The sequence below is a fragment of the Phaseolus vulgaris genome, chromosome 8, assembly GCF_000499845.2.
Source record: "Phaseolus vulgaris cultivar G19833 chromosome 8, P. vulgaris v2.0, whole genome shotgun sequence".
Taxonomy (NCBI): Eukaryota; Viridiplantae; Streptophyta; class Magnoliopsida; order Fabales; family Fabaceae; genus Phaseolus; species Phaseolus vulgaris.
Genome location: NC_023752.2, coordinates 16090271 through 16151748, shown reverse-complemented (window position 1 = coordinate 16151748; position 61478 = coordinate 16090271). Strand labels below are relative to the sequence as shown.

Here is a 61478-nt window from a genome sequence, read left to right as displayed (position 1 = left end):
TGGTTGTAACTGGCTTTAAAGGCGAATTTTAGGGATTGTTCTATCAACACGCCGTTGGGTCCTTCCAGAATTATCCCGGCCCCACTGCCTAACTGGTTAGAGGATCTGTCCACTGAGAGTACCCAACGAAAACCATCTCCGGCGCTTTGCACTGTTTCAGAAGATAATTCGACCACGAAGTCAGCGAAGATTTGTCCCTTGATCGGTCCCCGGGGCTCATACTTGATGTCGAACTCCGACAACTCTACCGCCCATTTTACCATTCTTCCAGCCACATCTGGTTTCTTCAGGACCTTCTGGATAGGTAAGTCGGTCATCACCAACACTGTAAAACTCTGGAAGTAGTGGCGCAAACTCCTCGCCGAAAACACTACTACCAATGCTGCTTTCTCCAAAGCCTGATATCTCACTTCTGGGCCCCGCAATACCTTGCTGACAAAATAAACGGGTTTCTGAATTTGATCTTGATCCTGGACGAGCACCGCACTCAGCGCCTTCTCGATTACGGCGAAGTATAATCTGAGGGGCGCTCCTACTTGGGGTTCGCACAGGACCGGCGGGCTTGCCAGGTATTCTTTGAGTTTTACGAAAGCCTCTTCGCACTCTTTCGTCCAGACAAATCTATTGTTCCTTTTCAAGCACTGGAAATATGGGTGACCCCTCTCCCCACTGGCAGACACGAATCGCGACAGGGCGGCCATCCGACCCGTGAGCTGCCGCACCTCTTTCACCGTAGCAGGACTCCTCATTGCCAAAATGGCCGCACACTTGTCAGGGTTTGCCTCGATCCCTCTTTCGGTCAAGAGAAAACCTAAGAATTTTCCCGCTTCCACACCGAAAATGCACTTCTCGGGGTTCAGCTTTATCTTGTATTTGGCTATCGTAACGAACAGCTCCTCTAAGTCGGCTATATGCTGGTTTTTTTCCAAGGATGTTATGACCATATCGTCAACGTAAGCTTGCACGTTTCTCCCAAGCATAGGCGCGAGCACTTTATCCATCAATCTCTGGTATGTGGCTCCCGCGTTCTTCAGCCCTAAAGGCATCACTTTGTAGCAATAGCACGACTGTTCTGTCATGAAGGCAGTTTTTTCCTCATCCATGGGGTGCATCTTAATTTGATTGTACCCCGAGAACGCGTCTAAGAAACTCAACAACTTACACCCTGCTGCGCTGTCCACTAGGGCGTCTATACTCGGCAAAGGATAGGAATCCTTTGGATAGGCTTTATTTAGATCTGTGAAGTCGACACACATTCGCCATTTCCCATTGCTCTTTTTTACCAATACAACATTGGCGAGCCATTCCGGATACTGTATCTCCTTGATATGGCCTGCCTCAAGGAGTTTTTGCGTCTCATCTCTGATCGCCTGTCTCCTTTCTTCATTGAATTTTCTTCTTCTTTGTCGGACTGGTCTGACTTGGGGGTCCATTGCTAGGCGATGACATAAAAAATCGGGGTCGATTCCTGGCATATCCGAGGCAGACCACGCGAACGCGTCCAGATGCATGCCTATCACCTTGGCGATCTGTTCCTGTGTCCCGTCGTCTAGATTTTTCCCCAACTTGAAAGTTTTACCGCCGATCTCCCTCTCGAGCCAATCTTCAACCGGGCGAGGTCTCCTCTCGCTAGCGAGCAATGCTCTCACAATGCTTGACTCCCTGGCGGCCTCCGGGCAGCTCGCCTCTTCTTCTATCCCGGCGTTGTTTTCAGGCTTCAACCCGACATCTCCCATGTTTACGTCGCCGTTGGTGGCTGCCCCCGATGTTATGTCTATACCCACGTCGCCTATGGCGGTTTCCCCTGTCGCCGCATCCATGGCCCGTCGGCTTTCTTGCGCATCCTTCGCACCAAGAGGCGGTGTCGTGGACACGTGGCATACTGATCGCCTGTTCTTGAGGCTGTTTTCATAACATCTCTTTGCCTCCTCTTGGTCAGATCGGATGGTGACAATTACCCCTTCCATTGAAGGTAATTTGACCTTCATGTGCCTCGTGGAGGGTACGGCTCCTATCCTATTGAGTGTTGGTCTTCCCAATAGGATATTATATGCTGAAGGGGCGTTCACGACAAGGTATTTGATTTTCTCCGTGCGCGAGGCGGTCCCATCCGTGAACGTTGTTCTTAACTCAATGTACCCTCTGACTTCGACTTGGTCGCCCGCAAAACCGTACAAACAGCCTCCATATGGCCTCAACTGATCTGAGGATAGTTGCAATCTTTTGAAGGTTGGCCAGAACATCACGTCTGCCGAGCTCCCTTGGTCAACTAAGACCTGATAAACCGTTCTTCCTGCCGTGATGAGCGAGATCACAATGGGATTGTTGTCATGCGGCACAACATCCCTGAGGTCCTCCCTAGTGAACGTGACGTCCACGTCGGGTGAATGGTCCTCGAAAACTTCTACTGCCATTACGGACCTCACATACTTCTTACGCTGCGACGCCGTGCATCCGCCACCCGAGAACCCACCAGCTATGGTGTGGATTTCACCGAGGACGGGCGCCTCGTGCTGCTGTTCCTCACTGCCCCCTGCTTGCGAGCCTGGTGGTCGTCCTGCCTGTTTCTCCATCAAGTAATCCTTCAGGAAGCCACTCTTCACGAGCTCATCCAACTAATAGCCAAGTGCTAGACAATTGTTGATATGGTGTCCGAATGCTTCGTGGAATTCGCACCACGACTCCTTGCGAGGCCCTAGTACCTTGTCAGCTTTAATCGGCGGCCTCAACCTATCGGCTATGCTGGGTATCGCAATCAGATCTTTGAGTTCCATCACGAAATTGTGTCTTGGCGGTTTGCGTGCTTCTCTCCCTTCCTCTACTCGACTCTTAGGTTGAGTCCTTCGTGGCTCGTAAGCGCGTTTCCTGTCAAAGTGTTTCCTTTCTGTGACGGCTTGGTGAACTCGAACAGGTTGCGTGCGTATCTGTGCCTTGGGGCGCGCCGGCATAGTGGTTGTACATTTTTCATACGTTTCACCTTCTGAGGCAATATGTTCCACCGCTTGTCGCCTTATTTCAGTGAAAGTTTTGGGGCGACTGCGGTTAAACGTCTTGCTGAAAGATCCGGGGCGCACTCCCTTCTTGAACGCGTACACAATCATGGGTTCCTCCTTGGTACCTACTTTCACCACCTATGCCCCGAAGCGGCTTATGTATTCCTTTAGGATTTCACCTTGGAACTGCTTGACGTCGAAAAGGTCGTACGAGACTGGGGCGGGAGTTCTGTTGGCTAGGTACTGTTCTCTAAATAGTTTCGAAAGTTGGGCGAAGGACGTGACGTGGCCCTCTGGGAGGCTGATGAACCAGTCCATGGCCATCCCTGTCAGGGTGCTCATGAAAAGCTTGCACTTAGCAGCGTCCGATCCACCTACCAGTAACATCTGTGTGTGGAACGCCGTGAGGTGCGCTTCGGGGTCCTCCATTCCTGTGAACGTCGCTTTGGGTCCTGTGAACGTGTTGGGAATTGTTGTCTCCAAGATTGCTTGTGAAAACGGTGTTGTGAATTCCCTGGGTGGGGATGTAGCCTCCGGTTCGTCTCTGCCCCGCCATCTATGACGTAACTCCTTGTTGGTGCGGTGGAGTTCCTCGCTTCTTACTTGAGAAGTTGTGAGGTCCGCCTGCATGCGTTCCTGTTCTACTTTCGAGGCGGCCACTGCGTCTTGTAGCCCGTGCACCATCCCCATGAGCTGTTGTAGGGTCATCTCTTCACTCCTAGCGCGTGCTGGTCGGGTGGCCATGGCTCTCCAGGGATCCTCTCGACTTATCTGAGTGTTGGAAATCTTGAACTGAAAGCTTGTGTGGTGGAACCGATGTTTATATCGGCCCCACGGTGGGCGCCAGATGTTCCGGCCGGTTAACCTGGGTCGTCTTTATGCGTGGCTTGTCTTAACGAGTTAGGGCACCTTCGTTTTGCTTCGTCTGTCAGTACCTGAAAGAAAAGAAGAACAAAGGGGCGCCCTCGCGGCCGTTTGCACTCCGACGATCAAGTCAGCAAGCGAGAAACACCAAAATACTAGAAACTGTATAATTCTCTCAATGACTGAAACTGTATGATTTAACTGTGTTGCCCTAATTGTCTTGCATTCTCAGCGGATGCGCCGTCAAGGACAATTAGGGTCTTCGCTCTGTATGTCTATCTGGGAACTAGGTTAAACTCGTGTAACTGTGAACTGAAATACACGTACCTCTCTAGGGCTTATTTGCGCCCTATATATAAGTGAAAACTAGGGTTTACCTCTGCGTTGCCTGCTATTATCTAGGGTTCCTTGGAGAAGGTCCTTGCGCCGCTATCTTTAGGATCTTAGCGTATCTGGCCCATGGACTTCCCTTATCTTGGAGTGCAATGTATAACCTCATGGTCCCTTAACTTGAGTGCTGTATTTATCGCGCCATCATTCTGTTCGAAATCCCTAATTGGACACGTGTCATGGATACAGCCTTCCCTGGATACCTTCAATGAGCACGTGGGCATTACCACGTGCCCCTTTGACTTGATCACTTATTCTGTACACAGGGACCCACAGCGTCGCTGCCCAACTTAGGGTTACCCCTCGTGTGGGCCCTCTCTCTGTGAAATGCTTACGTCATGCGGGTTGATTCTTTAGGCGATGTCTTGCCTAGGCGGTATCTTACTTAGGCGATGGGCGATGATCTTGGTGGTGACACATCTCGGCGATAACCGCTTACTCAGTGGTAGAGCACGCCGCCCTTACATACGTCGACTGTGTTGACTTCTTGACTACCTACCTCTCTCTTGTCCACGTCATCATACCCGATGACCTGGTCGGTACAATAACTAATTTAGGATTGCGACCCCTACCCCTTCTACTAAAGTGGAATTTACAATTATGTCTTTAGTAAATAATATAAAATGTTAAACCCTAAATCTAAATTTACTTTACTTTTACGTTCTCTCTCTTTGTGCACTTTCACCCTTCATCACGCCGTTTTCATTTTTCTCCCTCCCATTCTGACGCACCTCCAACCTGTCCTTCATTCTGGTGGTGTTCCCCTTCATTTTGATCCACTTCCAAGGTGGTTTCCTTCATTTTGACACAACTCTGGTGATTCTTCGCAGTTTTTTCGTCTCACACAATTATGCAAATTAAAAATTGCATTCATTTCTTTTCTGGATTGAATAATACGTATTTCATTTCATTTGATAATTAAAAAAATAAGATTTGGATTGGATAATCCATAAATCATTTGATAACTCAAAAACAACTTTTGGATTGAGCAATCCATAAGTTATTTGATTACTCAAAAATAGTTTTCAGATTGAGTAATCCATAAGTTATCTAATAATGAAAAATAAGTCATCTGATAACGAAAAATAGCTGGTAATCTTTAAGTCATTTGATAACTCAAAAATAGTTTTAAGATTGGGTAATCCATAAGTCATATTATCACTCAAAAATACCTTCCATATTGGGTAATCCATAAGTCATTTTATAACTAAAAAAATAACTTCCAAATTACACATTCCAAAAACATGTACAAGTTTTACTTCATTTCCAGATCCGATATATTTTTGATTTACCTAATATGAAATTTTCAAAATTCAATAGTTATCTTTTGGATTATATAACACGAAAATTATGGATTAATCCGTTGATATGTCAGATTATTCAATCCAAAATATAAAAGATCCATGATAAATGACACCACCACAAACCGTTGTTATCATCACCATCACAGTAACCACCACCACCACCGCAATAACCACCGCCACACCTTCTTAACTCACCAACAAATGTAAAACATTGTGTCTTCTATTTTTATCATTTTACTAAAGGGAAATTTAAGAATTTTAAAAATTATGGAAGTGGTTGGAAGTCACAGAGGTGCAGGAAGAAGCTGCCCTAATTTAGGGCCATTTCACCCAGCAACGTGTGTAGGGATACTCAAAAAACTGCTTTAATGCAACAATTTTTAAAGGTGATAAGCTTGGGAAAAAGCAAAATTCCATGTTTTAGGTTTTTCTTCAACAATTCAAAAGCATGATTTTTTTATGCCTCGACTAAAGAGGAAAATGACGATATTTTTTATTTATTTATGATCTAATTTAAGTAAGTGAAACGTAAACCAAAGTCTTGAAATTAAAATTAGAGCAAAACACAAGGAAGGAACATACATGGAGGTGACAACGTGAATCATAGCATAGAACTAGGGACGATAATTAATTTTGGCGATTAGGAGTGTGTAAGTCTTATCCTGGAGATCTTGTTTTAATCATAGATGTTGTAATTTTACAGATAACATTTTTTAAATTGTTTTAGTCAAAATGTTATTTATGGATATATTTAAAAGTATGTTTTATTATGTACCGATGAGGGTCGTACGACGGATGCAACGTCTCAGATTCTATTATTGGGCCAACCGAGTATAATCAAGGCCTACATTCGACGGGTCGATCGATAGCTCAAGCATGGTCTTAATGAAATCCTAAGCACGATCCAACTCCCTAATCCGGTCCAACAAGGTAGGCCCGCTAAGGTAATATAAATAGCACATATTTCAAGAATCAGGTACGTCATTATCTACAGTACTCTGACAACCGAGTGTCGAACCATTTTGCTGACTTGGACGTCGGAGTGCCTTCTGCAGGTACTCCCCATTCAGGAATCATCAGGAAACCGAAAGCCGAGGATAGGAAAGAACAAGGGAGGAAGTCGAAGAGCAGTACGACCGATAGTATGACCGACCGATAGCAAGGAAGAAGGTGAATCCTCTCAAAAGTTCCCTAGGACCCAATCCTCGCACGAGAACAATTGACGCCCATCGTGGGGCCAAGAGAAATTGAGTTTCAGACGCTAGTAGATGGTATCAACCCGAAGCATGACAAGTGAGAGGATATCTGAAGCTAACCAGACCGCGATGTTGCTATCTTTGCAGAAAGAGATGGTTGAGCTGAGAAGAAGGAACGAAGAAGTGAGTAGGAAGAATGAGCAAGAGATTCAAGCTCTTTGCAGGGAGAATGAAGACATGAAGAGGAAGTTGATTGAGGAAGGACCGTCTATCGTGCCGACTAATCTCGTTGGCAAATCAGTCACCTCCCCTCCCAACTCAAGAGCGATTGAGGAGACTAAGGACAAGGCCCCCACTCAAGAGATGGATGGTGAGTCCTGTCCTAACAAATTGGTTCACACCACTGGTAAAGTGGATTCCGTACGCCGACACCCGTTTACCGTTTCCATCATCGGAGTTCCACTGCTAGACAAATGGAAAGACTTCAATAGGTATCCCTATGATGGCACGACCGACCCGGATGAGCAGATGGATGCGTATACCACACACTTGAGCTTGTACATTGCTGATGATGCGATCATGTGTCGAGTGTTCCCCACATTGCTGAAGGGAGGAGCCCTCAATTGGTTCACGAAGCTCCCTCCCAACTCCTTCGACAGCTTCGCGACACTGATGTCTAAGTTTGAGACACAGTTCACGACTAGCCGCCCACACCATCTAACCTCCATTTCCCTGGTCAACATCCGCTAGGAAAAGGGAGAGTCTTTGAGAACCTTTGTCGACAAATTCGGCAAGGTGGTGATGAGCATTCGAAATCTTATCCCGGACGTAGCCATGCACCATATGTTGACAACCTTACATTCGGGGTCGTTTGTTGACAACCTTTGCATGCAGCCGGCCGGAAGCTTGGATGAGCTCAAGAAGAGGGCCGCCAAGTACATGTAGTTGGAAGAAATGAGGGAGTTCCACAACCAGGCCAATTCGGAGGCTGGCGGAGAAAAAGGGAAGGAAGAGAAGGAGCGTCAGGGCCAATTTACCAATCGGGGGGACAAAAGAAGGGACAACCGAGGCAGCCGGTTCTCAAGATATACCCTCCTAACGACCGAGAGGGGGAGGATCCTGGATGAGGCTCTCAATGCCGAGTTGATCCTGTTGAAGATGGTTGTCGCCCCTTCAAGACATGTGTTTGATGAAAACATTTGTGTACATTTCATGTATATTTACATTTGCTTTAAGTATGTCTAAGGTAGAGTTTAGAGGTTGTTTAAGAGTAGGCTTTTTGCTGAGTAACTCACCTCTTAACAACAGACCATGTGATAAGAGCAAGCACAAAATTTCTTAAACTGTTTTTCACATGTTTTGCAAAAAACACCTTTACTGCATAAAAATAAATCTTTTCTTTTTTAAATAAACAAATTCTTTTTTAAACTGACGCTTTGGCTAAGTCTTGTGAAAATCAGATTTTGTGCATAAAATATTTTGACTAAGTCTTCTCTCTTTCAAAACGACTGTGTTTCAATAATTAAGTCTTTTCTGTTATCGTTTTGAAAAATAAATCTGTTCATCTGTAAATGAATAGATTCTTTTAATCTGGTGTCATGTTTATCTTAAACGGTTTTTCGTTTTGTTTCTGCACCAGAATGATTGACTGAGTCTCCTTCACATAATAGATTCTCTATCTGCTTTTGAAAATAAATCTGTTCATTTTATTTTTAATCTGTTCTTTTTATAACAGCTTTAACTGCTTTTTGAAAATCTGTTATAAGTTGTTTTTCTATAACAAGAAAACTTGTTTCTGCATTTAAAAAGAGATCATACAATTGAGAAAACAAGTTTTGCATCAAAGAATTAAGGATTTACAAAGAATTAGCATTTGTTCTTGAAAGATTTTCAAAATCAAAAGTGTGCTTGTTCTTGTTTGGTTCCAAAGCTTGGTGAGAGGTGCTGCTACTGTTTAAGCGATCTGTTCTACTAGTTTAAGGCAGATTTATGCATCCTCTATCAGGTGTATTCGTTTCACATTTCATTTCTTGTAAAACTGTGGTTGTAAACTCTTCTTAATAGGGTTTCTTGAAGAGTGTGTATGCTGAAATAGTGTTTTTCAGCAACTGTACCAAAGTTCTTGTAGGGTTCAAGAACAGTGGTGTTTGTGGTTGTTTGAATTGTGATTTAGTGAATTTCACCTTGGTTTAGGTGAAGACTGGATGTAGCTCATTGGAGTGAACCAGTATAATTGCTTTGTGTTCATTCTCCCTTAATCTCTGCACTCTAATTCACGCTTATCTGTTAATCTGCCAGAAATTGAATCTGTTCAATTAAAAATAAATCTGTTCTTTCTGGCTTGTTCATACAGTTCTTATTTTCTGGAAAATCAACTTGGTTTTGTGAAGAAGATATATGATCTATTTAATACAACTGGAATAGGTGGATTGTGATAGGTTACCCAATTGATTGTCAAGCTAATAATTGAACCTTATCACTTGCCTATAAAATTGAAGGTCACTGTTTTGTGTGTTTCATAATATACTCCTAAAATCACTATGTGTATCTGGAAAATCAATCTGCATAATCTCGTGATTAACTTGGTTGATATAAACGTTTTCACACATAAACAGTGCCAAAATAAATCTGTTCATTTTCGAATAAATCGATTTATTTTCTGTGTACTATGATAAACACTGATTCTGCGAGAAACTTTTAAAAGGTCAATTCACCCCCCTCTTGAACTTTGGCACTATTAAACCCAACAATTGGTATCAAGAGCTAGGACTTGTATTTTAATCAAGTTTGTTTGCAATAATGTCTGAGTTTAAAATGCTTTTTGCTGAGGGATCTGGTGTTAATAGAATGAGTTCAATGGAATGAATTATGTGTTTTGGAAAATTAGAATGCAAATTTTCATGGAATCTATTGATGCATTAATTTGGGAAGCTGTGGTCCATGGACCCTATGTGCCAATGCAGGTTGTTAAGGATGAAGAAGTGGTAAAGCCAAGATCTGAATGGAATGAGACCGAAAGGAGAAGGCTCAATATGATCTTGTGGCCAAGAATATCATAACCTCCGCATTAACAATGGATGAGTTCTTCAGGATATCCCAATGCAATTCAGCTAAGGAGATGTGGGAGGTCTTAGAAGTCACTCATTAGGGTACTGAAGATGTGAAGAGGTCAAGAAAACATTCTCTCATCCAAGAATATGAATTGTTTAGAATGCAACCCGAGGAGAGCATTGTTGATGTGCAGAAAAGGTTCACTCATATTGTGAATCACCTTATTGGTTTGGGAAAGGAATTTGACAAAGAGGAACTCAACATAAAAGTGCTGAAGTGCCTCGACAGAAGCTGGCAACCAAAGGTGACTTCCATATCGGAAGCCGTGATCTGTCAAAGCTGGGAACTGCTGCACTCTTTGGAAAGCTAATGGAGCATGAGATGGAGCTCAAGAGACTCAAAGAGCGGGAAACAGTGGAAAGAAAACCCAAAGGACTTGCACTGAAAGCAAGTGAACAGAATGAGATCAAGGAGGAAAAAGAAGATGCTGAAAATGATGAAACAATTAGTCTTCTTACAAAGAGATTCAGCAAATTCTTGAAGAAGAAAAGCAGAGATAGGAACCAGCAGAAAAGAAGGTATCCTAAACCTAATGACTCAAATTCCTCTAACTATACTTGCTTTGGCTGTGGCAAAACAGGGCACATCAAAATGGATTGTCCAAACAATCAATCAAAGGACAAATCTGCCAGCAAGAAAGTTGAAAGGAACAAGGCAAGAAGAGCTTACATCTCATGGGAAGAAAATGAAGTATCTTCTACCAGCAGCTCTTCAACTGAGAGTGAGGAAAACAATTTGTGCTTCATGATGAAGGATGAGGAGTCAATCTCTGATTCAATTGGTAGCAAGAAAAATCAGTGGTACTTGGATAGTGGCTATTCCAAGCATATGACTGGAGATCTTACAAAATTCACTAGCTTGAAGCTCAAAGCAGAGGGACATGTAACCTATGGTGATAATAACCGAGGAAGGATTTTGGGCAGAGGCACTGTTGGAACATGGAATTCAACCACTATTGAGAATGTGCTTTATGTAGAAGGACTCAAGCATAGCCTTCTCAGCGTAAGTCAACTTTGTGACAAAGGATACAAGGTGAACTTCAAGTCAAAAGGCTGCACAATCTCAAGTGATTCCTCTGAAGTGATGAGTCTTGGTTGTGGCACAGGAGAACCTACTGTGTCTGCAGGTTTGCCAAAAGAGGGGAAAAACCCGAGAGACCTAACCCTTGATAATGTCATTGGGAACATTGAGAAAGGAGTGTCAACTAGAAAGTCCTTGAATAACTTATGTGAAACAATGACCTTTGTATCTCAAGTAGAACCCAAAAATCTGAATGAGGCTCTCAAGGACAGCAACTGGATTCTGGCCATGCAAGAGGAACTGAATCAATTTGCTCTAAATGAGGTCTGCACTCTTATTCCTGGAATACCTGAGATGAATATAATTGGAACAAAATGGGTATTTAGAAACAAAATGGATGAGTATGGGGTGATTACCAGAAATAAGGCTAGGCTGATGGCTAAAGGGTATAATCAAGAAGAAGGAATAGACTATGATGAGACATATGCACCAGTGGCTCAGCTAGAAGCTGTCAGATTGCTACTTGCCTTCTCTTGCATCAAAGGGTTCAAGCTATTCCAAATGGATGTGAAGAGTGCCTTCTTGAATGGTTATAAATGAAGAGGTATTTGTTTCACAACCACCAAGTTTTGAAGACCATCAACATCTAGGACACGTGTTCAAACTCAAAAAGGCTCTCTATGGGCTCAAGCAAGCTCCTAGGCAATGGTATGAGAGGCTAAGTGATTTCCTCATCTCACAAGGCTATGACAGAGGCACATCAGATAAGACCTTATTCATTAAGAAGAAAGGAGATGACACAATTATAGTACAAGTATATGTGGATGTTATCATTTTTGGATCAAACAATGAAGAATTGTGTGAAACTTTTGTGGAAATCATGAAGAGTGAGTTTGAAATGTCAATGATGGGTGAGTTGAACTAATTTCTAGGCTTGCAGGTCAAACAACTCAAGGATGGCATTTTCTTAAATCAAGCTAAGTATTGCAAAGATCTGCTGAGGAAATTTGAAATGGACAAGTGCAAACCAACCAGCACACCCTTCTCAAGTAGTTGTCACTTGGATCATGATGAAGCTGGAATTTCTATTGATGAAACCAAATACAGAGGACTCATAGGATCTCTATTGTACCTCACTTCCAGCAGGCCTGACATAATGTTTGCAGTGTGCATGTGTGCTCGGTTTCAATCTACTCCTAAAGAATCACACTACAATGCTGCCAAAAGGATTTTGAAGTATTTGCAAGGAACTAAAGAGGTTGGCTTGTGGTATCCAGGTAACATCTCATTAAGTTTAACTGGATATTTTGATTCAGACTATGCAGGTTGTAAAATTGATAGGAAGAGCACCAGTGGAACCTGTCACTTGCTTGGATCAAGCTTGATCTCATGGCAATGCAAAAAACAGGCTTGTGTTGCTCTCTCCACTGCTGAAGCAGAGTACATTGCAGCAGGGAGTTGTTGTGCTCAAACCATATGGCTAAAATAGCAATTGAATGACTTTGGTATCTTACTTAACCATATACCTCTGTTGTGTGATAACACAAGTGCAATCAACTTAACCAAAAATTTTGTCATGCATTCAAGAACCAAACACATTGAAATTAGGCATCATTTCCTAAGGGAACACATTTCAAATGGAACATGTGAAATTAAGTTCATTGGTACAGATTTACAGCTTGCTGATTTGTTCACAAAACCATTGGCTAAAGATAGGTTTAATTTTCTGTTAAATGAATTGGGAATTATAAATGTTAATTGTACCTCGCAGTGAAAAATTAAATTTGTTTATTTTTTTAGTACTGATATGCATTGATGACTAGGAAAGAGAAATTCTTATCTTTGACTGATTGACTGACTTAGTAGGCATTAACCTCTGTACCTTTGACGGTTTTGGCCATGGTTATGTAACCGATTTGATGGTTTGGGTGCTCAATCAAGGTGTGGTATGTGTGCTTCGTGACCCTAAATATTTGCTGCATATTTTCAAAGATTTTCTGCACAATTTCAGAGCATAAAATCTTCATGCATATCCATTCATAACTGCCACATCAACTCATTCTTTTTACAATATAAATATGTGTAAAAATCTGCTACCCACATGTGTTGTCCATTTTCGGTTCTCACCATTTGAAACAAAGAGAAAATTTTGGTTCAACCATGGCTTCTTCTTCAAGACAGAAAAAGAAAAACCAGAACAGGCAAAGCACATTTCAAGGAGTGCTTGAAGGCTGGTTTGCTGGAGATGAAGAGGGTATCAATGCCTACATCAACGAAATGAGCAGAAAGCAGATTAACATACCCAAGGTGCTGGATTTCAACTGGCTGAAATCAGAAAAACTGGCAGAAACAAGGGCTGCATTGAAGCATCAGAAACTGAAAAAGCTGTTGGAATTAACGGGTAATGTGTATCCTGATTTAGTTAAGGTGTTTTACACTAATCTAACACTGGATGGAAAGAACATTGTCTCCTATGTGAAAGGGATCAAAATGAAGGTCATAAGTGATGTTTGGAATTCAGTGGCTGGAATCAAATATTCTGGACTGAAAGTGGGAAAAGGAAACACCAGTGGGATTCAGGAATTCAATAAACTGCAATATTACAAGAGCTGTATGAGGACCCCTACCCAGAGCATAAGCAGATTCCATGCAGGTCATTTGAACCTTGCACCACGTCTTGTTGCCTACATTATAGCATGGCAGGTCATCCCAAGAGGTACAAATCATGTTGTTTTACATGAAGAGGATTTAATCCTTCTATACTGCATCATGAATCTGATCAAGTTAAACTGGGTGTTCATCATCAATGAGCACATGATGAAATCCAAAAGGTTAACTGATTATCGCTTTCCTTATGTTATACTTGTTTCAAAATTGATTGACCACTTTGGCATTGACACTTCAAATGAGCGAAATGAACCCATCAAAATTGTGAGTGAGATTGACAACTCAACCCTCACAAAAATGGGGTTTCACAAAGTGGAGGACAGTTGGGTGATTCTCAAAGGCAAGGATCCTCAAGAAGAACGTGGAGCCTCAAACCTCAACAATGAAGATGAAGATGAGGTTGTTCCCATGGAAGATGACACGGTTCAAGCTGCAGAACACTCATGTTATGTTATCCATCACTCCTACGGGCAAGAGCCATCTGCTGGTCATGCTGGAAGTCATAGGACAAGCTCTCCATCTGTAGAAATCAGAGGAGACTCACCTGCTCCCCAATCAGTGCATGAAGAGGCTGTTGCAACTCATCAGAATGCTATTGTTGCCTATCAAACTCCAGAATACAGAGGTGAACCATTATCCATGTTCGAAAGTCATGTTCTGTATCGCCTTGATGTCATGACAGCAGAACAGAGGGCATATTTTGAGACCACTCAAGCAAGGTTTCAGCACCTTGATGATCAAAATGAAGGATTTCAGTTGCAGCTTGCAGAGTTATACTACAAGGACTAGTAGTGATATGATTCCAATAGCAAGATATAGATGATTCTTTGACATTTTAAGGAATCAACTTGAGTTGGAGATTGAATAGGCACTTTTATAGAGATGGATCAATGTTCTATGTTTCAAGAACTCACCAAAACTTGCACCAAACACCAAACTCACATGGAAGTTCCATTTCTTGCCAATTGAACCGATTAAATTGAACAAGAAAGTAAATGAACCGATTGAAACTCTAAAGAAAGCAATTGAACCGAACAAAACATGAAAAGAAGCTACTGAACCGAATTAAAACAGTGAGAAATTGAAAAGAACCGAACAAAAGTGTAAGAAAAGGAAGATGAACCGATTAAAAGAAACTACACTTGTTTTGGAGTTCATATGGACATGGAAATGGAAGAACTAGATGGAAAAGAGAGAAGACTTATGTGGTTGAAGAACTTGGTTGATGAACACGCCACTTGAAGTATGAATTCTCCAAGATAAGTGTGGGAAGCCGCCACTTGAGAGAACCAAGGCACTCAAGATAAGACAAGGTGTAGGAGAAGACAAAGTTCTCACAATTCTCTCTCAATTTGAGTAGAGTTTCTCTATTACAATTTCCAAATCTGCATTATGAAGGACCTAAGCCCTCCTTTTATAGGAGCAAGGGCTGGTCATGAAGCTTACAAAACAAGCTAACCAAAAGTCCCTTGCATGCTACTCACTTCTAGCACCTAAAGTGAAGCATGAAGAGTCACCTTCTAGAAAATTCTAAACTAATGCCTAAAGATGCTTTTACAAAAGAGGTATCTAAGGTTTCCCTCTAAGCACCTTCCTAAAAACTATATATTTAAACATTCTACATTTTATAAAAGAAACTATAAAGAGAGATATTTATTTGAAGCCCATTCTTTGACGGCTTGTAGACTTCTTTGGCTTTAGGCTTGATCCTTACTTATTTTATGTCTTCTTTTAATTTTGAGAAGACTAGAAGGAAGAACTTCAAATGTGAGGGTGGATGTCCTCTTTCTCCCTTAATAAAAGCCTCCTTTATTTGATTCTCATCATACTCCTGGAGTTGGAGAGAATTCGTCCACGAATTCTGAATCCCTGCATATAACAAAGTCAGTTTAGTTTTACAATTAAAAGTGGAAGAAAAATGTAAACATGACTTATCATTTGTAAACAATGGGAGTTCAGAAAAGGAGGTTCTATAAATCGACCAAGTTGGAAAAATTTGTTTGGGAATGATGATATCTTTTGGAAAAAGACCTCTTAAATGGTGAAAACCATTAGGAGGTATGAAATCATCCCTAACACTTTTTAACCAAGATGGTGTTGAAATAGAAACCTTGGGTAATGAAAAAGATAAGGAAGGAAAACACCTTGAAGGTGAAAGGATAAGACTCATGTCAACTTGGCTTTCTTTGTCTTTTTCATTTTTACGTGAGGGAGGTGGGTGAGGTAGGTCTTGTTTTACCTTGTTTGTCATTAAGGTTTTTTGTGGACAATGAAGAGCTATGTGCCCAGAACCTAAACATTTAAAACATTTTATATTGGAAGTTTTGGTAGGTGACTTAGGAGTAGAAGAATTTGTAGTAGAAACTTGTTTTGTAGACGTGGTTTTCAAAAGATATAATTCCATCTTGATGGCTATGCGAAGCACTTGCTTCAAAGAAGAGTACTCATTTAATTCTATAAATTCTCTAATATCTCTTCTTAAACCACGGACAAACCATTTTATCTTTGACTTTTCATTAGCATGCATATTCATTTTAGTCAAAGTGGTTTCAAAATCTTTAAAGTATTCATCTACCATCCTATGTCCTTGAGGAAGCCTTTGGAACTTCAACAAGTGTTCCTTCCTAGAATGAGGAACAAACCTCGTGCGCATATACTCTTTCAAAGTATTCCAAGAAACCACGGGAGGTTTCTTGCGATATATAATGTCCATTACAATTTTATGCCACCATTCTTTGGCATAATCACTAAATTCTAAGGTGGCTAGCTTAAACTTGTGCTCATCTTAGATCTCATGGATCTCAAATATTTGTTCACACTTAGCCTCCCAATCTAAATATACATTAGAATCACTAGAGCCATTAAAACAAGGAAACTTGACCAAAGGTAGCCTAGCCTTTGCATCTTGGTAGAAGCCATTTCCATGGTGATGTCTCTCCCCTTGGTTGTGATGTCTATGTCCATGGAATTGGGGTGGAGTCCTCCTTGTCCTATGGTCTTCTTCACGGCCTATGTCATTGGAAGAACCTCTTGTTGAAGGTCTATGTGCATGATGCTCCTCATGGATAGAGTGAGATGGCCTAGCTTGTTGCACCTCCATCTTTTGCAATTTCTTTTCCAAACGCCTAATGGTGCGTTGTGCTTCATGTAATTCACCAAGGACCGAAGCTTTGGAAGGAGAATGCTGCTTGTAGGATGCATCACTTGAAAATCCAGCCATTTGCAAATAAAAACAGCAAACACACAAAAACAGCAAACAAGTCAAGAAACAAAATTAGCAAAAACAGTGAGTTTGGCAACCAAATGGCCGAAGTGAATGTGGTCTTAAAAAGAGGTCACTCTCAAAGAAATAATGTCCCTGCACCAATCTGATCTTGAGGTCTTGGAATCCTCAAATGAAATATGTCAAAGCAAGGCACACCAATCTCAAAGCCAACCACAACAAAACCAATGAAGCAATAAAGACAATCAAGAAAAAGTATAAGCAATGAAAGGCTAGAACAAAAGGAATACTAGATATAAGACAAACTCAAAGATTAAAGAACAAGAGACAAGCAAGAAAAATAAGGAACTCAATGAAAAAGTAGGCACACAAAAGAATACCTAAAGAAAAGCACTAGATTAGATGAAGAAAACAAAAATAAGCTACTGGAAATTTTTTTTTTATGCAAACTGTGCTTGATGTTCACTGATTTAACTGGAATGATATAGAGCGAACTGGATTATGAAATTTAAACCACAGAAACTTCAAGATGTTAACTCAATAATGGCACTGGAATTACTTAAAAACAGTAAGCCAATTAATTGAGATAAATTTTTCAAAATCGCTGCCAGATTATCGTATTTTTTTCGGCAGAATTGTACACTGTTCGTATTTTATTTATCATTTTTTGTGTACTTTGAATTTTTGAGTACTTCTTTTTTCTACTCTTTTCTAACACATTGAAGAACACAAATCCAGAATTTCAGAATTTTCCAGTGAGTAAATCAATTGCAATAAGGAAAAACAGTAAGCACGTTTTCAGAAAACAGAGTAATCCTAACAGGAATGAAAAACAGAATTATGAAATAGCAAAGACATAATGGAAAATGATGTATAGCAACTTGTATAGATCTAAAATACAAGTATGAACTCAAAACTAAAACAGAAAATGCACAAAGGGTCAAAACACAAGTTCAGAAAACTGGATTACACCAAAGCAAGAAACAAAAAATTCAATAAAAGTACTACAAGAAGTGATGACATTCATGGAAAAACATGACTATGACAAAACTTGTATGGATTCAAAAAGGAAAAAACACAAACACTTGGTATCCACAATTAAGAAAACAGCAAGAATACTCAATTATAATCCTAAAAACAGAAAAGAAAAAACAAGAAGATAGAGCTCTTGAATTAAAAGTGCAACACAACTCAAAATTAAACAAGAACAAACCTAAGACTCATGATACCACATGATATGATTCCAATAGCAAGATATAGATGATTCTTTGACATTTTATGAAATCAACTTGAGTTGGAGATTGAATAGGCACTTTTATAGAGATGGATCAATGTTCTATGTTTCAAGAACTCACCAAAACTTGCACCAAACACCAAACTCACATGGAAGTTCCATTTCTTGCCAATTGAACCGATTAAATTGAACAAGAAAGTAAATGAACCGATTGAAACTCTAAAGAAAGCAATTGAACCGAACAAAACATGAAAAGAAGCTACTGAACCGAATTAAAACGGTGAGAAATTGAAAAGAACCGAACAAAAGTGTAAGAAAAGGAAGATGAACCGATTAAAAGAAACTACACTTGTTTTGGAGTTCATATGGACATGGAAATGGAAGAACTAGATGGAAAAGAGAGAAGACTTATGTGGTTGAAGAACTTGGTTGATGAATACGCCACTTGAAGTATGAATTCTCCAAGATAAGTGTGGGAAGCCGCCACTTGAGAGAACCAAGGCACTCAAGATAAGACAAGGTGTAGGAGAAGACAAAGTTCTCACAATTCTCTCTCAATTTGAGTAGAGTTTCTCTATTACAATTTCCAAATCTGCATTATGAAGGACCTAAGCCCTCCTTTTATAGGAGCAAGGGCTGGTCATGAAGCTTACAAAACAAGCTAACCAAAAGTCCCTTGCATGCTACTCACTTCTAGCACCTAAAGTGAAGCATGAAGAGTCACCTTCTAGAAAATTCTAAACTAATGCCTAAAGATGCTTTTACAAAAGAGGTATCTAAGGTTTCCCTCTAAGCACCTTCCTAAAAACTATATATTTAAACATTCTACATTTTATAAAAGAAACTATAAAGAGAGATATTTATTTGAAGCCCATTCTTTGACGGCTTGTAGACTTCTTTGGCTTTAGGCTTGATCCTTACTTTATTTTATGTCTTCTTTTAATTTTGAGAAGACTAGAAGGAAGAACTTCAAATGTGAGGGTGGATGTCCTCTTCCTCCTTTAATAAAAGCCTCCTTCAGTTGCAGCTTGCAGAGTTATACTACAAGGACTAGTAGTATCTTGCTTTCCATGCTTTCTTTTATCAGTTTTTAATTTCTGTAATGCTGAACAATTTGTCTGTGTTTCTTGGACTGTTATGGTTATGTTTCTGTTTTATCTTCCCTTATGCTTAAATTTTGTTTGATGAATCCAAAGGGGGAGAAAAATAGCTCACCATGCTAGGTGAAGCTAGCTGAAACAGGAAGTTACACTCTGCACCTTAAAACTAATTCACATGTTATTCAATGTTTCAATTTTCTGGTTTAGTATTTGGTGCAGTACAGGTTCTTAAAGCAATAGAGCTATGGGGATTTGTCTCCATCAAACAGGGGGAGATTGTTGAAGATGGTTGCTGCCCCTTCAAGACATGTGTTTGATGAAGACATTTGTGTACATTTCATGTATATTTACATTTGTTTTAAGAATGTCTTAGGTAGAGTTTAGAGGTTGTTTAAGAGTAGGTTTTTTGCTGAGTAACTCACCTCTTAAGCCCAAACCATGTGATAAGAGCAAGCACAAAATTTCTTTAACTGTTTTTCACATGTTTTACAAAAAACACCTTTACTGCATAAAAATAAATCTGTTCTTTTCTAAATAAACAAATTATTTTTTAAACTGATGCTTTGGCTAAGTCTTGTGAAAATCAGATTTTGTGCATCAAGTATTTTGACTAAGTCTTCAATCTTTCAAAATGACTGTGTTTCAATAGTTAAGTCTTTTCTGTTATCGTTTTGAAAAATAAATTTGTTCATCTGTAAACGAATAGATTCTTTTTAGTCTGGTGCCATGTTTATCTTAAATGGTTTTTCGTTTTGTTTCTGCACCAGAATAGTTGACTGAGTCTCCTTCACATAACATATTCTCTAACCGCTTTTGAAAATAAATATGTTCATTTTATTTTCAATATGTTCTTTTTATAACATCTTTAACTGTTTTTTGAAAATCTGTTATAAGTTGTTTTTCTATAAAAAGAAAACTTGTTTCTGTGTTTAAAAAGAGATCATACAATTGAGAAAACAAGTTTTGCATAAGAGAATTAAGGATTTACAAAGAATTAGCATTTGTTCTTGAAAGATTTCCAAAATCAAAAGTGTGCTTGTTCTTGTTTGGTTCCAAAGCTTGGTGAGAGGTGCTGCTACTGTTTAAGCGATCTGTTCTACTGGTTTAAGGCAGATTTATGCATCCTCTATCAGGTGTATTCGTTTCACATTTCATTTCTTGTAAAAGTGTGGTTGTAAACTCTTCTTGATAGGGTTTCTTGAAGAGTGTGTATGTTGAAATAGTGTTTTTCAGCAAGTGTACCAAAGTTCTTGTAGGGTTCAAGAACAGTGGTGTTTGTGGTTGTTTGAATTGTGATTTAGTGAATTTCACCTTGGTTTAGGTGAAGACTGGATGCAGCTCATTGGAGTGAACCAGTATAATTGCTTTGTGTTCATTCTCCCTTAATCTCTGCACTTTAATTCACGCTTATCTGTTAATCTGCCAAAAATTGAATTTGTTCAATTAAAAATAAATCTGTTCTTTCTGGCTTGTTCATACGGTTCTTATTTTCTGGAAAATCAGCTTGGTTCTGTGAAGAAGATATATGATTTGTTAAATACAACTGGAACAGGTGGATTGTGATAGGTTACCCAATTGATTGTCAAGCTAATAATTGAACCTTATCACTTGCCTATAAAATTGAAGGTCACTGTTTTGTGTTTTTCATAATATACTCCTAAAATCAGTGTGTGTGTATCTGGAAAATCAATCTGCATAATCTCGTGATTAACTTGGCTGATATAAACGTTTTCAAACATAAAACAGTGCCAAAATAAATCTGTTCATTTCCAAATAAATCGATTTATTTTCTGTGTACCGTGATAAACATTGATTCTGCGAGAAACTTTTAAAAGGTCAATTCACCCCCCCCCCCCCCACCCCCCTCTTGAACTTTGGCACTATTAAACCCAACAGATCCCTCCGCCCAGGAAGGCATCAAGCCCCAAAAATGCCGACCGCAGGAAGAGGTGACGGTACCACAAAAGCAGCAGACATTCCACTGAAGAATGTCAAGCCCTTAAGGATAAGATAGATGAACTTATCCAAGCTGGACACCTACAACGCTTCGTCCAGGGTGCCCGAGGCACGAGACGGTCCCAAGCGGGACGAGCCCACAAAGCAGAGAAACTATTATCCTCAAAGGGCCAGGGACGACCGCCGACCAGAGCATCGGCCATGGAGGGACGACTCTCCACGTAGAGAGAACCCTCCCCGGGGAAATGAAAGAAGAGGCGACCGGGAAGTTATCAATACCATTGCCAGAGGGTTTGCCGACAGTGGAAACTCCAACAGCTCCCAAAAGAAGCACCTCTGAGTCGTGCATAAGGTGAGTACGATGTCATTCCGGCCAAGGATGTCACCCATCACCGTCACCGACGATGGTGATATCGGTCAATATCGATAAATTAACCATCATGAAGACATTGGTGGAGCACGGAAGCTCAGTAAGCATCCTCTACTAGAAAACCTTTAAATCCATGAGGATACCCGAGGCGGAGATGGTGTTGTACAATGACCATGTGGTCGACTTCACGGGTGAAAAGGTCGGGACTAAAGGTTACATCGAGCTTTACACCACCTTCGGAGAGGGGAAGAACAACAAGACCATCAAGATCAGATACTTGGTGATCGATGCTAACACCTCATATAACATCCTCCTCGGACGACCGTCCATAAACCGACTGATGGCGATCGTCTCAACACCCAATCTAGTGATGAAGTTTTCTTCATCGTCGGGAGACATTCTCACGGTGCACGTGGATCAGAATATTGCACAAGAATGTTATGCCAAAAGCCTTAGAGTCAAGCCGTTGTGCAATGACCGATCCCCTAAGCGTAAATCCTCTCAAGGATAGAAGTCTCCTCGTAGAGAAGACTAACCCTTGTCGATGGAGCATATGGTCTCTATGGTGGACCTGGACCCTCAAACGACCGAGGATAGGCTGGAGGCCAGAGAAGAACTGCGTCGAGTGCCCCTTCTTGACGAAGAACAGTACCTGTGTCGACACGACCATAACAGTTACCGAAGCCGAGTTGATGCATGCCATGCTAAAGAAGAATGTAGACCTCTTCGCATGGACGACATCCGATATGTCGGGTGTAAGTTTGGATATCATGACACACAAGCTTTCGGTGTTCAAAGAACTGCTCCCAGTCACGTAGAAGAAAAGGAACCATGGTGACGAGAAAAGGCTCGCAGCCAAGGAAGAAACCTATAAGCTCCTCACCGCCAGCTTCATTCGTGAAGCTCAGTACACGACATGGTTGGCCAATGTAGTGATGGTAACCAAACCAAACCAAAAATGGAGAATGTGTGTGGATTACACAAACCTGAACAAAGCCTACCCAAATGACTCATATCCACTCCCCAACATTGACCGGCTGGTAGATGGAGCGATTGACCACAAAATCCTCAGTTTCTTGGACGTTTACTCTGGATACAACCAGATAAGCATGCACCCTTGGGACAAGGAGAATACGACCTTTGCGATGGATTCCAACTATTACTACAAGGTAATGTTGTTTGAGCTACAGAATGTTGGGGCACCTACCAACGACTCATGGATAAAATCTTCAAGGATCTTATTGGTCGGTGCGTATAAGTGTGTGTGGACGACATCGTGGTGAAGTTCGACTCTTTCAAGTAGCACGTCAAAGACCTAGAAGAGGTCTTTGAAGCCCTCAGGCGTACAAACATGAGCCTCAATCCCGAGAAGTGCACGTTCGGGGTCAAGGGAGAAAAATTCTTGGGGTTCATGCTAACCCGCTAGGGGATCGAGGCCAACCCGGACAAGTGTCGAATGATCACAGAAATGAGGAGCCCCCATAACATAAATGAGGTCCAACAACTAATGGGGCGTCTCACCGCCCTCTCTAGGTTCGTCCCCCGACTGGCCGAGTCAACCAGACCGATGGTGCAACTGCTCTGCAAGGCGTCCAAATTCAGTTAGGATGATAAGTGTGAAGAGATCTTCCAATAGCTGAAGGACTTCTTGTCATCACCAACAATCATCCAGAAACCGAAACCTAACCAGCCCATTGTGGTTTACCTAACAGTCTTTGTGGAAGCGGTCAGTGCAACATAATGAAGAACGACCGGTGTACTTCATCAACTGGATGTTCCATGTGACCGAGACGAGGTACCAGATGATCGAAAAGGTGGCCCTCGCCCTAGTCCTAACAGCCAGGCAAATGCGCCCATACTTCCAGAACCACTCCATCACGGTAAGAACTAACTACCCCATCTTTAAAATTTTGTCTAAACCCGATCTTGCAGGACAAATAATATGGTGGTCAGTTGAACTTTCAGAGTTTGACATCCGGTACGAGCTGAGAGGCACCATAAAATCCCAATGCTTGACTGACTTCTCTGTCGAGCTTACACCCATCCCTTACCTCTCAGTCAAATGAACATTGTATGTGGACGGCTCCTCAAACAAGAGCGCATGTGGAGCATGAGTTGTCTGGAGGGGCCCGGTGACTTCCTCTTGGAACAAGCCCTCCAGTTTGGGTACAAGGTCACCAACAACCAGGTCGAGTACGAAGCCTTCCTTGTCGGGCTGAACCTGGCGTACGGCATGGGAGCTCAAGAGGTAACTTGCAAGAGCGACTCCCAAGTCATGATCAGACAGGTCAAAGGTGAATTTGAAGTTAAAGAACCTTTGCTCGGAAGGTATTATCGCAGGGTCCGTAACAACATGGCTCGGTTCCAGAGGGCGATGTTAGAGCACATCCGCCAATAGAAGAATAAGCGTGCTGATGCTCTGTCCCGGCTATCAACAACGAAAAAGAAAAGCTACCATAGGTCGGTCATGCAAATCTGGCTGAGACAACCTAGCGTGGCAGAGGCCGAATTCCTAGCGATCACCAACGTCGAGATCGATACTTGGATAACCCCAATCATCGAATATCTTGAACACGACACGTGTAAATTAGAGGAGGAGAAAGCAATGAAACAACAATGTTCAAGGTACACCATGATCAACCAAGACCTATACCGAAGGGGCTACTCGATGTCGTTGCTGAAATGCATCACTAAGGACGAGGTTGAGTATGTCCTCAAGGAGATCCACGAATGGGTATTTGACAGTCATTCGGACGCTCGAACGATGGCTACCAAAGTTCTCAGGGTTGGTTATTACTAGTCAACCCTCTAGGGAGACTGCACAAAATGCGTTAAGAAATGCGCCAAGTGTCAGTCCCCTACACCACTTCAAGCCAGAAGTTCTGCACAGCATGACATCCCCATGGTCGTTCGCCATCTAGGGGATGAACATCATAGGTCCCTTTGCCCCAGGAAAGGGTCAGACAAAATTCCTCCTGGTTGGAGTCGACTATTTTACCAAATGGATCGAGACTGAGCCACTCGTGTCCATTTCTGCCAAAAAAATGGAAAAATTCGTATGACGAAGTATTGTCTGCCGGTTCGGAGTGCCGCACACGATAATAATCGACAATGACCGACATTTTATCAACCGAGGACTCCAATCCTTCTACGATAGCCTCGAAATTAAATCCGTAACAGCCTCGGTCGAGCACCCCCGAAACCAACTGGCAAACCGAGGCTACTAACAAGGTTATCTTGAACGAGATAAAGAAGCGACTCGGCAAAGAAAAAGGTCGATTGACCGAAGAACTCTTAGAGGTCTTGTGGGCATATCGCTGCACCCCCCAAACGTCCACCCAAGAGATACCGTACAACCTCACGTACAGGACCGAAGCAATGATCCTGGTTGAGGTAGGCGAGCCTACCGTCCGAAGGAAGATGTCTGATCTATTCCTGAACGAAGAAAGTTTCTTGGTGAAAATAAACCTAGTCAGTAAGCTCCACGATAAGAGCAAGATTCGAGAGGCAGCATGCAAACTTCGGTCAGCAAGGCGCTACAACACAAAGGTTCGAGTGAGGAGCTTTTAGAAAGGAGATCTCGTCTGGAGAATGAGGAGCGACGCAAGGAAGAATGAAGGAAAGTTCTCGTCCAACTGGGAAGGGTCCTTTCGAATCCGAGAAGTTGTAGCTGGGGGGGCATATCACCTAGAATGAGTGTCAGGCAAAATTGTACCGAGGACGTGGAATATCACGCACCTCAAATTTTATTACAATTGATTAATAAAATTTACGCACTCTTTCTTCATCCGATCATTTTTCCCTCAATAAGGTTTTAGTCTAAGTTCACGCATCTCGCAACCTTGGTTCGGTCTGGACGAAGCCTTAATTGGTGCACCCTGCAGACACCCAGATGACATGGTTCGGTTTAGATGTAGCCCTAACTGGCATACCTTATCGATACCTCACAAACTTGGTTTGGTATGGATGTAGCTTTAACCGACATACCCTGCTGATACCTTACATAATTCGGTTTGGTCTGTACGTAGCCTTAAATGACATACCCTACCGATACCGCACATAACTCGGTTCAGTCTAGATGTAGCCTTAACCGGCATACCCTGCCGATACCGCACATAACTCATTTCGGTCTAGTCGTAACCTTAATCTTCTTTGTTTAATTCAATTACCCGACCGCTTACTTAACTTGTTCAATTAATTATCCGGCCGATTACTCAAACTTAATCAATATGCAAGCAAAACGACCATTGTATTCATGAAGAAAGGAAGGAGGAGGCCATACCCCAGCCTCAGAGGAAAAGCGATAAAGGGCCACATCTCGGCCGAAGGAAACAAAATACTAAAAGCCTAAGACTTGTTGATCTTCGCCTTCAGCACCTTCGATCACTGCAGGTTGAGTTGCACTCTCCAAGGCCCTCACCTTGGCCCTTGGCAAGATCCGACCCTCAAATACTTCACCTTCAGGGTCGAACTCATTGGACGATGGTGGACCATTGTAGAAGACATAGGCCTTTCGGACGACCTGGAAAAAACTTTGGTTGAGCAACTCCAAAGTTTCGTCAATATTCCTGTCCAACTTCGCCTCAACTGCTCCCTTCTCGGCCTTCAACTCAGAATTCTCGGCATGCAACACCGAGTTCTTGTTGTTTTCCTCCTCCACAACCTTCTTCATGTGGACCATCTTGGTCACCATCTTCGCGACTTGTCGCTCAAGCTCGGCTACCCGACCCTCTACAATTTCTTGCTTGGTGTCCGCCCGAGCAAGCCTCTCCGCGTACTTAGTGTTATTCGCGAAAGATTGCTTCAGGTTGCCCGAAGCCTCAGAGAGCTCATGCTCCAACCGAGAGATCTCCTTGGTATGGTGGCCCCAGTTCTCAGAACCCAGGTGGGCCAAGGCAAGCACACGACACGTCATCTCAATGCTACCGTGCAACAGGTCCTCCGAGAGAACCCCTCGGATGAACTATCGGGTTGGCTCTAGAAGGCTAATCTTAACCCCCCTCGAGAATTGTAAGTCACCCCTCAACACCGATAGGGGTGACATGCAGACCTTCATTGTACGCTCAGGAGTAGAAGGGGGGATCGACCGATTGAAATCATCTGTTGGCGGCGAGTCAACATCAATCGGTGATCGATGAGGAAGAGGCAGTGTCAGCATCAACCCAGGCGAGCGATTTGTCGTGGCTATATTGCCCCCCTCCCTCGGACTCTTCTTACTCTTCCCCGAAGGGCCAGCACCGGTTGACCCTCTCCCGTTCGTCAGGGATTCAATGCTCGGCTTGCCCTTGCGCTGAGCGACCCTCTCCTTTAAGGCATCCAACAATCCCTTCGCCCAAGGAGCATCTTAAACCATGATTTCTGCAACGAAAGAAGCAAAGTTACCGAACGACGCTAGAAGAAACCAACATACTCTTAAAGGCCGCCCAACGAGCTGTTTTCGTTTACACAGTTATGAGCTTTCGTGTGGGAAGTTTCCTCGGGAGCCCGTCAAAGAGAGAGAGAATCTCTAACTCCTCGACACTCTCGGTCGGGCGAGGCCACTCCTTAAACTTCAGAGGCTTCCTAGTCCAAGACATCGGAAACCTCGACCGATCGGTTTCATTGAAGAAATACGGCATGGCTCCCGGGCAAACAAAAACTTTAAAAAATCACTCTTTGAATCTTTTGTATGAGGTGGTGAAGGAATTGAAGAGTATGTTGCCCGCCCAATTGATCAGTGAGTGCCACAAAACAGGCTCAGACAGCTGGGAGGTATAATAACTTAGAAAGCAAGAGGGAGTAGGATGAAAGTGCAAAACATCACACGGAAGGCCTGAATGGACGCCCAAGTATTGGGATGGAGCTGGGTAGGAGTTGCATTGAGCGCCCTAAGGACATCAATCGTGAAGTTGTCAAACGACAAGGAAATATGCAAATCTGAAAGGGGACTCAGTAAGAGACCCACTAAGACATATGGTCTCGGTCGCCGAGCACGACTCGACCCTGAAGAAATCGCGACTGGCATCCGCCAAGCAGTGCTGACAGCATCAGCCCAAAAGTACTTGGGCAATGAAGATTCACTCAACATGGTCCTTGCAAGCTCTTCAAGAGACATGTTCTTCCTTTCAACAACTCCATTCTATTGAGGAGTTCTTGGAGCAGAAAAGTTGTGGAAGATTCCAAGCTTTTCACAAAATGAACTAAATTTTTCATTTTGAAATTCTCCACCATGATCACTTCGGATATAACAAATGTTGTTGCAGTTGGTGTTTTACAACCTCTTAGCAAGCTTCTTGAAGGCAACAAAAGCATCACTCTTTGATTCTAGAAAGAGTGTCCAAGTAAACCTGGAAAAGTCATCAACAACAACAAGAGCACATTAGTTTCTCCCAAGGCTTATAGTTCTAGAAGGACCAAAAAGATCCATGTGAAGCAGCTCAAGGGGTTTTGAAGTGGAAACCACATTTTTCAGTTTAAAAGAGTGTTTAATTTGTTTTCCCTTTTGACAAGCTTCACAAATGTGATCTTTCTCAAACTTGAACTTGGGTAATCCTACAACAAGATCCTTAGAAATAAGCTTATTTAAATGCAACATGTGAATATGAGCTATTCTTCTATGCCATAACCATGATTCCTCATGTTTGGTTAGAAGACAACCAAGGGAAGAAGGATGTGAGATATCAAGTAAGTAAACATTGTTGACTCTTTTACCAATCAACAATACTTCCTGTGAATTTGGTTGACGAATTTCGCAGGTGCTGGATTTGAAGGTTACTTGATAACCTTTATCACACAACTGACTAATGCTTAGTAAACTATGCTTCAATCCTTCTACATATTGAACATCATGAATTAGGAAGTTGCTCTTGTCACTAATGGTGCCTCTCCCAAGAATATTTCCTTCATTGTTGTCCCCATAGGTTACATGCCATTCTTGCTTTAAACTAAGGTTGATAAACATGGATTTCTCCCTTGTCATATGCTTAGAGCAGCCTCTGTCAAAATACCACATGTGTTGTTTTTCTATCAGGGGATCTGCATAAGACAAAAGTCAAGCAACAAGATTTGGTCCTCTTACAAACTTGGGTCCATGATCATTAATTGGATGTGTTGAAGCTTTAAGATTCTTAGGAATCCATTTCATAACACCTTTAGGAACATAAAATTTCCTAATTTTGCAGTACCTAACAGAATGGTCTCTTTTCATACAATAGAAGCAAATAACAACCAGTTGTTTCAATTTTTCAACCGGTTGAAATTTCCTGACAGTTGAATAAGGCTTAGAAACACCACTCTTCTTGCTCTGTGGATTAAACCCCAGTCCAGATTTCCCAAAAACACAATTTTGAGATGCTAGGACAATTTCAAAATTTGATTTTCCTTTAGAAATCTTGTCCATAGTTTTCACAAGATAGTGAATCTTCTTTTCAAGAGATTCACAATTTTCACAAACATTTGAGTCATTCTTCCAAGAAGATCTTTTGTAAGACTGTTTCAGATTTTCAAAATCATTTTTCAAGTTTTCCAGTTCTTCTTCCAAGACTTTGACTCTCTTTTCCAGCCAATTATTCAACCCTCTTAACCTATTGTTTGAAACAGCCAGTTTGTTAGCTTCTTCATGTGTTTCCTTAAAAGCATTGAGAAGTTGACTATAATTTTCACTATCAATAGTAGAGCTGGAACTTACACTACTTGCATCAATTTCTTGCCTTGTCATTAAACATAAGTTTACTTCTTCTTCTTCACTTGAAGAGGAGCTTGAGAAGTTATCATATTAAACTCTTCTTGATTTTCCTTTTTTCGCATGCTTCTTGAAGTTTTTCCTCTCTTTGTTAGGACATTCAATTTTAATATGACCATGTCCACCACATCCAAAGCAAATATATTTGTTAGAATTAAAATTGATAGATTTCTTGTTGTCATACCTGTTGGATAGGTGATTCTTGCTATTTCTCTTCTTGAGGAACTTGTTGAATTTCTTGGACAGCAAGCTAAATGTTTCCTCATCACTTGAGTCTTGACGACTTTTGTTCCCAACAGCCTTTAGTGCAATTGATTTAACACATTTATCCTTATTTTCTTGAAGGTTCAGCCTATCCATCTCCAACTCGTGCTCTCTTAGCTTTCCAAACAATGAGACAATGGTTATGGAGGTGAGATCTTTCGATTCAGATATGGAAGTGACTTTGGGTTGCCATGACCTATCAAGACATTTGAGAACTTTGATGTTGAGTTCCTCTTTATCAAAACTTTTCCCAAGACTCATAAGATGATTTACTATGTGAGTAAACCATTTTTTTACTTCAACAATGGTTTCACCCTTCTGCATTCTAAACAACTCATAATCTTGTATGAGAGTATGCTTTCTTGTATGTGAGTAAACCATTTGTCCCTTCCGGAGTCACCTCAAGAGTGTCCCACATTTCCTTTGCAGACTCACATTGAGATACCCTGAAAAACTCATCAGAACTTAAAGCATATCTGATCATGTTCTTAGCAATGCAATTATATTGAGATTTCTTACTTTCTTGCTCAGTCCATTGGGACCAAGGTTTTTCAGAAATAACTTTTTCATTTTCAACCATGGGAATAAAAGGTCCATTTTTAATTGCATTCCAAATACATTTGTCAATAGATTTAACAAATATTTTCATTCTTACCTTCCAAAATTGGTAGTTCACACCACAAAACAGTGGTGGTCTATTTATAGAAGCACCTTCCCCAAAAGGTAGTTTATCAGCCATCAATTCGGAATTTTTGATCATCTTGAATATCTTTCAAGAACATAGTTCTTGATGTCAATTGTTAGAATTGAGGGCCTTAAACAAGAGGGAAGTGAATTGTTTATAAAAGATTTTCCCAAACTTTGAAGGTATAATGAAAGTCAAAGAAGAATCACAGCCAAAGGAATGAAAGAACACAAGTTATAAAACAATTTTAGTTGAATTCCAGAAATTCAACCGGTTGTTTTATCAGCAGAGTATAAAAACAACTAAAAATAGATACACAAGAGTTAACGGAGAGAAAGAATGACACAAGAAATTTTATATTGCTTCACTCTTATACCAAAAGCTACATCCAGTTCCCAGAAACCACTGGTATCCACTATGCAATCAAAAACCAGATTACAAACACACAACCACCAAAGAAGTGATCTTGATCCCCTAAATAACACACACTTCCTTTGACACACCACAATCACACCACAGATCAGAACACCCTCTGACTCTTTGAACACTAGTACTTACAAATTACAAATGAAGAAGGAAATAAGATTAATCACACCTGGTACAAATAAAATCAAAGTACACAACAAGTCCTACTTCATTTTTAGAGAAAATATCCAAAGCTTTAAGCAATCTTGGAGAAAACTTGATTTCAAAAACTGATCTTGCAAAAACTAATGCTAGGAGCGTAAAATAGAACATATATACTCCAATTAGAAGTTGAAACATTTATTATAAAAGCCAAATCAGTTTCAAATAATTTAAAGCAGATTTAACCAACTTAACAGAATTTTGTTAAGACAATTAAAAAACAGTCGGTTGTTTTGTCGAAATTCAAATATGCCAAAACTAGTTTCAAAAACCTTAAGTATGAAAAACTTATTAAAACGATAAAATAACTAGTTGTTTTTCTACTTCTTCATAAAACATTCTTTTCAAAAAAGATTTGAATTAAACCAACTTTGAATTCAAACTAAGAGTGAATTAACAAATTCAAACTACCCCAAAACACACTCAACTAAGCTACAATCAACCTTCAAGTAATCCATGGAGATTTGGAGTCATCAATGCTCTTCTTCAACATAGACATCATTTATAGTTAACTACTTGAACTCTTCCTCCATGGCTAAGTTCTAACCTTCATCAGCTAGAGCCTTTTCGATGTTATTTGGCTCCACTTGGGATAGAAAGGCAAACAATATTCCATATCTTAATGAAAATCTAGTCCTCACGCCTTCTCTCCTCTTTCCAAGGATCTTCTCTTGAGGGTGAGAAGAAAGGAATCCACAATCCTTTTGTTGAGTCTAACGTGTGCGATCTGGAGCAAACAATCCTTCGCCTATTGCTTCCTTTGAATATGATTCTTTGAGGACATCTTATGGCCTTGCTGCGTCTAATGTCCTTATTTTAGATCTGCAAAGTCATCTTCTAGATCAGATAGTCTCCTATCAATATGTTTAAAACCATCAAATTTTAATTTATGGATTCCTCTATAAATAAGGTACAAGAGTTAAAAATCCAAATCCTTTGAAGGATGTTGAAGCCTTTGTTGTGCTTGGTGTTGCTGTGCTGGTTTAGCTTAGTTCTGGGGTAGTTTGAATGTTGTAATCCACCCTTTGATTAAATCTAAAGCATAAGCATCTCAATTTTTGTGAAAGTAAAATGTTTTCAAACTAAGTTAAAACAACCGATTGTTTTGTCGAAACAACCGATTGTTTATACTTAGGTGTTTTGAGAAAAAGATTGAAAACTGTTTTTAAAATGGTTGAACTGTTAAGAACCAAAACAACCGATTGATTCGAGGAAACAACCGATTGTTTATTTTGGGACCATAACAGAAAAACTGTTTTATCTTTGACTGAGCTTTAAATGTTTTAACTGCTTACGCTCCAGATATTTAAATGTTTTGACCAATCTTTTAATGCAATTTAAGAGTTTGTTAAGATTTGATAACAAACTACACTACATCTTTGAATAAATTCAGAAAAACAGATTTGACAATCAATCTTTGACAAGTTTTTGCTAAGAGTTTTTGAGTTTTTCAAAGAGCTGAGATTGCTAAGAGTGTGTGATTGATCAAAGTTGTGGAATAGGATTCTGCTTGTATTGATTTCAGATTATCTTCTGTAACAAGTGTAATCCTTGTACTCTCTGTAAAAACAAGTTTCATTTCTGTGTTTGCTAAGATTGGTTGTGTGTTCTTGAGGGGATCAAGATCAGCAATCTTGGTGTAGGTTTGTTGACCAAGGAGAGTGTGTTTCTTGAGGTGTTCAAGGTCATTCTCTTGGTTGTTGTGTAAGTGATCAAGGTGTGATTGCTTAGTGGATTTCCTCAGGGTTTCTGAGAAGACTAGATGTAGCTCTGGGTTTGTAGTGAACCAGTATAAACAACCGTGTACAATCTCTCTATCTCTAACTCTTTAAATTCAGTTTGATTTGTTGTTTGCTGGTATAAACAACCGATTGTTTCTGTGAAACAACCGATTGTTTTTCTGGTACTGCAACTTTTGCTTGCTGTTTTGGCGAACTGAATTTTTGAATCAATTGTTTCCTGAGATAAATCCATTCTTGTTTTAAAAGTTTACGAAAATTCTTTTTAAACAATTCACCCCGCCCCCCCCCCCCCCCCCCTTTAGTTTAAAGCCATCCATTCTAACAATTGGCATCAAGAGCTTGGTTCTTGAAAGTTATTCAAGTTGATCTAAAAATCTTTTTTCTATGGCTGGAAAACTATCTTTTGAGGAAGGTGCTTCAATCTACAAACCACCTTTATTCTGTGGATTGAATTATAAGTTTTGGGAAGCAACAAGGTTATCAAACTCGCAGGTGAACCCTTAAACTCGTTCGAGTTTACGAGTTGACTGGTGCCTGGCGAGTGAACCTGTGAGTAAACTCGTTTTTTGGCAAACTCGGTGTAGACTCGGACAGACTCGTTGAACTCGGTGTAAACTCGCGAGTTCAAGGCCGAGTCAACGAGTTATGAAAAAATCCCAAAACGATTGAGATGTTCGTTGTCATGCTTCACTGTCACCGTTCCTCGCCTCGTCGCCTTGCTGTTGTCGTGCCTCGCCGCGCCACCTTGTCGTCGCACTGTCGCGTCTTCTTCATTTAGGGTTGAGAGTGAGGTGGGTTTGTGGGTTAATTGGGGGAAGGTTAGATTTAGGGTTGAGAGTGATTTTTTAGTTGGGTTGGGTCAGTAATTTTGAACCTGATTGGGCTGGGCTGGGTTGGGTTGGAGTTTTTAACTTAATTGGGTTAGGTTATTATTAGGTTGGGTTTGGGAATTTTTAACTTTATTTTATTGAGTTTAGGGTTGGGAATTATTTCTAGATTGGGTTGGGTTTGGGGATTTTTATGCTGATTGGATTTAGGTTTGGGAGTTATTTTTAAGCTAATTTGGGGATTTTTTTTATTCAAAATGGCTGAAATAAAATTGGAATTAAGATTAAATTATTTTTTATTGATTTGATGTTTCAGCATAATAAAAAAATTGTAAAATAATATGAAATTGATATATGAATATTTTTTTATTAAATTTTTTATCTGAAGTAGACTCTTACGAGTCTACGAGTCGGGTTTACGAGTCGAGTTTATAGACCTCTCACGAGTCTGAGTAAACTCTCGAGTCTGATAACCTTGGGAAGCAAGAATGAAAATCTTTATTGAATCTATTGATCAAAGAATTTGGGATTCAATTGAGAATGGTCCTTACATTCCAAAGTTCAAAAAAGATAATTATTTTATTGCAAAACCTTTGTCTAAATGGACAAATGATGAATGTAAGATGGCCCAGCTTGATCGGTCTGCTCAAAACATTATAGCTTCTGCACTAGATACTAATGAATTTTTCAGGATATCAAAGTGCAAAACTGCTAAGGATATGTGGGATACACTCAAGGCTGCTCATGAACCAAAGGAAGCAATGACAAGGAGTCAAGCAAGAAGGAAAAGAAGGCAAAATAAGAAAAGCCTCAATCTTTGCTTCATGGCCAGAAGGGAGGATGACTCAAGTAGTGTAAGTTCATCAAACTCCTCAAACTCTGAAAATTATGGTCAATTACTTCAAGCCTTTCAAGAAACACATGAAGAAGCCAACCGATTGGCTCTCTTGAACAATCGGTTAAAAGAAAAGAACAGCTGGCTTGAAAACATAGTAAAGGCACTTGAAGAGGATTTAGAACATTCAAAAACAGATTTTGAAAATCTGGAAATCATTTACAAAAACTCCTCTTGCAAGTGTGATACTCTAGTTTGTGAAAATTGTGAAAATCTTGGAAAAAGGTCCACTATCTTGTTAAAACAATGGATAAGCTTTCTAAAGGTCAATCCAACTTTGAGAGTGTTCTAGCATCTCAAAACTGTGTTTTTGGAAAATCTGGATTGGATTTTAATCCACAAAACAAACAAGATAGATTTTCAAAATCATTTTCGAAAATGCCAGAAAAATAATCGATTGGACCATCGAAACAACCGATTGTTACATGCTTCTATTGCATGAAAAGAGGTCATTCTGTGAGGTTCTGTAAAATCAGAAAACATGTTGTTCCTAAAGGTCTTATGAAGTGGATTCCTAAGGGAAATAAAGCTTTAATTGATGAGTATAAACCAGATGGACCCACATTCATAAGGGGACCAAATCTTTGTACTTGAAAATCTCTTTTGTAGGAAATCTTGGAGGAGAGCAAGCAACTATGGTACTTGGATAGTGGATGCTCCAAGCACATGACAGGGGACAAATCAAAGTTCCTGAGTATCTCCTTTAAGCAAGAAGGTCATGTCACCTATGGAGACAACAACAAATGAAGGATTCTTGGGAGAGGATCCATAGGAGACAAAGACATCTTGGTAATCCATGATGTGCTTTATGTAGAAGGCCTAAAGCATAATCTGCTGAGCATTAGCCAACTTTGTGACAAGGGATATCAAGTGATGTTCAAGGCAAATACATGTGAAATATGTATACCCAACACCAAAGAGGTAATGTTGGTAGGTAAGAGAGTTAATAATGTGTATCTTCTAGATATCTTCACCATGTTCAATTGGCTGTCTTATATCCAAGCAAGATGAATCTTGGCTTTGGCATAGAAGAATTGCTCATATTCACATGAATCATTTGAACAAGCTAATTTCAAAAGATCTTGTGATTGGGTTGCCAAAACTCAAGTTTGAGAGGGATCACATTTGTGAAGCATGCCAAAAAGGGAAACAAGTGAAAAGTTCTTTCAAAATTAAAAATGTTGTTTCATCTTTGAGACCTCTTGAACTTCTTCACATGGATCTCTTTGGACCCTCAAGAACTATGAGTCTTGGTGGAAATTATTATGCTCTTGTATTGTTGATGACTTTTCTAGGTACACTTGGACTCTTTTCTTGGAATCAAAGAGTGATGCTTTGCTGCATTCAAAAATCTAGCAAGAAGACTACAAAACACAAAGAACAGCAACATAGATTCTATTAGGAATGATCATGGATGAGAATTTTAGAATGAGAAGTTTAGAAAATTCTGTGAGAAGTTGGAAATTCTGCACAATTTCTCTGCTCCAAGAACACCACAGCAGAATGGAGTGGTAGAAAGGAAGAACAGGTCTCTTGAAGAGCTTGCAAGGTCAATGCTTAGTGAATCATCACTTCCTAAGTACTTTTAGGCAGATGCAGTGAGCACCTCATGTTATGTGATGAATAGGGTGCTTATAAGGCCTATTTTGAAGAAAACTCCATATGAACTTTTCAATGGAAGGAAGCCCAACATCAGTCACCTCAAAGAGAGTCAAATCCAGAGCTGTAAGGTCTGGAGGAAGGCTAGAAGGCTGGTTTTCTGGAGACAATGATCTTATTGAGAAGTATAGGTATGAAACAAGTATCAAGAAGATAAACAACCCCAAGGTTGTATGCTTTGATTGGCTGAAAAGTCAAAAGCTTGATAATGTGAGAAGGTTGCTCAAGGATCAATCTCTCAGAAAGTTCCTAGAGATGAAGGGAAACATATATCCAGATTTGGTGAGGGTGTTCTACACAAACCTAAAGTTTGAGGGAAACAATCTAGTTTCTCATGTGAAGGGTGTAAAAATGGAGATAACTCATGAAGTATGGACTGTTGTTGCTGGTCTCAAGTTCTCTGGTCTTAGAATCAACAAGGGAAACCTTGGAGTGGTGGAGGATTTTAACAAAATCCAATTCTACAAGAGTTGCTTGAAGAATCAACATGCTCAAGTAAGTACATGCTCGGTTAGAGGACTAAAGCTTGATGAGAGATTGCTTGCTCTTATTGTGACTTGGATTCTAACTCCAAGGGGGAGTAATCATTTTGTTCTAACTGAAGAAGATCTGGTATATATTTTTTGCATCACCAAGAAAATCAAAATCAATTGGATCCACATCATCAAAGAGCACATGCAAAAAGCCATGAGTCAACTCAAGAGTTGAACAATGGATCTCTCAGCAAAATGGGTTTTACAAAAGTAGGTGGAAAATGGATAAGCAAGGATGGTGATCATGGTGCCTCATCTAATGGTGCTGCTAATCTTGAACAAGATGAACCTGCTGATATGGATATTCAACATGAAGATCCACCTGAATATTATCAAGATGCTGGACCAAGTGCTGGTGCTGGAAATCAAGGAGAAAGGATGCAAACCATGTCTTCTTTTGAAAGACTCATGATGAATAGGCTTGATGGCTTTGCTAAAAATCAAAGGAGCCTCCATGATCTCTGTGTTAGCAATTTCCAGAGGATTGACACCAGGTTTGATAACATGGATGCAAGATTCATGACTCTGGATGAACAAATTGAAGTTGTCCAGAACCAAATCTTTGATCTTCAGTTTGCTGATGAAGAAGAATGAAGGAAAAACAACTGATTGGTTATCGGAACAATCGATTGTTTTTGGCTGTTATATCTGGTTTCTTAAATTTCTTTCTTTCTGTTGTTACTGCTTTAATTCTGATGTAATCAAAACAATATCTTGTTTTATCTCTTCTCTTTGTCTATTTGTGAAGACAAATAGGGGGAGATATATGTTGTGTTTCTGTTGTGTTTAAGTTTCTTTTTATTGTTGTTAAAACAGTTTGGGATGAGTAATATTTTCTGATATTTAGCTCTGGAGTTTATTACTGTTTATCTGTGCTAACCAAATATCAGAAGTTCTATGTTTTGTTCAAAACTGTATCTTGCAGAACTGTTGATGATATCATCTTTGGTGCTACACAAGATAGATTGTGTGAAGAATTTGTGGCTGCAATGAAAGGTGAGTTTGAAATGTCTATGATGGGAGAACTATCTTTCTTTCTTGGATTGCAGGTTAAGAAAACGAAGGATGGGATCTTCTTAAGTCAATCAAAGTATTGCAAGGAGATTCTCAAGAAATTTGAAATGGAGAGTTGCAAAGAAGCTAGCACTCCAATGCCATCAAGTTGTTACATGGATGCGGATGCTGCTGGAAAATGTGTAGATCAAACAAAATACAGAGGATTGATTGGATCTTTTCTTTATCTAACAGCTAGTAGGTCGGACATTATGTTTGCGGTGTGTTTATGTGCAAGATATCAAGCAAATCCTAAAGAGTCACACTTCAAAGTTGTTGTACCGATCAAGTCATTGGGTGTGATGACGTGGACAGTAAGTGACTACGTGGGGCGTGCTTAGCGGGACACGTGGACAAGAGAAAGATGAATGGTCAAGAAGTTAACATAGTCGCCGTTTGTGGAAGTGGCGTTCTTCAGCGTACATAGTCGGTTGTCGCCAGGTTTTCGTATCATCGTCGTGTTAGATGATGGAAGATCAGGTGGTCAGGAATCGCCACAAGAGGCACATCGCCGGATTTCTCAGTAAACTTGGTTGAAGCTATTGGAGGTTCAGGCGTGTAGGTTCAGTAAAGATGATTGTTATGTCAGCATGAAGCATGGAGGTTAAGTGAGTTGGAGGACACAGCTTGCTCATCGATGACGGGATTCCCAGAGTGGACATTCGTTGATGGCGAGGTTCCCTCAGCTAGAACATGCATGGCGTGGCGGGGAGGAAGGTGGCATTTGCGACAAACGATATCACAAAGATGGTGTACTTTGTTGCATCCGATACTCGCTTTGTCGGGTGGCATTCCAGAGCGCGTTACGTGCTAGGTTACACCTTGAATAGGAGACTTGGCAGCATAACAGGATGCTACATAGAAATGACGCTCAAGTTACCCTAGCCCAGATGATGACACATGTAGGGTTGGATGCTACATAGAAATGACGCTTAAGTCACTTTAGCCCAGATGATGGCACGTGTAGGGTTGGATGCTACATAGAAATGACGCTTAAGTCACTCTAGCCCAGATGATGACACGTGTAGAGTTGGATGCGAGCCACGCGTCCAAAGTGTAACTGTTTGGAGAGAGAAAATACCTAGGTATAAAAGGTAAACTTAACAGAATTTGTGGAGGTACGTTCATTACGACTCTCTTTTTTCTGATTGAGAACACTTGAGCACGGTTCTACAGCACTTAGTTTTCTCTCAGTTTTTGGGTGTTCCTGTTACTGACTTGAGCGTCGGAGCGCCACCGGCCGCAGAGGCGCCATACTGTGTTTTCAGGTTCTCAGAGAGACAAGCTGTAGCGTGGACTTGAAGCGCACGTGGTGTTAAAGCTGGTGAGGAAAGATCGTGACGAGGCATCGTTCTTGCGCTTGGTCAACCGGCAGGATCAGCTGCAAAAAAAATTCTGAAATATCTCAAAGGAACATCATCTGTAGGATTATGGTATCCTTCTCACTCTCCAATACATTTAATTGGTTATTCAGATTCTGACTTTGCAGGTTGCAAGCTAGATAGAAAGAGCACAAGTGGCACTTGTCACCTTCTTAGCTCAAGCCTAATCTCATGGCATAGCAAGAAGCAAGCATGTGTTGCTCTCTCGACTGCTGAGGCTGAGTATATTGCTGCTGAAAGCTGTTGTGCACAGATTCTATGGCTCAAGCAACAACTTGCAGATTTTGGTTTCCAAATCAGTACTCAAGGACCAAACATATTGAGATAAGGCATCATTTCATCAGGGATCATGTACAAAGTGGGAACTATGAAGTGAAGTTTGTGGAGACCAAACTGCAGTTAGCTGACATCTTCACCAAACCATTACCAAAAGAGAGGTTTTTCTTCTTAAGAAATGAGTTAGGTATTCTTGATCTTAATAATCTCTCCTAAATCTGTTTTTGATACATGTTAAAGTCTATTTGTGAAGACAAATAGGGGGAGAATTAATTGGTTCTTGTATATCTTTATCTGATAATCTGTTAAAATCTCTTATATGAAAGTGTTTTCTACTGCTGATAGAAACAACCGATTGTTTCGTATAAACAACCGATTGTTTATTATTTTTAGAATATGTGAAAATCTAACTTGCTGCTGTAAGAAGCATTGGGTAGTATAAATGTTATTTTTGCAGGAACTGCTTCAGGTTCAATCAGAACAAACACAAGCACCAGGGATTTTTCTTCATCAAGTAGGGGGAGATTGTTGAACCAAGTGGTGTTCAAGCTTTGAAGAATCCAAATCCTTTGAAGGATGTTGAAGCCTTTGTTGTGCTTGGTGTTGCTGTGCTGGTTTAGCTTAGTTCTGGGGTAGTTTAAATGTTGTAATCCACCCTTTGATTAAATCTAAAGCATAAACATCTCAATCTTTGTGAAAGTAAAATGTTTTCAAACTAAGTTAAAACAACTGATTGTTTTGTCGAAACAACTGATTGTTTATACTTAGGTGTTTTGAGAAAAAGATTGAAAACTGTTTTTAAAATGGTTGAACTGTTAAGAACCAAAACAACTGATTGATTCGAGGAAACAACCGATTGTTTGTTTTGGGACCACAACAGAAAAACTGTTTTATCTTTGACTGAGCTTTAAATGTTTTAACTGCTTACGCTCCAGTCATTAAATGCTTTGACCAATATTTTAATGCAATTTAAGAGTTTGTTAAGATTTGATAACAAACTACACTACATCTTTGAATAAATTCAGAAAAACAGATTTGACAATCAATCTTTGACAAGTTTTTTCTAAGAGTTTTTGAGTTTTTCAAAGAGTTGAGATTGCTAAGAGTGTGTGATTGATCAAAGTTGTAGAATAGGATTCTGCTTGTATTGATTTCAGATTATCTTCTGTAACAAGTGTAATTCTTGTACTCTCTGTAAAAACAAGTTTCGTTTCTGTGTTTGCTAAGATTGGTTGTGTGTTCTTGAGGGGATCAAGATCAGCAAATCTTGGTGTAGGTGTGTTGACCAAGGAGAGTGTGTTTCTTGAGGTGTTCAAGGTCATTCTCTTGGTTGTTGTGTAAGTGATCAAGGTGTGATTGCTTAGTGGATTTCCTCAGGGTTTCTGAGAAGACTAGATGTAGCTCTGGGTTTGGAGTGAACCAGTATAAACAACTGTGTACAATCTCTCTATCCCTATCTCTTTAAATTCAGTGTCATTTAATAACTGGTATAAACAACCGATTGTTTCGGTAAAACAACCGATTGTTTTCCAGTATTGTGCTTTTGCTTTATGTTTTGAAAAACTGATTTCTTAATCAAGGTTTTCTTGAAGTATTTTCATTCTAGGCTTAAAAGTTTACGAAAATCTTTCTTAAATAATTCACCCCCCCCCCTCTCGTTTAAGGCCATCCATTCTAACAAAGGTAACCTAAGAATATACTCTTGTCAACCTTGGAGTCAATTTGTTTAATTTGATCATTGATATTAAGGATATAACTATAACAATTATTAGCATGAAAATAACCAATGTTGAGTTTTCTATCCTTCCACGGTTCATAAGGATTCTTTTCCAATAAGAGTCGGATGAGCACTTTGTTTTTTATATAATAAGCAGTGTTAATTATCATTGCCTAAATGTGCTTTGGCAAGGAGTTCTTACAAAGCATGGTTATAGTCATCTCTTGGAGAATTCTAGTATTCATTTCCATAATCCCATTTTATTGAGATGTTCTCAGTGAAGATAAATTTTGGTGTATATTGTTGGATTCAAAAAATGTTATAAATTAAATAATCTTCATGTATTATTAGTTGCATATCTCTTCTTCAAGCAAAAATCTGATATTTGACATAACTTATTAGACATAGGTCAGATAACTTTTATCCAAACTAGAATAAAAGGCAAGATTGTACAAGGTGGGTGGTCTATGCATAACTAACATTTAGTTTTTTTATTACTCAAAAGGGTATAATCACATACTCTTAATGGTCATATATGGATCTTTATGTTGTATTATGCACATTTTTAGTCTTTATTTAAATTTTTTGATACTTGAATCTCATCTATTTTTAAAAAGATGATGCTTCATGTAACTTGGTCCATTAAATTATTGTTCCTCCAAAATCTTGTTCAACTATTGACAATCCACACACAACCTAGATTCCCCATATTTCCTCCTTACCAACAACATTGATGCTCCTCAGGGAAACACACGTGACATGATAAACCATTTTCTCCATTAAATCTCCAATTTCTTTTTCAACTTTACTAACTCATCTATAACCATAATGTAGGGTGTCATTAACATTAATCTCGTCTTTAGGCACTAAATCAATGGAAAACTTTACTTCCATCTTGGGAGAAACCTTAACACTTCCTCAGGAAACACGTATGTAAATCTCTACACTATTGATATACTACTTATTTAACTCTCACAATTTCTATCTAAGAGCAGGTCATGAAAAACTAACTTTAACTTGTAAGTTACTTTCTACTTGTTGTGAAAACATCCATTCGATATCCTTCTGATTTGAAGACACCATCTTTTATTCACCACCAACTATAAGAAAGAAATTGACAGAGAGTTAATTCATCCTGAAGATAATATCTAGATTCTTCAAAGGTAAGCATATCAAAGTCACTTGGAATTTTATCAACAATAACAAAACACTTATACCATATAAAAATGCTCATTCGAAGCAAATGTTGGTGTAAAACTTCTTACTTAAAAGACAAATTTAAAATCTACATACAAACACTTAATACAAATAAATATACTACACTAGAATCAAACATATGTTCAATATCAAATTGCACACAACATATAAATTACCATTCAAAATATACCTTTAAAATGTATTAAAGCTTATATAATTAAGATAAAAATCATTTGGATTTAGTTATGAATGTGCACCCTCACCACTTTATTAAGATTCTTTCTTTCTTACTACTTTTATTTTCATCCATAACAATCAGTTAACTCAAATACAAATTTGATTTCAAAATCAATTGTCAAACATTTAACTAGAAACTTATAACTATGTCTTTAAACTAGACTTAAATAAATATCTATACATAAAAGAAACACAACAAACCCATTACCTTCTCAAACCAGCTCCAAAGCTTTTACTTATATTTCTTTGTGTACACAGTACAATCATAATAGTTTATCACATAACAACAATTGCTAGGGTAAATTATTGAAATAAATGTTCATCATAACACAAATGTGTATAAAAGAAAGACATTATAATTGGCAAATTCCAAACTAATTCAATACAAAATCATCCCATCAATACAAACATATCAACAAATATAAATCATAAATGGTTCTGGTTCTATATATCAAAGAATATTCAACAAATGGAATATCAACTGACAGCTTCTAGAAAGCTCATATTAAGTAATATGATTCCACTAGGTAGATATGAATGATTCTTTGACATTCTATGGAATCAACTTGAGTTGGAGATAGCTTAGGCACTTTTAATAGAATTGGATCAAGGTTCTATGTTTCAAGAACTCACCAAAACTTGCACCAAACACCAAACTCATATGGAAGATCCATCTATTGTCAATTGAACCGAACAAATTGTGTAAAAAGGCAAATGAACCGATTGAAACTCTTAAGAAAGAAAATGAACTGAACAAATTATGAAAAGAAGCTAAAGAACCGAATCAAAACAGAAACAATTGAAAACAGTCGAACATAAGTGCAAGAAAAGGAAGATGAACCGAACAAAAGAAACTAAGACATGTTTATGCTTCATATGATAATGGAGATGAAAAGAAGAAGAACTTATGGAGATGGATGCTTTGGTTTGATGATCACGCCACTTAGAGGATGAAGGCTCCAAGATGAGTGAGCTAGTGCCGCCACTTGAGAGAACCAAATGCACTCAAGACAAGGTGAAGGAGAAGACAAGTTCTCACAAGTTCTCACAAATTCTCTCTCAAATTGAGTAGAGTTTCTCTGTTACTAATTTCTAATCTGAATTTTACAAGAGCCCACACCTCTATTTATAGTGTGAGGGTGCTGGAAAATAGGTGGGAAAATTCAAATAAAACTCATTTGAAATTCCCACCAAAAACAAGTCACATGGGAGGTGTGACCTTTTTCTACTATGACACCTCCTAAAAACTACACCTACACCTACTCTCCTAAGTCACATGGATAATGTGACTTTATTTTACATTTTCACACTTCTTTATTTAATATCCACACCTCCTACAAGAGTAAATCTAATGATGCTCTTTTATTTAATGCTTAGCCTTGCCCCTCATGGGATGGACTTGGGCTTGTTGGGCTTTGGCCTTCTTGGGCTAGGGCTTTGGGCTTGGGTCTCATCTTTATTTTATGTCTTCTTTTAATTTTGAGAAGACTAGAAGGAAAAACTTCAAATGTGAAGGCGAATGTCCTCTTCCTTCATCAATATCTTCTAGAAGGCTCATATTAAGTATCTCCCACCAAAGACTAATATTTGATCCAAACTAGTACTTAGATTTACAAGAGAAACCTAAAAATAATGGATCAAGGTAAATTAATTACAACCCAAACTCCAAACTGCACATACATCTCACGGTGTGTAAGAATTCTCTATCAACTTCTCATCACTTGATATATTAGTCTATGTGACTTAAACTATTAGTGAAGCAAGAGGTTACCTATTGTAACATAGGTGACTATACTTAATATACAACTTAAACAATGATTCATATATCATCTCAGATTTGTGACCTCATATTCATATAATTCTTATCATTTCAACAACCATTTTCATATAATATAAATCACTTAAATAAAACACAATTCAATGATATATGGAAATCAATATTTTATTTCATTTTATATTTAACATTCACATTCAATCAATTAAAGAGATAAAAAGAAAGAATGAATCTTTTTAGCTTGAGTGAAAATTGATTCACTTGAGCGAAAATTTATTCATTTGACGAAAATCCAACAATTGTAGGGTTAATTTATGCAATATTTTCACTTGATCAAAAATAGGACTGAGAACAAGACTGATTTTCTACTCTATTTTCGTTAAGCAACAATGGAGTTGAGAACAAATGTTTATTTCATGTTATATTTTTGCTTAAGCAAAAAACTAGAAAATCAACTTCATGCAGCGGGACCAATTTGTTTTCAAAACTTTACCCAAAATTAATAGATCAATTTGCAACTTTTAGACAACTGTAAAGGCCAACATAACTATAATTTGCTTAAATGTAACTTGCACTCTCATTGAACTCACATCTCAATCCATAATAAGTAATATAAATTACTATTCTCATCAAAAATTATATTCAAAACTCATTTTAAGAATCTTCAAAATTTAACACGCAAAAACATCATATCAATATCTCAACAATGATATTAAATTCAAAGAGCTCTAAAATAATCATCAATTAACCAAAAAATTCAAATAACATTTCTACTCCATATCAAACATTTACATATTTTAAAAAAAAAAAACACAATTCCTACCTAAGAATCAAAATATTGTGACCAGGTCACCTTTACATCCATATTATTTCTTCTAAAGTTTTATAAAAAAAATATATAAATTTCCCTTACTTATTAAAACTTGTTTACTCAAACTTAAGCTTTCACTTCAAATTACACAAAAAAAAGTTAAACATATACTTAAAAGTCTTTTATCGAGAATCTAACATACCCTTATGTCTCTTATCAAGAATCTAAACATACCTTTATGACCTTGAACTGACAAAAATTCAATTTTTTTTCCTAAAAAAATCACATGTTCACATTGATTGGACAAATTTGTTCTATTCTCCACTTGGATCTCTAAAGTGAATTTAGATCAAAAAAAGATAAATATAAAAAAAAACAAAGAAAAATGTTTTATAGAATTATATTTTTTTCTAAAATAAAGTTTGAGCATTTCAAATTTTCTATTTATATATCTTTTACTTAAATATTAAAATATTCATCTCTCAATCCATTTAAACTAATTTTATTTTAAACAATTAACTAACTAACAGTTAGATATAAATTACACATAATCCTTAAGATTGATTGAATCACTAAGACTGATGAGATAATAAATATAGGTTGATGAAAATAATTTAGTACAAGATATTTACAAATTTTAACTAACTAAGGTAACATGATAAATCATGATATATGATAAATCATAATATACCATAATCATGATATAAGACAAAAATATTGGAAAAAAATAGTTAGCAAAAATAGTAGTAAGAAAAATATCTTAATGATAATTATATTGTCCCACAAGTAGTTTTGTCTTGAAATGGTGGGCAAAACAATAACAACACATAACCTGCACATTTGTGTACAAGTTACATAAATGAATTAAATTAAAGGTAAAAAAACAGTGAAGTTTTGAAGGAGTTTTTTTTTTGTCTTCTAAACTAAAAACACAAAGGTTGGAGGGAATAAATTTATAAAACACAAGTGGTAAATACATTTGACCCTTCTACCTCATAAGTTTGAAAGGGTCTTGCTTTATAATTAATTATTCACTGTGTAATTCATTTTTTCAATGTGACTTTCTTAGTTTCTAATGGTGCATTTCTTGCAGTCATTTTGGTCACAAGTAGTAATACACAACAATGACATCATAGCAGTCTTTTATTGACCAAATAACTTAGACTTTCACAAGTTTGATAATTTCCTATCAATTTTATTCACACGGTATCAATGTAAAATTCATTAAATTTAAACTAACTATTTAATAATTTATATACTATTTAAATAATTGTGTGTTTTAGTTATTTTATTATTTGATTTTTAATTTCTTGATTTCAATTTAAAAGGATTAGTATACTTCAAATACTTGCTACCTTCTTAATTTTTTTATAACTAATTTAGAACATAGGTTATAAAAACCTAAAATTAGAAATTACTTGGAGATGTGTGCTCAGTTTTGTTTTTTTTTACTTTTTAAGTGTTGTAGTGGGGTGCTAATAGAACATTTTAATAAAATATAAACAGATAAGTTTAAATGTGTAAAAAAATAAATAGAATTTTTAAAATAAATCAAAACTTTTTACAAAAAGATATAAAAAAAAAAAAAGCATACCTTTCTTTTCATACAATTTTCTTTTTTAAATAATAGCTGTCATATTAAGGCCGAAAGCAAAGTTTACAGTGGAATATTGTTTACTATAAAAGGTGTGCAAAGATATCTATATCAAAAAAGTGCAAATCGGTGGAAATTAAAGAAAATTTAACATTTTATTAAATTTACAAAGTTTTATTTATAATTTTTGAGATCACCCTCTATACTTAAAGGTAAAAATAAAATAGGTAAAATTAAATAGAAAAAATTACTAAAATTGGTATATACTAATTATACCAAATTTACATAAGAATTCATGGAGATATAATATGATTAATGGTGAGGATGAAGACTTATTAAATGTTCAACAAACAAAAATATCTAGATATCTACGTGTCAAATTGTTATTATCATATTATAAAGAAATATCAAAATTATTATTATCATATTATAAAGAAATGTGTTTCTGTAATTATCTGATGAAAAATTACTTTGGATTAATGTGTAACTATTTTAAATGATATTTTTAAATATTTAAATGAATTAATGTTAATACAAACATAATCCACAATGACAAATTCAGCTGCCACAAAGTATTCAAATCAACCTTATAATAAAAATAAAATATTTTAATGAAATATAATATAATTTTATTTTTAAAATATCATATATTTTTTTATAAATTTTAAGAATAAATCTAATAAAAAATAAAATTAGTTTCAAAAGGTAATCTAAAAAAAATTAAACTATGTTAATTTCTAATAAATTACCTTTCTTAAAAAATGATTATTTTACTATAAATAAAATTATAAATAAATATAATATAAAGAATATACCTTTTAAGAATAATGTAAATAATTTTATTTTCGTATTTCAGTTTCTCCTAACAAATTCAGATAAATACACTCAATTCAGATAAATTCAGATAAATATCTAAAGTAAATATTTCTGTCACATCACAGAATAAGTATAAAAATAACCCATTAAAACAAGTCAAGACGCATGCATTTGTAAATATTATTTTAATTTTCTACTTTTTCTTGTTGGTTGGTTGTTAAATTTTATAGTCTATAAGTTTTCAAACCTACGCGTACAACATATAAATAAATGCTACCATAACAAACTCGCAGTCATTCATATAATTACTTCAAACATTAAAAATATATTTATTACTGTTTTAAACTATATAATTCATGATATTAATATTAACAGGTAAAATTGATTAACATTAAGATATTATTCACATTAATTAGTCAAATAGATTAAAATTTGACAAATTAATGTATATAAGTTTATTTATGCTCCAAGAGTTATTTTACTGAGTTTTGATTTATTTCTTTAATAAATCTTGCTTATTGTATTATTTTTAATTTATATTTTAGTATAAAAATCTTATAGAACTCATATTTTATATTCAATAGATATATTTTATAAAATTTAAATCTTACTCTTATAATGTAGTATATAGTCTACAAGACTAAATCCAATTTTAGTAGATAATTAATTATTAATAGAAGATATTTTTCATTTTAGCAGGTATTAATTAATTTTACAGAAGACTTGAATATGAACACGTTGATAAGTTGATATGTAAAATATTGAAGGATACATAATTTTGCACGCTTTGCAAAAGAGTGTTAGGAGAAGAAACAGCAACCGAAACTTTTAATATTAATTCTGCCTAAATATCCGGTGACTGCCCGAAATCTTTATGCGCGTATGGTCAAGCTGCCCGAAATCTGAACGGGCAGGTCCAAACTCCAAGAAGACTCCAACACTGACATTATTATCTATCACCCTCAGAGTTGAACCAGACACACTACCACGTCACCACCGTGGGAGGCGGCGCGTGAAACGGTTTCCGGCCACCTCTCTCTGTGCGAAGTGGTGATCGAGGAAATGGGTCAGAGGCTGAGTTGCGTACAGCAGAACGAGGACCATGGTTTGTTCCCTGCACTTGCAACCGGAGAACTGGAGGTTGTTGAGACCATGGTGGAGAAAGACCCCACTGTACTGGAACACACCACTGGCCATGACAGGCTCTCCCCCTTGCATGTAGCTGCTGCCAATGGTCGGATCCAGGTTGTTCTCTTGGAGCTGAATGCTGTTGTGTGCTTTTGTTTCTATGTCTTTTTATGTCCTTTTGATCATGGTGCTGTGTTTGTGTTTTTTGCAGGTTCTTTCCATGTTGCTGGACAGGTCTTCCAATGTTGACATATTGAATCGCCAGAAACAGGTGTTTCTCTTGTCTATGTTTATGTTTACCTGTAACTGCAATTCAACTCTTAAGCTTTAGGATAAACATTATGGACAAGAAAATAAGAATTTAAAATGAGTTGGGTTTTATAATTTCAAATTAATCCATGTATACTGTCACTTCATATGAGTTTTCTCATTCAAAGTGCAATAGTTTTTTTCACTTTCTTATTTGTTTTTGTCTATAGAGAAGTTTACTTAAAGAGAGTACTAGTCCCTACTCTTGTGAGTTTCAAACTATATGTTGTACCCTTGTTTTAGTTTTGTTAACTGCTAAAATTGAATTACTTATGTTTTCTTTTTGTGTGTAGACCCCGTTGATGTTGGCTGTAATGCATGGAAAGACTGGTTGCGTTGAGAAGCTTATCAATGCTGGAGCAAATGTATGTTATGGTTTTTGTTTTGTTTAGTTTTTGTAGTACAATAGTTTGGGTTTGTTGTAATTTTGAGAAAAGTTGTTTTTGGTTTTCTCCTTGTTAGGGTAATGATAGTGGTATGTGTTTTTGATGTTCCAGATATTGATGTTTGATTCTATACGTCGAAGAACTTGCTTACACTATGCTGCTTATTATGGACATATAGATTGCCTTAAGGCTATTCTTTCTGCTGCTCATTCCACACCTGTTGCAGATTCTTGGTTAGACATACAATTTTCTTCTCTCTTTCTCTCTCTGTACACACACTAGTCTTATGGATCCAAGCACATACAAACAAGAATTTTGATGCTTAATTCTTCGATGGAATTGTCAGGGGATTTGCAAGATTTGTCAACATAAGAGACGGAAATGGTGCTACCCCTCTGCATCTTGCAGCTCGCCATAGACGGTCTGAATGTCTTCATGCCCTTCTTGACAATGGTGCTCTTGTTTGTGCTTCAACCGGTGGATATGGGTAATTGTCTTAGAAGTTATGCATTAGTCAGTATTGTATGAGTTTTGATGGCTTTTCATTCAGATTGATGAAAGTAACATGTGCAGTTACCCTGGAAGCACACCACTACATATGGCTGCCCGTGGTGGTTCTTTGGACTGTGTTCGGATGTTGCTTGCTTATGGAGCGGATAGACTTCAATTAGATTCTTCTGGGTATGTAAATGTTTTCTACAGTTTAAGGATCTATTATAGCTGTCAGTGTAGATCACCATTGAAAATATGGAAAAGACTTGAAGGATCACTCATGAATTATCAGTATATAGTGTGAAGTTGCTAAATATGCATATCTAATTCTTTAATTGCTAACTAATTTCTCTTTATAAATATATGAGTTAAATAATTTTTTGGTACCTCCAGCCTGTATTGAAATTGCTACTTTCAAATTTTTTGCAGGGCTTTTCATATTGAACATCTAATAAATATGATAATTTGTCATGACAATTACTTTGTTCCTTTCGAAATAACAGTGTTGACATATTAGTTTTGATAGTGTTACATGTTTGCATACCTACAATATCTTACTAGGATGATTACATGTCAACATCGTTAGCTAAAGAGTAATAAAGTTACTACCAAGACTAAATCAGCATATTTATTAAATGTTAGGTATCCAAAACACTGAAAAATTTTGGTCGTCCAATTTTAATACAGACCAATTTTGGAGGTACCAAAAACTTGTTTAATCCTGAATAAAAAGAAAGAATGAAGCAAGTGACAAGCTTCAGTTTTTTTTTTCCATAAAAGTGAATTTGTTAACTGACTGAAACTTTGAAGTTTGTTTGTTGGTTAAGAAATAATTTTTTAAGTCTCTGAACGGGATTTCTACACTTAAAAACTGAACCTTATCAGATGAAGAAACAAATTTATTAATGAAAATTGAAAAACATAAGCTTATTTCCAGACTATTTAACTATACTTTGTGCTTGATATCTATGTTGTGTTGTGCGCCTACATATCTCAAGAGACGTAAATTTTTTTTGTTTTTCCTCAGTTAATGTCAACAGAGAGTGATTTCTTTCTTCAGCCCTTTTCTTGTCCTTTCCATAATTCTAAAAAAAATCTGGATTTTTATTCACCCGAAGCAAATCTGTTAAGACCTGGCTTAAATATTCTTTTTCAGAAAAATACCATTTTCAGTGGCCCTGAAGCACAAGCACAAGGCATGTGCTGCCCTGCTGGATCCTTCATCAGCAGCACCCCTTGTTTGGCCATCCCCGTTAAAGTTCATCAGTGAGCTCAGTCAAGAAGCAAAGGCCTTACTGGAAAATGCCTTGCTTGAAGCTAACAGGGAGAGGGAAAAGGCCATACTTAAGGAGGTTGACATGCCTCCATCCCCTCTGCATTCTGAGAGTGAAGACAGTAATATGGCCTCTGAGGTACAACATCTTCCTTTCTTGACTGCTGTAGGATTTAGATTAGTAGTTTTACTTCAATGCATTTTTCAGTTTAGAATGGTTAAAGATTATGCTTTGGTAGAGGTCCCTAGAGTGTTCTTTAGGACACAATAACACTACACACTACTATTTTATCTGCAATGTACTCTGGTAGGTTTTTGATGGCTGTATTTTTTTCTTGTAATGCTTCATTCCGAGACTTCCAGGATTTAGAATGCAATAGCCTTATTAGTATCTCATGCCAATGCATGAGTGTGATTAACTGTTTCTCTGGAAACATGGAATAGACATTTTGTCTTTAAAAGATGATAAATTATTTAGTTGTTGGTTATTTCTCTTCGTATAGGCCAACGATGTGGAGTTATGTTGCATATGCTTTGACCAAGTGTGCACAATCGAGGTCAGACCCTGTGGCCATGAAATGTGTGCTCATTGCACCCTAGCACTATGCTGTCACAAGAAGCCTGATCCTGCTACTACTGCCCTTTCTGGACCATCTTGTCCATTTTGCCGTGGTGCCATTATTCAATTACTAGTTGCTAAGATTAACAAGAGCTGTGATACCGAAGTGGAATCTAGCCCTGTGAAGCCAAGGAGATCCCGAAAATCAAATTTCAGTGAAGGAAGCAGCAGCTTCAAGAGTTTGTCGGCCTCATTTGGAAGGATTGCGGGCCGCAATTCAGGGAAAATTACAGATGAAAAGCAATGGGAGGTTTCTTGAGGCTTGATAATTGTTGGTGGTTATTTTCATTCCAAACCGGCAGGAAATTGATATGAATGATGGTTTTAATTTCTGTGGAATGGCTGCCTATATTGGTTTCTTGTATTCATTTTGTTTCAATTGTTCAAAGATCACTAAGATCATGAGATACAATAGTTTGTATTTGGTTTGAGTTTTGATTTCTGAAATCTGATTCTTTGTTGGAATTGGAGGACAGAACGATTGTGTAATGTTTCCCCCAAATATGAAATATAGTATGCAAGAGTTAAAGGTAAGTTTCTTTACTGCCTTAACAATGGTAAACATATATGGATTCACACACACAAGCACGTATTCTTTCTTAATAAAGAAAGACTATACCTTCATTAAAATGTGAGTGTTCATTTATTTAAGCAGAGTAATTGGTTCACATAATTTGAATAGTGAACATCTGATGGAAAAGTCAAAATTAGTTTTGATTAGTCTCAAAGATTTTTACTTTAGTCTGTATACTCAACCAGGAAGCCTTAATCACCAAACTTCAACACTTTATTTTATTTTTTATGTGAAGCACTTTTGCATGACCAACTTTATTTTGTTTCCCCTTGAAATAAAGGAGAAAGGACTTGACATACTAATCATCACTGGTGATCCCCACCAATATAGAAACAAGCACACAAACCAATATGTAATTACTTCTTCCACTCCAGAATGATATGCAACTTCAGTAACTTAAAGAGGCTTCAAATTTATGGTCTGCAGCATGTATTTATTGTTGTATTACTATCATGAAGAACTGGAGACTATATGGGGCAGAATGGAGTACGAATAGAACATCCTAATGCCTTGAAATTTAATTACCAAGCAGGAGAATCTCCTGAAACAGATAAAGAACTCCATGACCTCTAAATGAAATATAAATCAATAAAAAGGGATCATCACATGTTGAATATCCACACTAACAAGAAAAAAAACTATTGGTGTTCCTTATCCATCAGTCTTCTAGTTCACTGTTAGAATCATGTTAATGTCCACCATCATCACCCAATGAAGCAGATGGCCAATGATCAATTTGGGTACCCACTAAAAGTGAGGTTGAATCTTGAATAGGGGAGAAAACATTGGGTCCGTAAGTCGTAGGACACTGGTTCCTTCTGTATGTACTCGCTACTCTTCTCTCAGCTTCAAGGTAGTGACCAAGAGAGGGGGCATCATTCCCACTCACTGCATCAGTACTTAGCCTTGAGCAAAGTGAAAACAACCAAGGCTTCAGCTTGTGAATCCTTTTGCTGTCCTTCGACGGTTCCACCATTCTTCCTCTTGTTGATCTCCCTGAGAGTTCTAAGAAGCTAGAAATACCAATGAGGCTGCCAAGTGTCATGCTCTTGTCACGGAAGAATGATCCAGTGGACTATAGCAAGCCATGTCAAGTGAGTTAAGGTAAAATGGCTTGATCATGAATACTTCTATAAACAAATAAAATATATGCCAAATTTCAATTCACATTCACTAACACGATTGGAAAAAAAAAAAACAGTAATGAATGGGAGGGTAAATGTGCACAGTTTTATTCCCTAAGAGACTATGTCCAAGATTTGAATCCTTGACCAGATATCATTATGCCAAAGGCTCTCTCAATCATTACTAAAGAATCATCTATGAAAAATATTACTCATACAGTCTTGTGTGTTTGATCTGTTTTACAATATGATTGTCCCTTTCTGACACTGTTCAAGGGTGGTTTTCTGCTGTTTACTTCTTTTTCCCCCAAACCCTCTAATAAAATACTCAAATTTCAACAAAGCGTGCTTCTGATTGATCTTAAAATGACAAACAGTATACCAACAAAATGGCAATTAAAGTGAAATGAACGTCACTCTGTCAAACAATTATGTGCTAGGCCATGGCATGGACCCCATTAGCGCCAAGCAATTATTTACACACAAAAGAAGCGAAGGATCCAAAAGAGACCGACAGGGGAAGAAATCCAAAGCTTTATGGGCATGTTCATTACGTGGAGCTTCTTTTTCCTATTCATTTTTGGCTTGGACTAGTTCAAAAATTGAAAAGCTTCATCTTCGTCAGTGAAATAAACACAAAGTACGTAGTCAAAAGCCAGTGTTCTAACAAGCAAAAAAGAGTAAAGCGTGTCTAAGTTAAGACGAGCTGAATAGGCAAGGGTTCAAGAACCGAAAAGGGAACATTGCTGTGTGAAGCTGAGAAGAGCAAGAGTCACAATCAAACTTGATTAACCATTGCAGGATGTGAAACAGTCATTATTTCGGACCAAAAAAGTTGCACCAAGATGTATACATATACGTACAAAATATTTGAGATGTCTCTGTCTGTGACTACGAACACTTTTATAAATAATACCCAAAAGAATTAAGTGCTGTCATCATAGCAGTAAAAATACAAAATGAAACCACAAAAACAAAGAAACAATGACATGACAACATGCTAGGAAGGTCATAGCAGCTTAGGACAAAGGAACAGGTAGCAGTAAGTAGCAATGGCATCAACGAAACAAAAGGGTCGTTACAACACTATCTTGCATTAATAATTGATAATATCAATAATAAAAAATAATGACAAAATACGTTTTACACTTCAATTTTAAGTTAAAATTGGACTTAACCTCTGTACTTTAGAAACAATAATTTTGACTCCTATTTTAAATAATGGGTGAATTTTGTGCCTCCTACTATTCCATGTTCCACGAAGAAAAACAAAATGTATCCATTATCACAAATTCAAGAAACAAAACAATCAAACTAACTAAAATAAACTTTAAACTTGAAAATTGAGGATCTAAAACACATTGTACCCTAATAATAATTTAAGTTCTTGAATTTTTGTTCAAAGAAAATTTCGAACCTCCATGTCAAGATCTGAGGAAGAATCAGTTGAAGGGGTATGAGAAGCAGTGAGCACAGTGCTGAAGGAGGCTGACCCAGAACCATTTCTCACCAGTCCAAGTCTAGAATTCAAGAATCTCAATCCCAAAGGCCACCCTTCTTCCTGCATCAGCAGCAGCAAAGTGAAAACCAAAAACTGAATCTGATAAACAAGCTGCTGTAAACAACACCCTCAAAATCATTTCAAAGCACCCCACTTTATATTCAGAGAACATCAATATGAGTCTGCACCTTATGAGTGTATTGAGTGCGCGCGTGTGTGTGAGAGAGAGAGAGAAGGGAAAAGGGTACCTGTTGAGCCATTACTGTGTTTGCTGAATGAAATGGAGGAGCAGAAGTGAGTAACAACACAGTGAAACAAAATACTAGGAAAGTATCCAAACAAGTGTCACTTCAGACAAAGAAGTATCACCTCCAGATTGTGTACCCTATGGCCAAAACACCATAAAACAAATAAACTAAAGTCAAAATTTAGTAAGAAAGTGGAAAAACAAGAAACGAGTGGCACCGACATATTGAACAGAAGTGGTATAAAGTTGACATTGAAGCAAGGAGAAAAGACTTAGACGTAACAAAGAGGTTCTTTGGTCGAAACTGAAGCCGTTTGAATGGTTAATTAAGCACATTAATGTTAGCTCTGAAAGTCACACATCGGAGAGAGAAAGGGTGTGAGGTGAGTGTGACATCTTACCTCTCAGGGTGGATTGGGAGGCTCTGCATAGAATCTGAGGGAGGCAGAATAGTTTGCTATCACTCACAGAGTTCAGAAACGCAAAAGATGGCGACTTCAATATAATGGTTAATAGCGATTCAGAAAAAAAAAAAATCTTATATATGAAAATGTGAAAAGAAGATTTTGTTTTGAATTTTATGGAAATGCAGTGGAAATAATAAAAAAAAATACATTTTTTAATTTCTTAATGTGTTAATATTAACATTAGTCATAAAAAAAGTTAGGAGTCTAATGTTTTTAAAAAAAAAATCTTAAAAAAATATTAATTTTTAATTGTTATGTAATAATGTTACTAGATGTAGATATAATGTAATGATGTCAAGTAAGAGTGTATTTTCTTTTTATAAATTGTGTTTTGAATCTCTCATTTATTTATATCAAATAATGATGTGATTTGTTCCATCAAACTTATATAGGAAAAGAACCAACTTAGTCAAATTATAGAAGTGGTATGGCATAAATGTGTGGTTTGGATTAGGGATGAAAAAGTAACCAGTGAAAGAAAAAATAAATAAAGAGAAACATAGGGAAAAATTAAAATTGAATAGAATGAGTAAAAAAGTCAAATATTTTAATTTATTATTAATTATTTTTTATAAAAAATATAAACATTGATAAAAAAAATTCATGATATATATATATATATATTAATAAAAATATTTACAATATAATGATTGTATATGAGAATTTAAGAGAGTGAAAAAATTCCTATTACATATGAAATTTGTGTATAAGAGAGAGTTAACACTAGAATTTTTCATTCTTCTTTTTGAGATTGTATATGAGTGTAATTTATTAACGTTTTTTTTACCATTTACCTCTTTCAAACTTTGACTTGATAATGTGAAATGATGGTTTTGAAAAAATTGAATTTATAGATTAAAGTTAAATTATCAATTGAAAAAAAGTTGATCAATATATTAAATACACAAATAAAAGAAAAAAAAGTAAGTCATCTTTAACTCTAGAGATTAAGTTTCACTTCATTTAAGAAAGGAAACATTTTCCTCTTATAGAAATTTAAAACTACAATCAAGGAATGATGAATCTTTCCAAGTTCTAAGAAGAATCAATAACAATGTATATGAGTTAGATTTACCACATGATTATATTTTATTTTTTAAGTCATATACTACTCAAATTGGTAAGGAGAAGCAATACAAGTCATGTGATATTTATGCTAGTGTAGTGAGGAGTTTAATGTATGTGATTGTGCATTAGACTAAACCTTACCCAAAAAGTTAGTTTGGTGAGTAGATATGTGAGAAATCCTATGAAGGAGCACTAACATGCAATGAAACGAATTCTAAGATACAAAAAGAAGAAGACATTGAAATTCTATTCAAGGATGATTCATAATGTACTCTAATAAAGTTTTTTTACTCAAACTTTTTTGTAGACTTAAACGTTACACCGTTCATAATAGGCTATATGTTTACTATTAAAGAGTCCATGGTTAGTTGGAAAGTAAATCTTTAAACATAGTAGCTTTGTTAACATTGATTCAGACATGCTAATTAGATTGCTTTTATTTTTTAGGTATTCCCAAAATTTGAGGATGAATTCTCTCCAAGAAGGAAAAATAAAAAGTGCATGAATGGAAAATATCTTTATTAGGTTTAACTAAATAAAAGTGTTTATTTAGAATTTAATTTTATTATAATTTTTTAGAAAAAAAATTTACTCCCTTTCATTTGCAAAACGGGCCAATAAGGCTAAGAGGCATGAAAATTGGTCAAACAAGAATAAGGAGCATTTGGAAGTCATCCATGCCCATAGGAAGTCATTCATCTTTTTTCCAAATCAAGTCGAAGTTAAGGGAGAAGACTTAGGTATGACAAGTATGACATTAGCATGGAAAGTATGACTCAAACGTGGGAAGCATGATCCTCATTTCAGCCATTGATTTAAATCTAGGTTTTGAATTTAAAATTTAAATTATTCTTCTATTTGTACATTAAATTTTTGTCCAAGAATATCTTTGATGGCTATATATAGTCACTTCTCCATTTTATAAAGAAATTTAGATGATATATTAGAATTAGTAAAAACTGAGAGTTGCTCTTATGAAAGTGATAAACTTTCTTTAGAGCCTTATTTTGGTGCTTAGGAGTCAAGTAAAAATGTTTTTTCTTAAGCTTACCATCAAGATGTATTTCTATCCATGTTCAAGTGATGCTCATTAATTAATGTTGAGAAGCATAACAATTTGTCAGAAATAATAAATGAACAAAAGTCTAAATATCAAATTCACATAGACTTGCTATTTAATTTGGAGAAAAATTAATTACATATTTTTTTTTAACAAGCATGCAGCATAAAAGTTAAAAAATATATATATTAAAGAACCAAATAAATATTTAGGTTTTCAAAATAAGAAGTAATCAACAAATTTGATAAAAAGGAAAAAAGTAAATTTAAAAGAAAGAACTAATTAGATTGAAAGTTTATTGATGCCATATACATAAACTAGTAGAGTTCATCTTATGAATTTGTTATTATTATTGGCTTACTTGAATTACGTATCAAATTATGAATTACGTATCAAATTATAGTTGAGGCTCAGTTATATTAACATATCTAACTTCAATCAAGACAATGTTGTTGAACAAGGTGCTTTGATGTCTCTGAATCTAAGTGGAATGCATGAAGATCTTTGGTGTTGGTTGTGTGTGTGTCTAGAGTAGTTGAATTTGTTAATCCACTTTAATTGATGATCCCAGGTTGTTTGATTTTAATCCTTTTGAAAAAGACGTGTTTTCAAAGGAAAGTGAAAAATCAACCTGTTGAAATTTTGATTCAACCGGTTGTTTTACACTTAGTGTATTTTGAAAAGGATTTGAAAAAACTTGACTTTAGTTGACTTTGCTGTCAAACCAATTCAATCGATTGTTTCATGTTTTCAATCGATTGTTTTTATGAAAACCTTAACAAAATTTTGTTAAGTGACTTTAATCTGTTTTAAACTATTTAAAATGTTTTGGCTCTTGCATTATTGGAGTTTAAATAAGTTGTTTTACGCTCCTAGTCTTAATTAATTCAAGAGAAATCATTCAAATCAGTTATTCCAAGATTGCTAAAAGCTTTCGATCTTTTCTAAGAGTGAAATAGGATTGTGTTGTATCAAGTTTGCTTTAATCTTTGATTATACCTAGGTGTACTCCATTCCTTCTCTCTTGACTACTGTATTTCTGTGAGAATTGTTGTTGTGCAAATTCAAAGGTTGTTCTAAAATCTGTGGTGTATTTGCCAAAGGTGGTATGTGTTTTTGAAGGGTTCAAGATCACCACTTTGGTGTGTTGTGTGTGTAATCAAGGTTTTTGATTGCTTAGTGAATTCTCAATGGTTGATGAGGACTGGATGTAGCTCTTGGTAAATAATGAACTAGTATAAAACTCTTTGTGTTAATTTCTCTATCCTTTATCTCTTTTAAAATTGTTTTTGCTTTGTTTTTAACATTGTTGGTATAAACAACTGATTGTTTCGCAAAAATAACGGTTGATGTTCTCTAATCACATTAAAAACAATTTTGAACTTGGCTGAATTGATTTCTAATTGATTGATTCCTCATTGTCTTTCAATCTACCTTTAACATTTGTAGTTAATGTTAGATACTAATTTAGAAACTACTTTATAAGTTTTTTTTATTAATAATATAAACTACTTTAGATATAAATAATTTTTTAGTTTATAAAATAGTATCTGACTTAGTCAATATAATAACTAATTATAACTAATTATTTTTTCTCTCTAAAATTGGTTTCTATTTAATAATTTTATTTTGTAGTGAGAGGAGAAAAAAAGGTTAGCAATACACAATTTAAGCAATTCAATTTTCGATAATGGCATAGACAATTCCAATAGATTGTTTTGTATTAACACGAGTATATAGAAGCTATTAGACTTTGGAAATATTGGAAATGAGATAGGTTTTACATATAAAGACAACGAGACAATAATAATAAAGAAATTAGAAGAGAGGGGGGAAAGGGACTGGAATATAAAAACAATAAACAAAGAAGGGGATAGAGGTAGTTATTGATAAAAAACAGTCTTCATAAAATATCGGGAGGTAGTTAACATGTTGATGAATGTATGAATAAATTGTATTTTTTAATTGATATAGACACTTATGAGTATTAATTGCTAAAATAAATATAAAATAGTCTTTAATTTATAAATTTATACCTTTTTACATATTTTATGATCTTTATTTGAATAAGAACATTTTATTCCCAAATTTGGTGTTATTTTTTGGTTTTTAGGGAATAATGGAAATAAAAAAAAGGGGATAGAGGTAGTTATTGATAAAAATAGTCTTCATAAAATATCAGGAGGTAGTTAACATGTTGATGAATGTATGAATAAATTGTATTTTTTAATTGATATAGACACTTATGAGTATTAATTGCTAAAATAAATATAAAATAATCTCTAATTTATGAATTTATACCCTTTTACATATTTTATTATCTTTATTTGAATAAGAACATTTTATTCCCAAATTTGGTGTTAATTTTAGGTTTTTAGGGAAGAATAGAAATAATTGGGCTAAAGAAGAATAAAATAAGCTAAAAGAAGAAAGCTGGAAGGCCCCGGAATGCACAAGTGCACAAAAAGCCCAAATCAGCATTAAAGCATCTCGCTCAAGCAGCCCATTCTCCGCTTGAGCGAGAAGCTCCAAAAGCATTGGACAAAATCGACGCTTTGCTCGCTCAAGCGAGCTATATCTCGCTTGAGCGAGATAGCGTCAGAGACATTGGGTCTTTTTATGTTTTATTCGTCCAAATGATCCCATCAATGCCACGCAAGTCACTTAACCCTAGAAAATTAGGTTAAATAGGAGACTTGAGGCTCAAACCTAACATGCAAGATTGAGAGGAAAACACCACTGAATGACCTGTAAACCAATTGGGAGAATAGAAGGTGTTAGAAGATGTGTGACTAATTCTACCTTGTGGATTTGGGAGTAATTTGTTCAAACTCTTATGTATTGAGGTGATATTTGAATATAATATTTTGTTCTTGATTGATTATTGGTATTATTGTTTTGCTTCTAATTTTTAATCTAGAATCTTAAATCTGACTGGAAAGTATTTTTATAGTTCTGACCTAAACAATAATACTTAACATATTTGAGTGTTAGGAATAGACTTAAATGTTAATTGCTATAAATGTTAATTGCTATCAACGTCTGAGCTCGATTATAAGTTGTTTTTATAAATATGCAAGGAATCGATATTTAGGAAGCATCTTAATAATAATTTTATATGCGAGGAATCAATATAAATGAATTTTATATCAATATCAATCAATGCTAATCAAAATACATAAGAGTGAGAAAGATGAAATTCAATCCCTATTTTTTCAATTAAAGCAATAACTCTTTGCCTTGTTTTCTTGTTAATAATTGCCTTCACAAAAAATTCCAACAAACTTTTATTATTTTGTTTTATATTTAGTAAATATTTTACTTGATTATTCAATTGTTTCTTGTGGGTTTGATATCTATCCTTAGGAACAAATTATTACTTCTGATAATGCAGTGCACTTGCCATAAAAAGTCACCACCTACTGTAAAATACCTAACCTTCTAAATAGTTTTCAATACCTTTAAGCTTGAAAAAAGAAATACCTTAAAAAATGAAGAAACAAAAACAAATTTTCAAGAAACAATAGGAATGCAATTGCAATAAAGAAGGAGAAGAAAATTGTTAAAGATCACTTTGAAAAAACTCATCAACATGTTAGAAATTTTGTTCCAAAGTTTGGAATATGCAAAATAATCACTACAATAAAAAGTGTCATGTAGAAAAATTTGTATGCTTAGAAGCAACAAAATCAACAAAACCAAAATTCTTAAAAGAAAAACCTTGTTGGAACTCAATATATTTCTTATGAACCTACATAGAATTCAAAAGAGTAAATACTTGATTTTATAGTGGTTGCAATCAATACATAATTAAGGAACTAGAATTCAAAAGAGGAAATAATTGATTGTATGATTGATAGTGGTTGCAATCAATACATAATTAAGGAACTAGATTTTTTTTCCAAGCTTAAACTTGAAAGAGGATTAGTGAAGATTGAAAATGAGACAAATTTATCATTATGGATAAATGAGATGTGCGGGTTTATACAACTA

General features: G+C 37.1%; 4 protein-coding genes across 6 annotated transcripts; 2 read left to right on the top strand and 2 right to left on the bottom strand.

The window, feature by feature from the left end:
• The first annotated feature begins 10941 nt into the window (after positions 1 to 10941).
• Positions 10942 to 12367, top strand: LOC137824652 (uncharacterized mitochondrial protein AtMg00810-like). Its single transcript, XM_068630317.1, has 2 exons — positions 10942 to 11256; positions 11819 to 12367. The coding sequence occupies exons 1-2, from the start codon at positions 10942 to 10944 to the stop codon at positions 12365 to 12367; spliced, it is 864 nt and encodes a 287-aa protein (XP_068486418.1).
• Positions 12368 to 27786: 15419 nt separating this feature from the next.
• On the bottom strand, positions 27787 to 28386 carry LOC137824651 (uncharacterized mitochondrial protein AtMg00300-like). Its single transcript, XM_068630316.1, has one exon. It carries the CDS (start codon positions 28384 to 28386, stop codon positions 27787 to 27789), a length of 600 nt encoding a protein of 199 aa, XP_068486417.1.
• A 19582-nt stretch (positions 28387 to 47968) lies between these two features.
• LOC137827029 (E3 ubiquitin-protein ligase XB3-like) lies at positions 47969 to 51978 on the top strand. Its single transcript, XM_068633222.1, has 8 exons — positions 47969 to 48482; positions 48577 to 48636; positions 48968 to 49039; positions 49172 to 49293; positions 49407 to 49547; positions 49634 to 49741; positions 50709 to 50964; positions 51329 to 51978. Exons 1-8 carry the CDS (start codon positions 48300 to 48302, stop codon positions 51701 to 51703), a joined length of 1317 nt encoding a protein of 438 aa, XP_068489323.1. The 5' UTR covers positions 47969 to 48299; the 3' UTR covers positions 51704 to 51978.
• A 452-nt stretch (positions 51979 to 52430) lies between these two features.
• Positions 52431 to 55397, bottom strand: LOC137827030 (uncharacterized protein At3g17950-like). Of its 3 annotated transcripts, XM_068633225.1 has the most exons (5): positions 55292 to 55397; positions 55013 to 55028; positions 54892 to 54914; positions 54560 to 54703; positions 52431 to 53093 (listed from the first exon to the last, which is right to left on the bottom strand). In XM_068633225.1, exons 3-5 carry the CDS (start codon positions 54901 to 54903, stop codon positions 52707 to 52709), a joined length of 543 nt encoding a protein of 180 aa, XP_068489326.1. In that variant the 5' UTR covers positions 54904 to 54914; positions 55013 to 55028; positions 55292 to 55397; the 3' UTR covers positions 52431 to 52706. The 3 variants fall into 3 exon arrangements, with proteins under 3 accessions (XP_068489326.1, XP_068489324.1, XP_068489325.1); XM_068633223.1 differs by having other exon boundaries at positions 54892 to 55028; XM_068633224.1 differs by having other exon boundaries at positions 54892 to 55028; positions 55174 to 55310.
• Between the last annotated feature and the right edge of the window lie 6081 nt (positions 55398 to 61478).

Bases quoted from the DNA above. Each gene is read 5' to 3' on its own strand.
- LOC137827030 (XM_068633223.1), bottom strand. The intron at 53,094-54,559 runs GTTCGAAATTTT...GGCTTGCTATAG, and splicing joins CCTCAGATCTTGACATGGAG to TCCACTGGATCATTCTTCCG.
- LOC137827029 (XM_068633222.1), top strand. From the start codon at position 48,300: ATGGGTCAGAGGCTGAGTTGCGTACAGCAGAACGAGGACCATGGTTTG. The intron at 49,040-49,171 runs GTATGTTATGGT...TTGATGTTCCAG, and splicing joins TTATCAATGCTGGAGCAAAT to ATATTGATGTTTGATTCTAT. The intron at 50,965-51,328 runs GTACAACATCTT...CTCTTCGTATAG, and splicing joins ACAGTAATATGGCCTCTGAG to GCCAACGATGTGGAGTTATG.
- LOC137824652 (XM_068630317.1), top strand. From the start codon at position 10,942: ATGAGTCTTGGTTGTGGCACAGGAGAACCTACTGTGTCTGCAGGTTTG. The intron at 11,257-11,818 runs GTATTTAGAAAC...CTAGGCTTGCAG, and splicing joins ATATAATTGGAACAAAATGG to GTCAAACAACTCAAGGATGG.
- LOC137824651 (XM_068630316.1), bottom strand. From the start codon at position 28,386: ATGACAAGGGAGAAATCCATGTTTATCAACCTTAGTTTAAAGCAAGAA.